This window comes from Emys orbicularis, chromosome 10, assembly GCF_028017835.1.
Source record: "Emys orbicularis isolate rEmyOrb1 chromosome 10, rEmyOrb1.hap1, whole genome shotgun sequence".
NCBI lineage: Eukaryota > Metazoa > Chordata > Testudines > Emydidae > Emys > Emys orbicularis.
In genome coordinates, this window is record NC_088692.1 from 50552955 (window position 1) to 50623783 (window position 70829).

General features: G+C 52.6%; 1 protein-coding gene across 1 annotated transcript; it reads right to left on the bottom strand.

Moving 5' to 3' along the window:
* Nucleotides 1–18082: 18082 nt before the first annotated feature.
* On the bottom strand, nt 18083–49453 carry LOC135885151 (collagen and calcium-binding EGF domain-containing protein 1-like). The gene is made up of 11 exons (XM_065412792.1): nt 49371–49453; nt 45318–45398; nt 28325–28377; nt 27251–27385; nt 26734–26871; nt 26466–26572; nt 25499–25610; nt 23886–24034; nt 23382–23417; nt 21700–21735; nt 18083–18292 (listed from the first exon to the last, which is right to left on the bottom strand). The coding sequence occupies exons 1-11, from the start codon at nt 49451–49453 to the stop codon at nt 18083–18085; spliced, it is 1140 nt and encodes a 379-aa protein (XP_065268864.1).
* Nucleotides 49454–70829: the final 21376 nt, after the last annotated feature.

The following is a 70829-nucleotide window of genomic DNA, read 5'->3' on the forward strand; positions in this document are numbered from 1 at the left end:
TCATTGCCACAAGATTAGATGTTTATATGAATAATGAGAACATCCCAAGTGTAACTAGATAGGCTAACAAGTAATTCAATTTTTTTTAAATTAGAAGGGATATAAACCCTCATGCTTCAGGGAATAAGGGAACCATTGAGTGATGGGATCAGGAAGAAACTTCCCCTATGGGCAGGTCATTCCATAGTTGTCAATTAGGGAGTTTTGTGGAGCATCTGGTGCTGGCCACTGCTAAGTCTAAATCATCCCCTATGAGGGGCTCAAGGAGGAGGACAATGCCAAGGAAGCCCCTGAGTCTCTTTCTGAGCCAAAGAGGAGCCACATGAAGATCTACAAGGCCGGGTCTGTCCCTGGCAGGATGCAGGACTAGCTGGACCACCGGTCTGATTTGCTGTGGCGATTCCTATGTCGCTGTGTTCTCACAGAGGGGGAACTGAGGCACACAGAGGTGACATGGCTTGCCCAAGGTCACCCAGCAAGTAAAAAACCCCTTTACAGATGCTTCCTGTGAATGTCCTGTCAGTGCAGGGTGCTGGCTTCACAGCCCTGAAGAGCAAAGTCCGCAGGTCTTATCAATGATTTGTATTACTTTAGGGCCAGCTCCTCAAAGATGTGTAGATTCCTCACTTCCACTGAAATCAATAGGAGCCGAAATACCTCTGAGGAGCTGGGCCTCAGTGTGTTGAGACCCCAACTGCAAACAGCCCCCTGCACTAGGCACTGAACAGATACATAGTACCAGGCAGTCCCTGCCCCAACAAACTTAGAGTCTAAGTAGGCAAGACAAAGGGATCATGCTTATCCGCATTTTACAGAGGGGGAATGGAGGCCCAGAGGGACTAAGTGGCTGGCTCAAGGTCACACAGGAAATCTGTTGGAGAGCTGAGAACTGACCCCATATTTCTTGGGCTGGAGTCTCCATTGCCCTGCACCAGGTGTGGTTATTTGCTGCATTGCAAAGTGAGTCAGATTGGTAACAATTGTAAGTTCTTTGGGCAGGAACTGTTTGTACAGCGCCTGGCACAATGGGGCCCTAGGCCATGACTGGGGCTACCAGACACTACGGTAATACAAATAAACAATCACGATCACTGTCGACACCCACATTGTACGAGTGCAAATGCACAAGGCAGCAGAGAACCAGCCCCTCTGGATACGTCTACACCACATTATAAACCCGGGGCTGGGGGACCCAGGTTAGTGACCTCGGTTTTCCAAGCTTGCACTTGAGCAACCACATTGCACTGTAAACCTGGGTCTCACAGCCATACTAACACGTCCATACTGTGCAGAACTTCTGACCCAGGTGTGTGGCTTGAGCTGCATTCACACTGCAGAGCGACAGGGCTTGGCCCTGAGTCACCAACTCAGGTTCTGACCCCCCCACCAGCAGAAACCTAAGACCCAGGTCCTGAGTGTTTGCTGATCCGAGGCAGGCTGATTTGCGTGTGGACAGAAGGGGGGGTTGGGCTCAAACCTAAGTCAGAACCTGGGGTTGGTGTGCAGTGTAGACAGACCCTCAGAGTACCAGCCCAATGCCTTTAACAATACATCTACAGAGCAGGCCCAGTGGGGGCAGCTGCAGCTGGGGGCCATGCAGGGCAGAGGCCGTGGGAGAGCCTGAAGGGCAGCTTCTCCTGTCATCCTTTGCCCAGGCCTTTTCCACTCATGCGCGCCCGGCTGTTTATTCACCGCTTGCACGCAGAGGGCTGTGCATGGCAAATGCTACTCCCAGGGCGTTGCAAGTGGAGCAGCAGCTTTCTTAATCTTTCCCCACCCTTTTTTTTTTTCCTGCTTTGATTTCTAACCAGCCCCTGGGGAGGAAGTGCGGCGGGACTGGGCGGGAATGCTGGGCACGCCACCTTTGTCTCCCAGGCACGCAATGTCATTCTCACGCTCCTCTACGTGCTGAAATGGAGCCCTCCTCACCTGAGCTGCTCACCTGGCTGGGAGGGGTGGGAATGAAGCAGGCTTAGCTTATTCCTGCCGGCTTCTCCCCATTTCCCTCCCAGATGCTTCTGCTTGAGGAGGGAAGTGGATAGAAGCTCAACAGTGTCAGGTACTATGGGCTGGAGCCCTCTCGCAGCTCAGCCTGGGGCTGGTCAATGAGCCCAGCTGGGCTGCGGCAGACTCACCCCATTGGCTGCAAGGAGCCAACAGGTCTGCATTTAAGCTCAGCAGCAGGTCACCAGCTGCTCTATGCTTATGCTCCTGGCTGCAATCTCTCCTGTCTTGTTCCCTGCCCTGCTCCTGTTTGTTCCTGTCACACTCCAGTCTCCTGTGGCCCTTTGCCCTTGCCTGGCTCCTGACACCGGCTCTCTCCTAGTTCCGGACTCTAGCTCTGATCTTTGGTTCTGACTCCCGGTCACCATTCCTGGTTTTAACCACTAGGGCAGGCTCCAGCTCTAACCGCTAGGTTAGATGGCCCACGTCCTGGTCACTGACAATCAGACAACACAAAGTCTTTGGGGCAGGGACTGCCTTTTTGTCCTGGGTTTGGCCAGCATCTAGCACAGTGGGTCCACAATGGAATCCTGCAATATAAATAAACTCAGGAGATGTAGGTTAAATCCATGGCTCTGCCACACATTCCTGTGTGACCTTGGGCAAGTGACTACATCTCTCTGTACCTCAGCTCCCTGTCTGTAAACCAGGCATAATGGTATTTCCCTTGTCTATGCCAGTTGTGAGGTGTTTGGGGCAGGGACTGTCTGTCCCTATAAGTCTGTACAGCGCCTAGCACAAGGAGGCTCTGATCTAAGACAGGGTCCCGAGGTGTGATGCTACTCACAATAGAAGGGTGTTCAAATGAAAAACCCAGCCCATGGGAGGTAGCAATCCAGACACAGGGGCCAAGCACCCAGTCCGGGAGCTGGACCAACAGTCCATTCTGCTGGTTATGTACCTATGTTTCTGCCCTCAGGGGGATGATGCTCCTTTACATGTGCAAAATCTGCCTGCATGTCTGCTGGGCAGAGCTGAGAAGCATTTTCAGGACTGAGCCCCTTATAGGGCTAGGCAGTAGTACTGTACTACTTGAAATGGATCTGAGGGTTATAATGGGTCACAAACTGAATATGAGCCAACAATGTGATGCAGTAGCGAAAAGGGTTAATATCATTGGGTGTTGTGAGGGGGTGTCCACCCCACACTCGCCCTGAAGGGATTAATGGAGGCCAGATGGGCCAATTAACCTATCAGGCTGAAGGCTGAGAGGAAAGCCCTAATTAGGGGAAGCTCACCTGTGTGGGAACAGGTGGGGCGGGGCTTCTATAAAGCCAGGGAGCTGTGAGGTGGCAGGGGGCTAGTCTGCAGTCACTCCCTGGGAGAAGGAAGGTGTGTTTGGGGGCTATAGAGAGAAGTAACCCATGGTTGCTCCATGGGAAGAGACAGTAGAAAAGGCAGCAGACCCCAGAGAGCGGGGAGTGCTGGGGTAGGACATAGCCCAGGGAGGAAGCAGCAAGGTTGAGGACTGAACTGACCTGACCTGCATGTTGTAGGGTCCCTGGGCTGGAACCCAGAGTAGCAGGCAAGCCCAGGCTCCCTTATCTGCCACTGGGAAAGTGGTCCTGGTAGGGCAGTGAATGGGAAGACTGACTGGGTCACTGTGGGAGTGACAGAGACTTTGAAGGGTAGGGTGGGGGGCTGGAGGGCCAAGTCATGAAGAGGATGTAGCAACTCCTGGAGTGAGACAGAGGCTGCAGACCAGAGAGAGATGGAGTGATGGCACTCAACTGCAGGCAGGGGCATTGTCCTGGGAGCTATTCCCCAGAACGGCCAGGAGGAGGCACTGCAGCTGCGGTGAGTGGAGTGCCCTGTCATAGGTGTAGGAACAGGAGTGTCCTATGTCAGACACAGGTGGTAACTGTCCTGCTCTACTTAGCACTGGGGAGCCCTCAGCTGGAGCATTGTGTCCAATTCTGGGTGCCAGGTGTTAGGAAAGATGGGGACAAATTGGAGAGTCCAGAGAAAAGCAACAAAAAGGATGACTGGTTTAGAAAATCTTCAGTGAGGAAGATTTAAAACACAGGGTAAATTTAGACTTTGTCTACAGTAGAGATGCTACAAAAACAACGAGGAGTCTGGTGGCATCTTAAAGACTAACAGATTTATTTGGGCATAAGCTTTTGTGGGTAAAAAACCCACTTCTGCAGATGCATGGAGTGAAAATTACAGATACAGGCATAGATATACTAGAGATATATTAGATATACTAGAGATGCTACAGCAGCACAGTGTAGCGCTGCAGCTGCACCCCTGTAGCATAGACGCTACAGGGACGGAAGGGGTTCTTCTGTCACTGTGGTAAATCCACCCCTCCGAGAGGTGAGAGCTAGGTCGACAGAAGAGGTGTTGACTTAACTACATCAGACAGGGTGAAATTTTTCACAGCCCTGAGTGGTATAATTAAACTGACATATTTTTGTAGTGTAGACTCTGAGGGTATGTCTACACTACGAAATTAGGTAAATTTTATAGAAGTTGATTTTTAGAAATTGATTTTATACTGTCGATTGCATATGTCCACACTAAGCGCATTAAGTCGGTGGAGTGCGTCCTCACTACCGTGGCTAGCATCGACTTAGAGTGGTGCACTATGGGCAGCTATCCCATAGTCTCTGCCACCCATTGGAATTCTGGGTTAAGCTCCCAATGCTTGATGGGGCAAAAACATTGTGGCGAGTGGTTTTGGGTACATGTTGTCAGTCGCCCCTCCCTCCGTGAAAGCAATGGCAGACAATCGTTTCACGCCTTTTTTCCTGGGTTACCTGTGCAGATGCCATACCATGGCAATCATGCAGTTCAACTATAGGCTGAGCAAGTGCAGAATGGTGGTAGAATGTGCCTTTGGACGTTTAAAAACTCGCTAGCGCTGTTTGCTGACTAGGTCAGACCTCAGTGCAACCAACATTCCCATTGTTATTGCTGTTTGCTGTGTGCTCCATAATATCTGTGAGAGTAAGGGGGAGATGTTTATGGCGGGGTGGGAGGTTGAGGCAAATCGCCTGGTGTCCGATTTTGAGCAGCTAGACACCAGGGCAATTAGAAGAGCACACCTAGGCGCACTGCGCATCAGAGAGGCTTTGAAAACCAGTTTCATGATTGGCCAGGCTTCAGTGTGACAGTTGTATGTGTTTCTCCTTGATGCAAACCCGCCGCCTTTGCTCATTTTAATTCCCTGTAAGCCAACCAACCTCCCCCCTTCGAAATAAAGTAACTATTGTTTTGAAACCATGCATTCTTTATTAATTACAAAAAAAAGAGATAATGGACAAGGTAGCCTGGGTGGGGTGGGGTGGGGGAGGACAAGGCCACATTGCTTATTGTAGCCACACTAAAAATCAAACTGTTTGAATGACAGCCTTTTGTTGCTTGGGCCATCCTCTGGAGTGGAGTGGAGTGGCTGGGTGCCCACAGCCTCCTCCCACGCATTCTTGGGTATCTGGGTGAAGAGGCTATGGAACATGGGGAGGAGGGTAGGCAGTTATACAGTGGATGAAGCAGGCGTCTATGTTCTTGTTGGCTTTCCTGCAGCTCCAACAGACGCTTCATCATGTCCGTTTGCTCCCCCATTAACCTCAGCATCGTGTCCTGCCTCCGCTCTTCGTGCTCACTTAATGCTTTCCTGGACTCTGCCACTGAATGCCTCCATGCATTCAGCTGTGCCCTATCAGTGCAGGAGAACTGTATGAGTTCGGAAAACATTTCATCGTGAGTGCGGTTTTTTTCGCCTTCTAATCTGCAATAACCTCAGGGACAGAGATGATAGGGGGAGTATAGAAACATTCTACGATTCTGGGGGGACTGCATGGTCACCTGTACTGCTGAATTCGTCACGCTGACCAAACAGGAAATGAAATTCAAACGTCCCTGGGGCTTTTCCTGTGTACCTGGCTAGTGCATCGGAGTTCAAAGTGCTGTCCAGAGCCATAGGCGTGCACACGGGGTGTGTACATGGGGTGTGCACGGGCACACCCTAATGCAGGGGTGGGCAAATGGCTCCACTCTCCCGGTGCAGCAAGCCCCGTCCCCTTCCCGGGTCTCCCCCCCCACCTGCCTCTCCCCCCCTCCCTCGCCGGAGTGTCCCTGCCTGAAAAAAAAACAGCCCGGGCCTCTCCCATGCCTGCTTGTGCTGCTGCAGCAGCACATTCCTGCTCAACTGCTGTCTGCTGCCCCAGGGTCCTAGTGCCCCCCATCCCCTAATGGCAGGGCAGGCTGCCCTTACCCTGCCCTTCCGCCCTAGCCCTGAGCCTCTCCAATGCCCCCAGCCCTCATCCCCCTGCACCCTCATCCCCTGCCCCAGCCCTGAGCCCCTCCCACACCCCAAACCCCTCATCCCCAGCCATAATCCCTCTGCACCCTAATCCCCTGCCCCAGCCCTGAGCCCCCTCCTGCATCATGAACCCCTCATCCCCTGCCCTCATCCTCCCGCACCCTAATCCTCTGCCCCAGCCCTGAGCCCCCTCCTGCATCATGAACCCCTCATCCCCCTGCACTCTAATCCTCTGCCCCAGCCCTGAGCCCCCTCCTGCATCGTGAACCCCTCATCCTCAGCCAGAGCCCTCATCCCCCCGCACCTTAATCCTCTGCCCCAGCCCTGAGCCCCTTCCTGCATCATTAGCCCCTCAGCCCCACAGCCCTTGCCCCTGCACCCCCTCCTATCCCCAAACTCCTTCCCAGAGCGTGCACCCCCTCCCCCTTCCCACACACCCCCTCCTGCCCCCAAACTCTCTCCCAGAGCCTGCACCCCCTTCCTCTGAACCCCTCTCACTCCCAAACTCCCTCCCAGAGTCTGCACCCCTCACCCCCTTCTATGCCCCCACCCCCAGCCCAGAGCCTGCACCCAAACTCCATCCCAGAGCCTGCACCCCTCACCCCCTTCTGCACCCCCTCCTGCACACCCACCCCCTGCCCCAGCCCGGAGTCTGCACCCAGCACCCAAACTCCATCCCAGAGCCTGCACTCCAGACTCTCTCCCCCACCCAAACTCCATCCCAGAGCCTTAGGCAGATGGGGGGCGGAGTTGGGGGGGCAGGTTCTGGGCACCACCAACATTTCTACAAACCTGCCACCCATGCGCGGGGCAGCGTGTCTGGCTCTGCGCAGGCAAAACATGCTGCTAGGAGCCTCATGGTAAGGGGTCTGGGGCCAGGGGGGTTGGATAAGGGGTGGGGACAGTCAGGGGACAGGGTGGGTTGGATAGGGGAGGGGGGTGGTTAGGGGTGGGGGGTCTCTGGAGGGGGCAGTCAGGGAGCAGGGGGGGTTGGATGGGGCATGGAGGGGGCGGGGGGTGGATAGGGGTCAGGGCAGTCAGGGGACAGGGAGAAAGGAGGGTCCTGGGCGGGGCAGTTAGGGTGGGGGGAGTCTCTGAAGGGGGTGGTCAGGGGACAAGGAGCTGGGGGGGTTGGATGAGTCGGGAGTTCTGGGGGGGGCCTGTCAGGAGGCAGGGGTGTGGAGAGGGGTTGGGGCAGGCAGGGAACAGGGGGGTTGTATGGGTCGGGAGTTCTGGGGGTCCTGTCAGGGGGCGGGGAGCAGTTGGATAGGCATGGGAGTCCTGGGAGCCTGTCTGGGGGCAGGGGTGTGGATAAGGGTTGGGGCAGTCAGGGGACAGGTAAGGGGTGGGGTCCTGGGGGGCAGTTAGGGGCAGGTGTCCCAGGAGGTGGTAGTGAGGGGACAAGGAGCAGGGGGGGTTGGGGGTTCTGAGGGGGGCAATCAGGGGGTGGAAAGTAGGAGGGAGTGGATGGGGGCAGAATGGGGGCAGGGCTAGGGCAGGGCAGGGGCGGGGCTAGGGCAGGGCTCCCTGGGTGCACACCCTAATGAAATGTGCTGCGCACGCCTATGTCCAGAGCAGTCACAATGGAGCACTCTGGGATAGCTCCCAGAGGCCAATACCGTCGATTTGTGTCTGCACTACCCCAAATTCGACCCAGCAAAGTCGATTTTAGCGCTACTCCCCTTGCCGGGGAGGAGTACAGAAGTCGATTTTAAGAGCCCTTTAGATGGACAGAACGGGGTTGGTTGTGTGGACGCATTCATTTTTAAATCGACCTAACACAGCTAAATTCGACCTAACCCCATACTGTAGACCAGGTCTGAGTAAAGAAGACTGAGAGAAGACCTGCTAACAGTCTTCAAATATGTTCAGGGCTGTTATAAAGAGGATGGTGATCAATTGTTCTCCATGTCCACTGAAGGTAGGACAGGAAGTCATCTGCATAATCTGCAGCAAGGGAAAGTTAGGTTAGATGTTAGGAAAAACTTTCTAACTTTAAGGATGGTGAAGCTCTGGAACAGGCTTCCAAGGGAAGTTTTGGAATCCCTGTCACTGCAGATTTTTAAGAACAGGTTGGACAAATACCTGCCAGGGCTGGTCTAGGTATATTCAGCATGTTGGGATGGACTAGATGACATCTCGAGGTCTCTTCTAGCCCTACATTTCTATAAAGGTGGAGAGAGCCCTTGCAAATGAAACCTTGGAGCCTATAACTGCGGATCCTATAACTGCAGATCCTATAACTCTTATCCAACAAAATGTCTAGTTCTTTTAAATGTTAGTCAGCTATTTTCCTTGAAAATATCTTGCAGCAGTGAGTTCCACAGGTTTATCCAATAGCTCTGCTTCTTCTGCCGGGCTCATATTGATTTTGAATCTTGGCTGAAAACTCATTACCAGACTGAATATCACATTCTTCAGGTAGTAGAGAGTTACCCTGAGAAAGGGCATGTGGGATGAGGCTTAAACTCCTTCACCTGCAAGGCAAGGGAAAGGACCCAATTAGTTATGCTATGCTCCGGGGGGGAGGGGAGGTAACTAGTTGCCTCCTGGATAGAGGAGGCAGAGTTAAGCCATATAAGCAGACTGAGGGAATTCAGTTGGGGGCAATTGTGCAGGAGACAGGTCTTGCTGATGGAGAAAAGTCTTGAATTAGGGACCTACAAGGGTAAGGGAACTGACGTCAAGCCCAGGAGGGGCGAAGTATCTGTTGTTTAGAGCTGACCCCTGGAACGGGACTGAACTGTTGTGTGGTTTGGCAGGAGGTACGAGCCACAGAAGACCCAGAGAAGGAATCAGGGAATTCACCCGCTGGGAGTGGTCACTGTTTCCAAAGTGACCACCAGAGGGAGTGAGAGAGGCAAAGTCCCCTGCAATGCTGTGTGGGGGCAGGTGGGGGTGCCCTAGCAGGAAGGATGCACACTTCCAGCATGTCAGAGATTTTATAGGCACAGGTTGGAATACCCAAGAGCAGCTTCAGGCCTTGCTCCATAAGGGGCTTAGAGCTGGAGTTCAGAACTGTACGAAGTTCAGAGGGCAGCGAGACCTCTGAATAACCCTGGCTCTGCGGTGCCTGCTCAGAGAAGTGAGGGATGGCCAATCTGAATAACAACCAGACCCAGCATTTGCCCCAACTTCACCCACACTGTGTGTATGTGTCTCTCCCCTGCTTCCTCTACACATTCAGCTGCTGGCCGGATGGGACGTGGAAATAGGCCAGGAGAGCTGGGAGAAAAGGGTGGACTGAGCAGGGGACTGGGAGTCAGAACTTCCTAGGTGCTCATCTGGAGGTCAGACTAGGTCAGCGATTCTCAAACTGTGGGTCGGGACCCCAAAGTGGGTTGCAACCCCATTTTAATGGGGTCACCAGGGCTGGCTTAGACTTTCTGGGGTCCAGGGCTGAAGCCCGAGCCCCACTGCCTGGGGCTGAAGCCCTTTGGCTCAGGCTTTGGTCTCCCCTCCTGGGGCCATGTAGTAATTTTTGTTGTTAGAAAGGGGTTGCGGTGCAATGAAATTTAAGAGCCCTGGGACTAGGTGATCACAACAGTCCCTTCTGGTCTTAGAATCTATTAATCTTGCCTCTTCCCCTGGGATGCACTCTGACTTTGGTCCAGTCACTTACGGGCTGATCGTCACAGGTATTGAGCAGCCAAAATTCCATCTGAATTCAGTGGCCACTCTGGGTGCTCAACATTTCTGAAAACCAGGCCTTTAATCTCTGTCTTCCTGTCCTTGGGACTGTAACACTGGCTGCTGCTCAGGGCAGTCATGGGAATTAAGTTATAGATTTTTTTTTTTGGTAAGATCAGAATGGATCTTTCAGAACCTCCAGACTGACCTCTTGCCTTACAGAGAGTGGGAACCCCTGACCGTGGGGTTTAGCTTCAGCTTCCAACCCTTGGATTTTTGTCCTGTCTCTTTCCGCTGGACGTGTCTAGTGTCAGGTATCATTTCCTCCTGTAGGCACGTGTAGATGAACTCCTTAATGTTTATAAAACATAAGGAAGAGGAAAGTTAGTGTTAAGTAAATAAACAGAAATCTGGCTCCGTTTCCAGGGCAGCCCTGGATGTGCAGCTCAAACCTTTGTGGGCTTCCGAGCTTTTCTGAGGTTTGCCCATCACAAAGGGATACATTGTCTAAACAGCTGATCCTCCTGGACAGGTGTGAGCTAATCCTGCTGGCTCCTCCTTCTCTGGGAGCCCTCGGTGACTCGGGTTGAGGTATTTCCAATCTCCTCCCCATCCCCGAGTGCATGTTAATACAAGATCAGAACTCTTGACAGTTCCGCCCCGTGTAACAAGAAGTGATGAGGTGCTGACAGACTAACTCCTTCCTCTCATCCGCTTGCCTGTCCCCTGGGGCCGCCCATCACTGCTGTACTAATCAACTTCAGAGAATGCCACTTCCCTCAGGCACACAGAAAACTGAGACACGGAGAATAGCAGAGCTGACCCATGCACACAATGCACGGCATATAAAACGCTTGGTAATAACACACACAGATTTGTCTTTCCTGGAGTACGTTTTTATTCCAGTTAGAGATGGGCCCAAACCAAACTTCAGAGCTGTTTGAGATCTGAAACCAGATCCAACTGGTTGCAATGGGCTGAATGCCCCTCAGCTCAGGGGTGCTGAATGGCGGGTCTGAATTGTATAGCCTGACCCCATTTTGAAGTTGATTCTCCTGGCTGGACTGGCGGGATCCTCATGTGACACGTAGGGCATCCGTCGTTAGGACTGGCAATGTGCCCAAAGATCGGGAACCCCTGACTGAGCTGTGACCGATCCGTGCTATTTCTCTGCGCTCACCATGCCTGACTTTTGCCTTCCACTATCTTTATAGCTATCCTAATGCTAATAAAGATTCCACATGGAAAGAAGTGGGGGATCCTTCTTCAGCAAACACCTGTGAGTAGCAGGCCTGCCCCATGAATGCGGTCAGTGTGCTGAGGGGAGAGATGTCTAGCTGGCATTGAATGAGCTGAGGACACTGCCTTTGAGTGTATTACACATAACAGCTGTTGAGTGGTTTCGTATCCCTTCAGCCAAGCACAGCTTGGGCTGAGCCGGTCAGATCAGAAAAGAACTAGCCCAAGCTTTCGCTCCCTATGTTTGACCCAACCCTGAGGACTGTAAAAAGTTTGGTAAACTTGTTTCACGTTTTTCCTCCAAGCCTCTTGACTTTTGGGTTCCAGCTGGGAATGGACCAGCAAACGCTGACCTAGCATGAGGGAGTCTGTGCTCATGATATTTCCAGTCTGAGGACATGACATCGGATCTCTCCTCTGCACAGAGAACCCGATCTCACAGGGTTTTAGTAGAGCTGGGCAGAAAAAGCTCATTCTGTTTTGTGGAGCAGTTTGTTATTTCAAAATAAGGTTTCATTTCATTTTCAAATTCTCCACGAAAGGGAATGGGCCTCAGCTGCGGCTCAGTCGACCTGCTGAGCTTCCCCAGAGCCACAGAAGCCCTGAGAGCCCAGGCTGCTGGGGAGCCATGAGTCTGGGAACTGGCAAGCTAGGATGGCTTTCAGGCGCCCAGGTCCCCATCAGCCTGCCAGGTGGGTGAGCTGACAGGAAACCGGGCCGTGTCTGGCAGGTGGGCTTCAGTAGGAACGTTGTCAAAATCAAACCTCTCCGCAAAACATTTCCATTTTGACAAATCAATAAGTTTCAATGAAAAAAAATCTTTCGTTGGAATTTTTCTGACAGATTTCAGCCTGATGTCAAGACCAGAGTGGGCCAGTTAAATTTGACCTTTTGGATGCTCACCTATATCCGACTTCCAAAGCTACTGAGGTTCCTCTGCCACAAATTACAACCCACACTAGATTTCAGCTATGTAGCGCTAGTCACCCCCCAGCCCGCCTACCCACCTGGAGCAGCCTAGTCCCCAGCAACATCTGTTTAGAGCTGGTCACTGATGATACAGCCACAGAAAGAGCATCCCTGGCTACTGCAGCCATGTGAGTGGCTGACAAATGGAGAATATCCCCATGTATCTCATTGTCGTCCTTTTGGAGGAAGATTCCCCAGTATGTTTCCATGTGATACTCACCCATCTACATTTTCTAATACAGAGGTGCTCTGGTGTTTCCAGGGTGCTGGATAAATCTGTCTTTCTCTAACTGCGTGGACTGAGATGGGATTGAATCAGAGACCTGGTTCTCAACACTCCAGTGTTGGGCCAGATCCTCAGCTGGTGTCAATCAGGGCTGAAGTCAATGGAACTACACCAGTTTACACCATGCAAGGATCTGGTTCATTGTGACTGTGTGGAGGAGGAGGGGGAATAGAGGGGAACTGGAATCTAAACCCGAATCCAGATTCAAATGTTATGATTGGCTCCTATTTGTATTTGTGACAGACCAAAACCCTACATCTAAGTGCCCCTGAGCTTTGAAGCGTTTGAAAGTTGGATCAAGATCCAAATTGTGTGATTCTAGTTTCTTGCATTGAGACATGTTTCTCGTTGAGTTTAACGACTGCTGAGCCGTGTAGCTGGGATATAGTAGATGGCATGAAAGGTGCCATTCACTGATTTCAACTCCATTGTTCCACTGAGCTCCTCTCATGCATCTGGTCACTGTTGTGTGTGTCTAGCAATAATTAACATTTTTTCATGGTCCAAAGCCAACACCCCATTCCGTGTTATCTTCCTTTGCCCTCTGGAGAGGAGGCGGTGCTTTGATTGGATGCACCAAGTAATTAGAGGTACAATGAAGTGCCATGTTAATCAGAGAGAGCGTGAGGATGGAGTTTGTCCTGAGGTTAAGAAGGAAAGAAAGGCAGATAGAAAGATAAGAGCTTCCTGCACGTGAGCTGCAGGCTCGGTGGAGCTGCCTCGAACCTGTCTTTCCTCTCAGTCTCTCGGCACAGCTGTCCCTTCATGTCCCCCTGCACTGGTGTAAATTACACTGGAGGAGTTGATGGCAGGATCCCCTTGCCCCAGGGCTGGGTGGATCCCTCTGGGAGGGAGTGCACCCAAGAGAGGAGGGGGACAATGGTAGGACATTCAGGTCACAGGAGACAGCCTTGGGGAAAGTGGGAGGGTGTGGGGATGAGAGAGAGAGGGGGGAGAAAGGCCAAGGGATCAATTGTGGCCCCTCTGTGATGGCCCCCAAGACTCCTCCAACTTGTCCCAAGAGCTGCTTCAGCCCCTGCCGCAGCCCACAATCCTCTTGTTGTGGACTGTGCCTTCTGTCTCCCAGGAGGCATCACTGCACACCCTTCACAGGTGATGCGCCCCCCTCAGGGTCCAGCAGCCGGGGAGGAGGCACCTAGAAATACCAGGCACAGGCCATAATCCACCCACACCAACTGCTCCTGGTGGGAATGAAGGGCTGGCTTGGATTGCTGGCAACACAGGTGTTTGCAGCTGGATCAGCTGGTGGACTGGAGCCAGCTGGAGGGTTCTGGAGTCCCTTCTCGGCTCAGCTGCCAATAACACGTCCCCTTCCCATTTCTTGCAGATGGCACATTAGGGCCCAGTGATATATGGACAGGAAGTGGTGTTGGGAACTAGCCTTCTGTCTTTGGTTTCCCATCTCCCTCTGCTCACAAGACACACGCTGAGAGGTCTCCGCCAGCTCCTTGCAGAACTGGTAGGGTCTAGTGGACCAAACAGAGGCTCGGGAAGCAAGAACTCTCTCTGCTCTGCTTCTGACTTGCTGGGTGACCTTGGGCAAGTCCCTTCGCCAGTCTGTGCCTTGATTTCCCCATCTGTAACATGGGGGCACTAGCGCTCTCCTAATTCCCAAGATGTTGTGTGGCTCAGAGAATGACTAGACAGTGCTTCGATTGGCCTCGGATGAAAGGCACCTGCACACTTTAAGGGACGCACCGTACGGGGCCTCCTCTTTTGTGGGCTCTTCAGCATGCACCCCTAGCCAGGCACCTTGGGCCCAATCCTGCTCCCATTCACATCAATGACCCTGGTCTAATAGTCTTCAACGATCCAGTTCTAGATGTTGGAATCTGACAAATATATTTTAATTCACCCGCTGCCATGGTGCTAGTGAAGAATAGCAGGGATGCATAACTTTGGGCTTTATAATTTTTGGCCTAAACATGAGCATTCACTCACGTCAGCATTGAGTTCCTGGTTGGACAAGCCATTTGTAAAGAGGGCCAACCCCCACCCCCACCCCCTTATTCTAACACCACCATCTTCCTCTCCCTACTAGGCCTAGGGGGAGGAAGATGGCCCAGTGATAAGACCTAGCTCTGATCTGATGTCCTGCCCCGCCACAGGCTTCCTCTGTGACCTTGGGCAAGTCACTTAGGGTTTTCATTGCAGATTAAGTCCAGGTGCCTGGCACCCAGGTCTGACCACCTGGGTTAGCCTAGCCTGCCTGTGAGCAGCCACGGCAAAGCCCTGAATGCATTACTGTGTCCACACTGCTAACCTGCTGGTTGCTAAGACTTCTGGGGGCACATCCCATGGTTCTTAGCACTGCAGTGAACTGATTGGCTCTATGATTCTTTCCCAGTGAATTGTGGGAGAACTTATCGGTCCTTCTGGGCATGTGTGCAGGGGATTGTGGGAAGGCACTGGAGGACTGTCTGTTTCCAGGTGAGTTAGCCTGCATCCTTGCTGCAAAGTGCATGGGTTACCAGCCCCAGTGAAAGCAGCTCCCACCCCCACCCTGGCGCGTCAGACTGCTCTCACAGCAGGGCCAGCTTGCCTGGCTTGAAAGCACCACCATATGCAGGTGAGAGGGTTTTGTGTGTGGACACGAGGCGGGGTGGGGGGATCATAGAATATTAGGGTTGGAAGAGACCTAAGGAGGTCATCTAGTCCAACCCCCTGCTCAAAGCAGGACCAACCCCAACTAAATCATCCCAGCCAGGGCTTTGTCAAGCCGGGCCTTAAAAACCTCTAAGGATGGAGATTTCACCACCTCCCTAGGTAACCCATTCCAGTGCTTTACCACCCTCCTAGTGAAATAGTGTTTCCTAATATCCAATCTAGACCTCCCCCACTGCAACTTGAGACCATTGCTTCTTGTTCTGTCATCTGCCACCACTGAGAACAGCCAAGCTCCATCCTCTTCAGAACCTCCCTTCAGGTAGTTGAAGGCTGCTATCAAAGCCCCCCTCACTCTTCTCTTCTGCAGACTAAATAACCCCAGTTCCCTCAGCCTCTCCTTGTAAATCATGTGCTCCAGCCCCCTAATCATTTCCGTTGCCTTCCGCTGGACTCTCTGCAATTTGTCCACATCCCTTCTGTAGTGGGGGGGACCAAAACTGGACGCAATACTCCAGGTGTGGCCTCACCAATGCCGAATAGAGGGGAATAATCACTTCCCTCGATCTGCTGGCAATGCTCCTACTAATACAGGCCAATATGTTGTTGGCCTTCTTGGCAACAAGGGCACACTGCTGACTCATATCCAGCTTCTCGTCCACTGTAATCCCCAGATCCTTTTCTGCAGAACTGCTGCTTAGCCAGTTGGTCCCCAGCCTGTAGCGGTGTATGGGATTCTTCCTTCCTAAATGCCAGAGTCAGAGCCTGAGTTAACACTCCAGTGACGACACATCCTTAGCCTGTCTGCTTCAGTTTCCCCATCTGTACAAGAGGGATGACAGCACTGCCCAGCCTCATGGGTGTTGTGAGGATGAATACATTACAGATTGTGAATTGACAAGTAATGAGGGCCATAATAGTATCTAGGTTAGATAAAAACAGAGGAAAGAAATTAAGATGGATATGGATCATGTAAGCCTTGGATAGACAGAGCCATACGCTCAGCTGTGGAAAATCAGCAGAGCTCCATTGTCTTCCGTTCACACCATCTGAGGCTCTGGCCCACAATTTTAAACTCCTAAACTATTACATGGATTTATTTTTAACTTTCCGAGAAATTCCGTCTGTACCCTAAAACCAGGCGTACAGTAGGATTTTTAGCCCCCTGTGTAATTACACCCACATAGCTGGCTCAGTGCAATCCCCTCCTGCAGCCACACTGCATTGGTATAAACGGTGTCTATGGTAGGGTTTTGCAGTGCACTAGTGGATGAAATCCCACTGGGAGGCAGCGTAGTCTAGTAGATAGGAGACCTCGTTAGGCATCGGGAGAACTGGGTTGCAGTCCCAGCTCTGCTGTGTGATGGTTGGACAATCACGCCCTCCCCTTGGTTCCCCTCCCAGTCGCATTTCTATGCAGCTGGGAAGCTCTCGAGGGGACGGGCTGCATCTCTGTGATTGTGCAGCACTTGGCATGATGGAGCCCTGATCTCGTTTGGGCCCTTTTGTTGCTATTGAGAATAACAGTGTAGGCGTGGGGTAAGAGTTGGACTTTTGCCACATACTCCACCGCACTCCTCACTCTCCAGCCAAGCCTCACCACTGGCTTCTCTACTCCTCTGTTAGAGGCATAACATCTTTAGCAGAACACATCTGAAGGCAGCCTCCATCCCCCTTAGAGTGGCAGTGTGTCTGTGTAAGAGCCTAGCCTTCTGTTTGTACATAATGAGCGCACTATGGTTTCCTTCACACACCTTTGCTCTGTGGGAGCCAGTGCAGCCTGACAAGAGTTTCGCTTATGCAGAAATTACAGGCGTTCATGCCTCTGTGCTAAAATCAAGGGTGGATTTCAAAACATCAGCTGCCACCTACTGGAGAGTTTTGTCTATGGAGTTCTCTGGAACCCCTGAGTTCGCTCTCCACGCATGCAATTCACTTGTCGGTTTAGTAACACTTTTTAGACTGCAACCCATTAGCGGGCCTTTATTAGAGAGTATGAGGGGCTCATGCCCTTGTTCATGTTCTGACAACATTCTCCCCAGATCCAGCGAGCTGGAGAAGGAACCTGCTAACTTTCCTCTGTTTGCAGTTATTTCCATTGCCATCTCTGGTAAGGGCATGCAAGACCAGATTCGTGTCATTTACAAGAGGAGAAGTGCAAAATGATAGCAGCTTTGATTCACAGCTGCATTTCGCCCTTAGTATTTATGGACGTAACCTGTGCTCGCAGTTCCTTAGGATGAAATCCCAGGGCTAAGAGTGACACCAGCTCCCCAGGCGAGGAGGGCCCTGCATGTACAGTGAGCTTTTACTAATTGCCCTTAGTGTTCTGCCTCTCTCTTTCTACCAAGTGGGTTATTGGCAGTGGGGATCTGGAACCATAAGCTTCTGTTGTCTGTAGCAGCCTCATCAACCTGCCATCGCTAGCAAGGGACAGAGCATCATACCGAGTAGGTGTTACACCGAGCTTTCTGGAGTAAGATTACACAGAGAGTCAGATCTGAAGTCAGGAAAGAATTCTCCCTTGGACACATCAGCAGGGATCTGAGATTATCCGCACCTGATTTTCTACTCACACTAGCATAAACCAGGAGCAACCTCAGTTAAATCAACACAGTGACCCTGGTGTAAAACTGGAGTGAGAAGAGAATCAGGCCCTCTGTGTTTTACTCCTTCCTTCCAGCTCATTTGCCCTACATTTCCCCTGGATATAAACTGCTGGTAGAAGCTGAGCTGCTGCGGAGAAGCAAATCCAGGGCTTCCTCACTGCATCTGGAGAATGTCCCGTCTTTTTCAAAGAGACAGAAAAGCACCTTTATAAAAATACCCCTTTTCCATTCTTTCTAGTGTAAAAATATAACATTTAGCATTCATAATAAATAGACTCTCTGCTCTGGACAGCGACTGTGATGGGTGGATCAGATTGGCCCAAGGGGACGAATCAGCTGCAGTGTCTGGCAACCACGGAACATCCTGGAGCATCATGTGTCCAAGCGATGTCTCTGGAGTGTGGGCGACTCCTGAGTCCAGCTGCAGGGGAGCGGGTGTCTGCCACCTAGTCATGTGGCTGAGCGCGTGGGTCTAGGCCCCCGCAGCAGCTCCTCCTGGCCGGATCCCCATTCGTGCACCTCAGAGTCCCTGCTGTTGGCAGACGGCATCTCAAACTCCATCCTCCGGCGCTGGCCAAACACTTTCTCCTGTAGTTCAATGATGTCATTCCTGATGTCGGCCATCATCAGGAGCAGGAAGTCAAAGGAGCCCGGAGGGCCCTGTGGGGAGAGAAAAGAGAGGCTCGCTGTGAGCGCAGAGCTCTGTCCCAGTGGCTCAGACCGGACTGGCCAGGCTCCCGTGCTGGCCAAACATAAAGATGTCCAGGGTTTTGTTTCAGCATACCCCAGACCCTGACTCACGGAGGTAACAATGACGCCATGTCGCAGCTGATCAATGCCAGCCTGACGGAGGTTGTGTTCAGGGAAGGGGGAGAGTGGCAGGAAAGGGCTGGTTGCATGTAGGAGAGGCTCTACTTGGCTGGGTGCCAGGGCCATCCTTAGGATTTATGGGGCCCTACACAGTATTATTAAACTGGTGCCCCTAAGCCCGATGGCAGCCCGAACTCAGAGCGTGGCTGGGGGAGGAAGGGACGAGACAGCAAAGGATAACGAGACCCCCGGCCCGCCTCACGGTGGCGGAGAGTCACAGTTCCCCGCAGAGATCCCCGTACCCTCTCCCTCTCCCAGAATGGACATGCAGAAGGTACCTAATTAAAAGCACTAAACTTGGGAATAAAAAATGTCATTCACAGGTTTTTTGATATGCCCTGAAGTTTGTCAGACATCTGTTTGCAAAAACTTTGTAGTAAGGGTGAGTCAGCTGTCTTGCTGAATACAACATTAAATATTATGGAATACATGATGCAGCTCTTCTCTGTTTTACATTTTCTTAATCAGTATTTCTAAGCTGATTTTATATTTTAAATGTACTCTTAAGCCTTCATAAAGTAATCATTCCAGATTACTACATATTTAACTCACTGAAACAAAGACATTAATTTAAATTAATCAGTCACAGAGGTTTAGTATGTTCATAACAATGTTCATTGCTTTTAGAAAAAGAGAACACTAATTTACTGTGTGTGATCTCCATAACAATAGACATGTTTATGAAATTTCACCAACTTTAAAAAATATGTTTCCAAAGATTTTAGGCATAACAAAGGATTTTATATCTTACTAAGGTACTGATTTTGCTGGAGGGTTCTCTTAAAACTAATTAATCAGATAGTCAGAAGTAAAGAAAGGGAAACTCTTTGTCCAGCTATCTGGAAGGAAAGGGGTGTTGTCCCTTTAAGGGCTCTCTTCAATGGAGGGTGGGGGAAGAGGGGGTGAAGGGAGAAAGGGATGGACAGAAAGGACAGGAAGACTTTGGAAGCAAGTTTTTTTTACTATAGTAATTAAAATGGGTATTTTAGATAAGGGTGGTCTTTTGAAGGATTTATTTAAAAAACTATAGAAGATCCAAGCATTTAAGGCTAAAGATGATTGTGCATCTAAAAATCTATGCAAGGATTTTTTAGAGATGTGATTTTATAATCTTCAACTCACTAATGAAATATTTTTAAAGCAAATTTGAAACTAAGGTCCTGTAGACTGACATGTTCTGAGTAAATATTACAGTCATGCACAACTGTTTTTGTCAGTAAATTCAGAAACTGACAGTATATACCTGGGGGTTGGCAAATGCCTGTTAAATGGCTTCATTACCCCTTGAATGGCTCTTTAACAGTTTCAATGTTTTGCTAATAGGGCTGGCAGGCTGGAGGCATTTTCACTTTTAACTACGAGATCCCCTCCCGAGGAACTCACCAGGCTGCAGCAGCCAGCTGTGGGAGCCTGCAGGAAGGGTCAGAACAGGGATAGGAAAGCCAGGCGGGTGGACACTAAGACCCAGGGGTGCCCCAAATTTTCAGGTGCCCTACACAGCGCATATGCCTAAGGACGGCCCTGCTGGGTGCTGCTAGGTACCTCCTCTCACCTCAGGGATGGATTTGCTGAGAACTCTAGGGTTACCATATTCAAACATTTAAAAAAGAGGACACTCCACGGGGCCCCGGTCCTGCCCCCAGCCCCGCCCCAACTCCGCCCCTTCCCCACCCCCGGCCCCGCCCAACTCCGCCCCTTCCCCACCCCCATTCCAACCCTTTCCCCAAAGTCCCTGCCCCAACTCTGCCCCCTCCTCTGAGCACCCCACATTCCCCCTCCTCCCTCCCGCTCTGATCTTGGTTGGGGGTTGCTAAGTGCTTCCCTGCTCCCCACTGGCCCTGCAGCCCCTGCACCCCCCCCCCGCCCCTGCGTCCCCCACCTGCCCTGCCCCTGCGCCCCCCTGCCCCTGCAGCCTCTATGCCCCTGCCTGCCCTGCTTCTCCTCGCCCTGCAGACTCTGCACCCCCCCCACACACCTGCCCTGCTCCCCCGCTTCCCCGGCATCCTCTGCCTGGCGGGGGCTTCGGATGCTCAGTGGCGACCGGGGCAGCGCGGGTCCCTGCAGCCCCGGCACACGCCGCACTCCCTGCCCCGCGCCGCACCCTCCTTCCTGCCGCGCGGGGTGATGGGTCCCCCAGTGGCCGGGGAGTCCCCGCCCGTGAGAGAAGCCCGAGCCGTTGGCTGGGCCCGGCCTCCCCGTGGTCCTGCGGGCTCGGCTGGGGCGCGCGGTCCGCCCGGCCTCTGGGGGCAGCAGCGGCCCCTTCGCCGCCTTCTGCGGCTGCGCCCCCCCTTCCCCTGCCCGAGCTCGCTACAATGTAGCCGGGCGGCTGGGCTGCACTGCGGACCCGGCGGGTCGTGCTGGGGCCAGGCGGACCCTGGCTTATGCTGCCTCCCTATTTCCCCGGACATGTCCGGCTTTTTGGCAATTCCCCCCGGACTGGGATTTGAGTACCAAAAAGCCGGACATGTCCGGGGAAATCCGGACGTATGGTAACCCTAGAGAACTCCCTCTTGTGGGGTAGTGTTGCACTATCGCTAGGATGCACACGGGCGGGCTCAAGTCAGGCAGATTCTATGGGCCCGGCCTTGCTCGTTATGAACAGAAAGTTCCCTGGTCAGAGGAGTCTTTGTTAGTCATTAAAGTCAATGGAGCTACACTGATTTATACCAGCTGGGGAGGGCCCATTGACATCCATGGCGCTGCGTCAGTTTACACCACAGGGGGATCTGACCATATGTGTACAAATTACTCCTTCCTCTAGGCTTCCCATCTTCTCCCATTGTGTCTATTCATTGGATTGTAAGCCACTGGGACAGGGAATGTCTTTATTTTGTGGCTTGTCCAGGGCAGAGCATGTTGTCTGGGCTTAATGCCTACTAAAATAAGATAGATGAATTGTGGGGAGGGTGTGTGTGTGTGTGTGTAGGGGGGTGTGCACACTTGTGAGACACACCCAGCATCAGGCTAACCTTAGATACTTTCTCAGATCCCTGGGGCCTGATTCTCCACTGCCTTGAACCTTGTGTGGCCATTTACACCCAAACACAGTGGGAACCAAGTGCTAACGAATCAGACCCATTGAATTTCACACTCACTTGCCCAAGGAGCAAGGCAGTGGGGACTTGGGGCCCAGGATGAGGTTTCTGACCCTTGCTTTGCCTGATACTCCGTGCTGCTAATTGTTTTTCCATTCTTACCGGTGGCCCTCGGGGACCGGGGTATCCTCGTTCGCCCTAAAACAGAAAGCAAAGGTCAGAGCGGGGACTAGCAGCAATATGATTTCTGTTGCAGAGCAGGGGATGGGATTTAAATCACTGTCAAAACCCATCTATTTGACAAGGGCACTGACGGCAGGGTCTTTCAGGTGGGGATAAAGCTGCTGTGGGATTTCTCAGCGACAGGCTGGAAAGTTAATGTTTTCCTGGATTCTGCTGGCAGGGGATATTCTGTGCTTTTGTATGTAACTGTTGTCAGGGTGCCTAGAGTCTGTGCACTGACCTGCGCCAGGCCGATTGCTCCAGCTGAGGGTCTGGCCTGTTGCTTGTCCTCAGAACAAGCTGTGTTGCTGGCTAGAGTTCACTCCCAAAACCAACTTGCACCAAAGATATTTTCGTACTCACTGAGAATAAAACGACCTCTGTGCTGGGGCATACAGGCCCCACTCTGGCTGGCAGGGGTTTAATGAGGGTCTGTGGCTCCAATGAGCCCCACCCTGCTACATCTGCAGCCAATGTCAGGTGTGGAGAGGGGAGTTCAAAGGAGAAGGCCCAGCTTAGTGCAGGGCTGAGCAGGCAGAAGATCAGAGTTCTGCTCTCTTGGGGAGAGGAGCCTGGTTACAGCCAGGAGTCGGGGACAGCTGGCAGCCTGGCTGAGTCTCCCTGTGGATGGGATGGCTGATCCGGGCGACTGACCAAAGGGAGGCTGTTTGAAGACATCCCCAGAGCAGAAGCCTGGGGTGCTGATGAAGACTTCTCAGATGGCCCTGTTGTGAGCTCATAGCTTGCTTATATTTTGGGACTTCGAGACCCAGAAGGGGTGGGACTCAAGCATGCCTAAGCTGGAGGGCTGAAGCCCATTGCACTGAACCCTGCGAGAGGCAGTGACTTACTGTCAGAGACACTGCGACAGGGTGAGTAATGTCCGGCTGGGCCACAAGGGGGAAGCACAGAGACGGGCCCCTCACTCCTCAAACACATAAAGCCGTCTGAGCAAAGGTGAATCAAATCCCATACTCAACACCTATTCCTACAGTACCTTGCATCCTGCAGGCTCCCAAAGGGTTTTAACAAACTGTACAGACACAGGGATCACTCACCTACCACTGAAATGCCGCCACTTCTGGGATGGAGTGCCTCACCTATTCCGCACAACAACAGCAGGTTGACAAGATGTAACCACTCAGGTTGCAATTGGGCCACGACACCGCTCATGCGGAAAGTTTTGCTGCCCAAGAGGAGGCTGCAGCTAGAATGGGGCATGTACTTGCCCCCCATGCGTCATGCCCGCTGCAGTTGGTTTTGAGACTAGAATGGACCAGTCAGAAAAGTGAATGTTTGCTACCACTGCGGTGTGTGACCCCAGCAGAGAACCCCGGGTCCCAATTTTCCTAGTGTAGATGGATCAGAATTGGTTTGCACTGGTGTAGATAATGGCCAGAGAGGCAAGGCACTGGAGAATCAGACTCATTTTCTCCTGGCTGTAGGTCACTAAAGGAATTATGTTACTTTCGCTGGGAACTGAGACACGGGACTGGGAATCAGAGCTGTGGGAGAGCCTCTTTGCAGCAGGAACCACTGTGTGTATGTGTACAGCGCCTAGCACTGTGGAGCCCCACTGGGGGCCTCGAAGGCAATACAGATAATAATGGAAGCCGTGGTACCTTCTGGCCATTCCTTCCTGGTGCCCCAGGAGCGCCCTAGGAGAAGCACAAACACAGAGCTTAGCACAGGAGTAAACAAGAGCATTGCAGTTCTGGGTCTGCAGCAAGTGCATCCGGAGAGTGGAGAGAATGTGTGGCATTGGGTGGGGCTGAGTGCCTGCTAGCTGTGGGGCGGGGAGCCAGCTCCAGTGGCTTGGACAGGGGAAGGATGCTGGTGGCTGGAGGTCCAGCAAGTGGATCTGGTGACGGGAAATGCTGCTGGCTGTGGGTCTCTTGGAGAGAAGGGGAGAGGCAGGAAGAGCTCGGGACAGTGGGTCTCTGCAGGAGAGGGGAAGTCACTGAATCTGACTAGGCAGGGTTGGGTTGTGTGTGTGGGAGGGGCCCATCTGCCAGGTCTGGGCAGGGGAAGGAGCCATTGGCCGATGGGGATGGTGGGCTGGACTCCAGCGCTCTGGGGGTGGGGCCAGGATGCATGACCCAGCGAATGGGGCTTTTGCTACTCACCACTGGTCCCCTCCGTCCGATTTTGATATGTGCAAAGTCAGGATACGGTCCCATTGGCCCCATGTCCCCGCGGGGCCCTGGGGTTCCCGGAGGCCCTGGAGGTCCGATTGCCCCTGGACTCCCTTTCTCCCCTGTTGCGCCCGGGTCACCTTAACATAGAAAAAGGTGTTTGATTTCTGAACGAGGCCTTAAAGAAGCAGAGCAACTGAGAGCATTAATACCAGAGAAGGCCCTGGCCCAGGACCCCCCGGCCAGAGGGTTTGGATCCAATCTTTACAGAGGGCCTAGCCCAAACCCCAGAGCCCACTGCTCCCAGGTTAGGGAGCGTTTCTAATCTAGATCCTGAGCAGAAATCTCTGCTTGGGTCCATCTCCGGTTCATATCCAACTTGGATGTCAGCCCAGCACCCCTCCTCCTCCCTGAGAAGCCCTAGAGCTGTGAGCCCAGCACGGAGAGTGCCAGGGCTGCTGCCCTCCCCAGGGGCGGGAGCTGGGACCAGGAGGCTGGTAACTGAAGGCTGCAGGTTTGAGACAGTCTAGGCCGGTTTGCCCATTGCTTGTTAAGGGAAGTGTGTCTAACCCCCACTGCCCCCAACCACCACTAGGTTACCTGCCAAACAGGCAGCATTCAGGGAAGTGCTCCTGCTGGCTAGAGAGAGGCCACCTGAAAATGGCCTGGTGTACGCTTAAAAATTGGAATATAAATATTGTCTTTACATTTCAGTGTATTGTATATAGAGTGGTATAAACAAGTCATTGTCTGTGTTAAATTTTAGTTTGTACTGACTTTGCTAGTGCTTTTTCTGTAGCCTGTTATAAAACTAGGCAACTATCTAGATGAACTGATGTACCCCCAGGGTACACCCACCCCTGGTTGAGAACCACTGACCTACACCAATGGGAAAACCCCTTCTGTCACTGTAGGAAGCATCTACAGTACAGCAGCACAGCTGCAGCACCTGTAGTGTAGACACAGCCTAAGCTACCTTCCATCCTGAAATGTGCCAACGTATTAGGAGGGGATAATTTACTGCTGAAATGCAGCCACGTCTGGGGTGGAACGTAGCAGTCCTCCTGCTCAAGTGACACTGCCATTTTTAGGAAGAGGGGAAAGAACATCCCCACCCACAGGGCGAATTATGGGGAGCAGGATGTAACACTCTGATAGGGGGGCAGAATTATCCCCCTAGGATTAGGTCTGCATGGGCCTCCGCCATCATCCCTGGAGCACTAAGGTCAGTGTCTTCCACTGCACCATCCACACTGCCCTAGGCCCTGCTAGTCTCCTCAGGAAAGGGGCGAGCCATGCCAAGCCCAGAGAGTTAATGCAGCCTGGTATTTCCAGGGTAGTGGGGATCCAGGCTTGAGAAATTAGCCAGGCCAAGAGGGTAACCCCAGCCCAGCTCTTGGCAAAGGTGCCATGGGGACGTAGAATGTCCATTGCTCGCCCACTGTAGGTGTTACTCCTGCAGGCTGATTGCACCAACCCAACCCTATTGCTTCCCTCTGACAAACAGGATTCTCGCTTGGTCTAATGAAAACCAGTGCTGGGTCAGACCCTCACAGGCATCCAGGGTCTCCCACCCCAGCAATCTCCAGCACCCCAAGATGTACCTGGAGGCCCAGGGGGACCTGGGGGCCCTAGGACAGGAGGACGGTCTGCTGGTTTTTGGTTAATCCTCATCCAGGACTTCCCACTCTCATTATCCAAGCCAGGGAGCAGCAGCTGGGGAGGGGAAGGAAAAGAAGTGCAGACAAGCCCTGTAAGGAACGAGGGTCAAGCAACTTCTGCAGCCTCATGCCCCAGGGGATAGAGTGTCTACAGAGTGATTCCCAGTGGCAAAGGCTGGAGAGCACCATTGAAAGTGGGGGACATAGATTCATCCTCCCCCACACCTGACCCTCCTCTTCCTCTCGCAACCTCCCCAGCAGCCTGACCCCTGGCCCATGAGCACCTACGCCCACCCCTTCCAAATCTGAGTGAGCGGCATTGCAACCTAGCGCACAGGGTCACAGAGCCACTCAGGTTTGGTCCAGCCAAAAAGTGGTCAGGCCATGGCCCGGGTGGTCCCCCTGGCTTCATGGCCTATGCCCAGCAGGCTTGGGAGGGAATGGGAACTTGCTGCAAAGGATATGCAGATTAGCCAAGAGAGGGAGGACCTCTGGAGAGAGGGTCCTGCCCCTTGCATGCCCCTCCCCAATGGGAGTGGCCAGAGAGGCACCTACCCCAGCACATCCTTTAAAAAAAAGCCACGTGGGCCATATTCAGAACAGGTACAAGTGGATGCAACTGCGCTGACTTCCATGGTCTTGTGCCCACTTCGCACAGGTCTGAATGTGGCCCTTGGATCCATTTCTGCCCCGGCTCTGACTGGACTGACTGAGCACGCCTGTGTGATCAGGGTAACCACTTCCTGGACTACCTATTTCTTTTCAGCTCTGACTTGGTGAGATTCGGTTGTGGGGTGGCAGCCCCAGGGGCCCGTAGAAGGCTGCTTCTGCAGGTTTGCCCCAGACAGCTGTTTGTCGGAGCGCTGCCAGCTGTGGCTAACCAGGAGAGGCTCAGAGGTCATTGTCCCACCTTGTGTCTCAGCTGGGAGACTGTCTGTTTCATACTGGTGAACTCCTCGCAGGTGATGGAGCAGGACCTGGTGCCCATCAGGGTCTCCGACTTGACCACTGTGGTGCCTGGAAGAGAATGACGCACCTGTGTCAGTCGGCAGCAGGAATGGGGAGGGTGGACCTGCAGCCACCGGTCAATGGAGCTACATCTGCTTGAGCCAGGGCTGGCGTGGCCCCAGGGTCGGACAGTGCTAGGACACGATCCCTCTCCTGGTTCACGGACTCACCGTTGCTGGATTTCAGGCAGGTTTTCCCGTCAGACGCTATGTAATAGCCACGCTGGCAATGGCACCGGTAGCTGCCCGGGGTGTTCGTACACAGCTGGTCGCAGATGGCACCTCCGCTTTCCACACACTCATCGATGTCTGGGGTTGAACACAGAGAAATGTCAGCCACAGCTCAGCCAGGGGAGCGCCAGGGGCCACGGAGGCCTCATCAGGGAAATGGATGCAGCAGAAGGGAGATTCATATGATCCTGCAGGCCAGGCCAGGAGATACACACATACCTTGGCGATGGCAACCCTGAGGTGGGTCTCTGGGAACCTTTCCCTAGACACCTACATTGGATGCTGGAGCCTAGGGATGGCTGTTACCTGGCGTAGCCTCTCCTGCAACAGAGTCCTCCAACCAACCCCAGGCCATGGAAAGATGTCGCGTGTGTCCATTTATCACACAGGAGCTATTCCGGAGCCAGGCCATTGCCACCAACCCAGGCTAAGGGCGGGTACCCTTGGGGGCACTCACCCAGGCAGTAAGGGTGCAGGTGAGTCTTGTGGCGCTCTCTGTCGAAGCGATAGCCAGGGAAGCACGTGCACAGGACGCGACCAAAGTTGTCCGTGCATTGCTGCTCACACGGGAAGTCGGCGCACACGTCCACGCCTGCAAAGAGGGGCAGATGGAGCCGTGCTGGGGGTCAAGCACTGTGGGTTGGACCGCAGCCAGTGCAGCCTTGCAACTAAGAGTGACCCCCCCACCCCACATGACAGTGCCTTGCCCTGGGCCAAATCTTCAGCACGGCTCTGACTTCCCTGTAAAGATGCAGATTTACACCAGTGGAGGATCCGGCCCCATGTGTCCTCTGCATGTGTAAGTAATTCATGGCTGGGCACTCCCCAGTAACTAGCATCCTCAACCCAATCTCTCCCTTCCACTAGGCATCCTCCTCACCTCCCTCTCCCAGCTGCCAAACCCTCCTCCCAGCTCTAACTGGCAGGTGACCCAATTCCTCTCCCAAGCCTCCCAACCTAACTGCGTCAGAGCTGCCCCATCCCCACCCTCTGTCTAGCTGCACCCCAGGTGTCTAGCGAGAGCGCAGACTCCAGACCATCATGCACTGGACTCTGCTGAGAAGCTGGCGGGTCCCACGTTCAACAGAGACTAGAGATGAGCCTGGAGCAAACCCGGTTCCAAACATCCCTGAACTCTTGGGAAGATCCGGATCAGAACTTTGTGACCTGGACCCACCTCCAGAATGAAACTGATGGACCCTTTCCCATCCAATACAAAGCAGAATGCAGAACACCTCGTCTGCTGAAATACCATATGCTCGGTGCTGAAGGTGTGATGTGTGAAAACAGAGAACTGCCATCACGTGGTGCAAGAAGCAGCCCTGTCATGAGCCAACATCTCAAGAGCTTTCACCCTTGGAGCAGGCAGTGGAGAAGGCTGCCCAAATCATGCAGCAAAGTCTCCCAGAGTCTTTCCAGGTGGATGGTATCATCCTGGCTTTTGTCTGACATGATCTGTGGCTTTAGTGCCACCTGAGAATAAGTGTGGACAGAGTGAGCAGAATGGGAGAAAGCTCCTGCTTATACTTACTTTCCGGGATACACTGGCCCATCACAAACCTATAGCCCTCACAGCACTTCCTCCTGGGGGAGAGAGAGAATCAGACTATTATTTATTTAATTATACCACCTAGGAGCCCTAGTCATGGCCCAGGGCCGCGTTGTGCTAGACGCTGTACAGACACAGAACAGACAGGAGCTGCCAATCTAAGTACAAGACAAGAGACAACGGATGGACACAGACAGATGGGTGAGCACAAGGGAACATTGAGATGCTCTTGGCCTCCATGCCGGTCAGTGGCCTCTGCACACCAGCAGTTTTTTGTAGGCCTTGTGGCAGAGGAGCGGTTTGAGGAGAGACTGGAAGGACGCTGAGGTGGTTTTGCTGATGTTTACGAGGAGCTCCTCCCACACGTGAGGGGCAGCCTGGGAGAAAACACAGAGGGGCTTGTTTGAAAATGTAACGTGAGCACTGGAGGCCGCATTGTGGGCCACTTGCCAGCTCGAGAAAACGTCTGCCCCAAAGCAATTCGCTTCTGTCACAAGCAATTGGGAGACCTCCCCGAACCAAGCAGGGCCAGATTCCCCACTGCATCGCTCCGGCATGAGGCCAGTGTCACATTGCTGAAATCCATGGAGACGTGCCAATGAAAGGAATGACTCAGGGCCATGCATCAGCCGTTTTAGTGTCTTGGCTGAATGCTGAGGACCTTATTCAGGCACTGCAATTTACAAGCCTGAAATGAGGACTCTAGGATTTGGGCCTGATTCTATCATTTACATCTCGGTGAGATTATAATCTAGAATTCCTTACATTGCTTATTATCTGTACCCCAGCAACTGAGATCAGGGCCCCATTGTGCTAGGCACTGAGACACAAAGAACCTACAATCCAAATAGACAAGCCAGACAAAGGGGACAAAGTCAGTGCCAGAGCTGGAATTAGAACCCAGATCTCCTGAGTCCCAAACTAGTGCATTATCCACTGGACCATGCTACTTCTCTAGTAGTATAGAACAGCTTCAGCCCTGAAGTGCTTTACAAGCATTGGGCCCACTTGTCCCCCGTGCCTTCATCTTTCTCCAGCCTCGACTTTTGCTGACGCTGGAGCCTGAGGATGACATCGGGTCACTTTGTTGGATACCTGCACCACAGCTGTTTCTGAGGAGCCCGTGCATAGGATTTTTTTTCGGGACCTTTCCAAATGTATTCGTAGCTGGACTGATTGTTCCCTCCCCTTTGTACCCCCAAAAAGGGTGGCAGTCACACACTGTACCACAAGGGGGCAGCACCACCACGGTGTCTCTTGTATCTACTTTGTGGCAGAAAAGAACCCAATCTCTGAGTTTGAATCAAAACCAGGAGGGTGGAATATGCTGACTGGCCTCAGCAGAGGCCTTGTTGAAGGGGCGCGAGAGGCAAGATCAGCCAGGTGCCCAAAGCACTGCCCTTTCTTTCAAGCCACCCACCTGACCCCTGGCAATTGTGCTGGAAGTTGGAACCAGGAAATGGAGCATGCTGGAAGCCACCTCTGATGTATGCTGTCCCCTTTAGCTCTGCTGCACTCTAGTTAATAAAAACAGCACGGAGGAGGAGCCAGCGGGACATCTACCATCTCTCTCTCCCTTCCCCTCCCCTGCTCTGTCTCTGCCCTCTCTGTCTGGCCCGGCACACTTCTCCAAATCTGGGTCTCCTCTGAGGCCACCCTCCATGTTACTTCTGGCATTGTGAGGCTCCCAAGGAAGGCTGTTGACCCACTGTGAGTCTGGGCCTCTGCTGGCTCTGATCCCATGGCCCCATCCCCCTAGGAAACGAGGATTGGAGCAGTGACGTGACCTGCCTATAGTCACGCAGGCGATCAGTCGCAGAGTCAAGAATAAGAACCCAGGAGTCCGACTCCCCTTCCCACGCGCTCAGCGGTCGATTGTTATGCAGCAATAAGGGATTCACTGACAGTTTAAAAACCTTCCACTGCAGACTGAGCCCCTAGTCTCCTGAAGCCATGTCTCAAGCCCTAGAAGGGACGGGCGAACAAGAACACAATGGCATTGAGTGTAACAGGGCACTATGGGGAGCAAAGATGGATTCCCAGCACTGGCAGGGCGTTGAAGCTGAAGTCTGACCTGCCACAAGCGTGCTGCTCTGAAGAAGCTAATTTCTCTGAAGACTGGGCCTTTTAGTGATGGGGCACTGCTTCCCCAGGGGAAGAATGGGTTGGCTGGAGAATAAGCAAGAGCGGATGGTACCCCAGGCTCTAGCCGAATTTAATGTTGATGTCTACAGAAGCCATGTGCTGAGAAGGGAAACCTGTCCACCGCCCTCGGTGCTTTCATTAAAGCCGGGGCAGGCTGTCAACATGAGACACGTCTGTGTGGAGCGGCGTCCTGACGGACTACACGCCGGCAAGGTTTGGAACTCTGCTCTCTGCGCCAGAGGAAGTATTCAGCCCCAGGAGAGAGGGAGCCAAGAACGGAGTCAGCGCTAGAACTAGAGCCAGTAGAAAAGCTTCTGTGGGAACGTCTGTCCCTGTTTGGCAAAAGCTGATTTGACTAAATCAAGATGTTTCCTGGGACTGTCTCATTTTTGGTGAATTTTCAAGGGGAAATGATTGAAATGCTGTTTCGAAAAGGTCTAAATGAAACATTTCTACCTTAATCAACACGAAACATTTTGATAAAGTCAAAATGCTTCAATTGTATTGTTTTGACCCATCTCACCCTGACCAGTCGGCACTGCCACGCTGACCCCATGGGCAGGAGGACGCGAGCCACCCTAGCCTTGAAAGAGTCTGGTTGTTGTCCCACCTGGTGCAGATGCGGACCCGACACTTGTAGCCGGGTCCTGTTGCCTTTGGGTCAGGTTGCAGGGCTCTATGCCATGTCCTGCTCTGGGATTTGGACAGGTGGCAGGCTGTGCCAACCAGAGCTGATGATGGACACCAGAGCAGGGGCTGCAGAGAGCTGCCCGGCATCCAGCTCTCTAGCATTAGCGCTCTCCACCGACCTGCCCTCCCTTCCCCGCTTGGTTCTCAGCACTGCACTCCCCAGACCAGTCAGAGCATCATGTACATGATCATTGGCCTCTGTTTCATGTAGCCTTTCCCGTTGAGAGAATAGCTGGGTTAGCTGCTATGCCATTCTCTGCAGCACCTCCTGCTGGAAGAGACTGGGACTGCAGTGGGTTTAGCTTCCTGTGCTGCCCACCAGGGAGAGCCGTCACTTTCCTGCTCCCAGGTGTGATTTCCCTGGAGAAAGGCATTTTGGCTTGGAGCTGCCAACCTCTTCCTCGGGCTGTATCTGAGCAGTTTGTTTTCTTGCTGGAGCGGGGTGCTAGGGAGGCCCTGTCTCACGCCTTTCACTTTTCTTTCATCAGAGGGCAGCTTTGCTCATGTCTCTGGTTTGTTTGTTTTACACCCATATCTGCCCCTGTTGCCGTGTGGCACATTTTCCTTTCTAAGCTTAATTAGCCTCACCATGAATCTTCTGCCCCATGCTGGGTAAAGTTACTGGATCCCCTCTCGTAACCAGGTCACAGAACTGCTGGGGGCTGAAGTGGGACTCTTACAGTGACAAAGGACGTACAGCAGCTGGTGAAAGAGCAGGGGGCAGAGGGGGCATGTGGGAGTACAGTTTGTGGTGTACAGAAGTGGGGCCATTGCAGTCGGAGGCAGTCTGTGCCAGGGGTTAGAGCACAGGCCCGAGAACCAGGCCCTTTGAGTTCCTCTATTCCTGGCTCTGCCACTGACTCACTCTGTAACCTTACGCAAAAGCCCCTTCCCCTCTCTGTGCCTCAGTTTCCCAGTCTTTAAAAGGGGGATAACACCTCCCATCTTGGTAAAGTGCTTTGAGATCTAAAGCAAACTAAACCAGGCATGGGAGGGGGAGGAGATAGGGGGGAGCAACACCCCCAGAGCCTGAAACAACACTAGCTCCTGCTGCATGTTCTGCCTTTCTGCCCCTCAGGTGAGGGCTGGGGAGCAATGGCCGTCCAGCTACTGGGCCTGCTTCACTCTCTAGGGCTGCACAAAGGGAGAGCTGGCCAGGATATGTGGGCAGAGGGCCTAGATCCCCCATCTCTCTGCTACCCACTCCATACCCCCCATTTACCGCTTTAGAGGAGGGAGGACAGTCAGCCACCCTCTCACTTGGCTCCTTCCCTCCATTATTTAAGCTTTAGTTTAAAACAAAGTTTCCCGCCCCTCTGCTTGCAGAGAAAACCTTTTGGGGGTGTGGTGCTGCCTGCCTGAGTCTGCAGCCAGCCAAACACTGGGCTGCGTTCTGCTCCCACTCGTCTGCATGTAAACTCGGTTCCAGGGAAGTCAATGCACTGCTGTAAAGCCAGTGAGAGTTAGGTCAGACTTAGGCTACCTGGCTCTGAGAGAAGGGGGCCTTGATGCCGGAGACTAACAACAATTTCAACTCCCCCCCACTTATTTAGCCCACCCTTGCCCGGTCTAGCAGAGGCTTGTCCTGGAGTATCTTAGATCTTCACTCCGCACCCCCCTGCCCCTGCCACACACAACTCCTTTGCTTTGCTTTCCTCTGCACCACCCACTTTGGTAGGCCTTATTCATTTGGGCTGATGTGCTGTCTAATACCTGTCAAAGAGAAAATCCCAGCTTGGAGGTTTGTTTCCCTTGCTGCTACAGGCAGTAGCATCACCCCCAATGCAATTTCTCTCCTGATGTCTATTTCACAGTGGGCTGGGTGAAAGGGAATGGGAGATCAGTGGCAGGGGAGGTGGGAAGTACATCCATCATCACCACCTCTGCATGGCGGGTGGATGCTTCTAATGAGAGAGAGAGAGCCCAGGGGTATGTAAGTTTCATCTGTCTGATGCTAGAAGCAGGGCAGCGGTGACCTCGTGGGAACAGATTGGCACAGAGGCAGCTGCTACTGCCTGGGAACTGCTGTGGAGCCGGGGCTCAGAGACGAGACAGAGCAATCCCAGCCCTCTAGGGAGAGAGCAGGGAAGCAGAACAGAGACCACCAGCCAATGTCAGCTTAGTGCTCCAGACGGGAAGCGGGGAGATGCGTCCCTGGGAACAGAACAAGGATGGGAGAGTCTGGTTAAGAAAGTCAATTGAATCCCCATGCAGGGGCGATAAGAGTCCAGACCACCCTGTGCCAGGGTCCTTAAACCAGCTGGATTTGCTGCTCTGGGGAATTCCCCCTATATCGGGGGAATCCTGGCAGAGTCCATAGCGGGGGGTGGGGTGTCTAGGCCATACCCCGACGTGAGTCTCTGGTACCAGGGCATGTTGGAGAGAGGGGTCATGGCCAGCGTATTCCTGTGTACTGGCTATTCCCAGCTGTTGCAATGGTCCTTAGAGGCCAGACACAAGTGAGGGCAGGTCTTGGGGCTGATCTGCCCTGGGCCAGAGCCAAACTGACCCCCTAGCAACTTCAGTATAGGGGAGGCACCTTACCACCTTTCCCCACCACCCCCTCCGGGTCTGTGTGCTGAGCGCCCCTCCAGTGCCAGCATGAATTTGGCCCTTTGTGCCTCTGTTCTATGGTGATGGGCACTTTAAAAATGCTGAACAGAGAAGCAGGGGATGATCCTTGCCTAGCTCCACCAGCTGGTGCAGAAACCAGTTAGACTAGCAAGGTGCCCAGTTAAATCGCTGGCTCTGGAACCAGTTAGCACTGGATCCCATGCCCCACCCCCAAAAACCACCAAACAAACCTGCTGATACTGCAATCAGCTAATCATGAGTCACCAATGTACCAGCAGCCTGTCTGCTGTCTAAGGGTCTGATCCTGAGAAGGTTCCCACCCAGTGCAACTCCTACTGCAATCATCTTGCAAACCCAGTCTTCCCTGCCCCCAGGCAGGAAGTGCCAGTCAGTGCAAAGGGGTGAGGGCTGCCATTTGTCTCAGGGACATAGGGAAGCTAATCTAGCTCCAGGCCTGGGGAGCAGCAGCAGGCGGAGATGAGTTTTATGAGGGCATAAGCTCCATGCAAACCATCCGGGCTGCAGAGCCGCAGCAATAGCAGGGAACGTTACAGAAAAAGCAAGGGGATTTTGCTGAAATATGTTTCGTAAAAGCCACTTTAATCCGCAAGGGGGGGGAGGGCTGTTAGAGACGTTCCTGGCATCTGCCTCCGCTGGGCCGTGGCAATGGCATGAACTACGGTGGGACAAAGGGGGCTGATGAAATCTGAGGCAGCTGCGAGCACTGGGGAACTGCAGGGGAAAGGTTCACTGGAAGGGAGAAGCCTTGTAGAACCCCAGAAGCAGACGCACTCAACTGGTAGCATGGAGGAGATGGTGGATTCTCTGTAACTTGAAGTCTTTAAACCATGATTTGAGGATGTCAGTAACTCAGAGGTTAGGGGCCTATTACAGGAGTGGGTGGGTGAGGCTCTGTGGCCTGTTACGTGACGGGAGGTCAGACTAGATGATCATGATGGTCCCTTCTGGCCTTAAAATCTCTGAGTCTATGAGATGCGCTTCAGGAGAGAAATAGTCGACACCAGGAGCGACGACAGGGTTTTTGCTGCCCTAGGCAACAGCGCTCCTCCTCAGAGCATTCGGCGGCGGGGGTCCTTCCGCTCCGCATCTTTGGGGCACTTCGGCGGCGGGTCCCGGAGCGACTGAAGGACCCGCCGCCAAATTTCCGCCGAAGACCCAGAGCGGAAGGACCCCCCGCCGCCGAATTTCCGCCGAGGACGGCAATATGCCGCCCCCCAAATCCTGCTGCCCTAGGCGACCGCCTAGGGTCGCCTAGTGGAAGCGCCGGCACTGGTCAACACGTGCACCATTACGATTGCTGTTGTAATGGTGCCAAGAGGTGCTGGCCACGCAGGCAGCACCGGAGATCACTGCCTCAAAGAGCTGCCAGTCAAAATAAACAAGACAGACAAAGGAGGGGAGAAGAAACAGAGATGCAGAGAGGGGAAGCGACTCACCGATAGGATGCCCAGAAAGCAAGTGTGAAAAATCGGGACGGGGGTGGGGGGTAATAGGAGCCTATATAAGAAAAAGACTCCAAAATTGGGACTGTCCCTATAAAATCGGGACATCTGGTCACCCTACTCCCCGAGGTCACCCCGCAGACCAGTGGCAGGGCCTGGAACAGAACCCAAGTCTCTCCGTCCAGCGCCCTAACCAGTAGACTGCACTGCCTGCTGAATTTCTCTCTCAAGCATTTTTAAAGTGTGTCCCCCCCCAGACCCTGAGCACTCCGGGATGAGTCACACAGGGCCAGAGTGGTGAATAAGGACCGCGCATTCCAACTCTGTGACTCAGGGACGTTCTCTGACCCTGGGGACGCTGTCTAGTACAGAGTGCTGGGAATCAGCAACTGAAAGAGCCCTCCAGTCACTGGTTAACCAATTGGGCCTGGGGGGGAGGCTGATTACCAACTCAGATTGGGGCTGGGGTAGCTAATGAGCTAATTAGCCCATTAATAAGGAGACTGGATAAAAGCGCTGGGGAAGGAAGTACATGGAGGGTGATGGCAGCAAGCTGAGCCGAGCTGGGCCGGGCCGGGCCTGACAAAAGGGAGTTCTCTGGTGGAGTCACCTCTTCGCCCCCCACCTTTGGAGGAGGGCTAGTAAAACCAGAGGCCATTGTAAATCCTGTGCCTGCACAAGTCGGAGAAGGTGATGAGGTGAAACACTGCGCGTAAGCTGCACCGTGGTATCTGCACAAGAGAAGGTCTGTGCGTGTGCGGAGCAAAGAGGACAGGAGCAGGGCGTGCCCCGTCACAAGGCCCAACAGGCACTGCTCTCTAGTCACTTGGGCCTCAAAGGTATTTAGGTGCCATTGGAAGTTAGGAGCTGAAATGCCTTTGAGCAATGGCTCTCGGCCTTTCCAGATTACTGTTCCCCTTTCAGGAGTCTGATTTGTCTTGCGTGCCCCCAAGTTTCACCTCACTTAAAAATCACTTGCTTACAAAATCAGACATAAAAATACAAGTCTCACAGCACATTATCACTGAAAAATGGCTTCTGTTCTCATTTTTACCATATAATTATAAAATAAATTGATTGGAATATAAATAGTGTACTTACATTTCAGTGTACAGTAGATAGAGCAGTATAAACAGGTCATTGTCTGTATGACATTTTAGTTTGCACTGACTTCACTAGTGCTTTTTCTGTAGCCTGTTGTAAAACTAGGCAAATCTCTAGATGACTTGATGTACCCCCTGGACGACCTCTGCGTACCCCCAGGGTGAGTGTACCCATGGTTGAGAACCACTGCCTTTTGAGGACCTTGCCTGGGACACTGTCCATTGATTTCTTGTGGATCTGATGCTTGGTCTGTTTGCTGAATTCCGCACCTACCCTACTAGTCAACAGGGGGAGGGGCAAGTCTAGTCCTTCTTGCCATTGGGGGAGTGGGCTGGGGGCAACAGTTTCCCTCTTGTGCAGGGTGATGGAATGGGGGGAAGGGGAAGGTTAGTACGACGGCTGGCTGATGGGTCAGCGGCAAAGAGCTCGGCAAAGCAGCTAGTGGGGCAGGGGTTGCAGCTTCAGGGCCGAGTCCTTGGGGGGAGACACTTGGCAAATGCTGCTGAGATTCATCCTGCACTGCATTGGAGAGGGGACCCAGCTGAAGAGGCAGGAGATCCTGTTCTTATACACCCATCCCCTTAGCACCCCGCTCTCCCACCCCTGGTGTACCATGGGGCGGGCGAGAGCCTGGTAGGGCGGAGGCTATGCCGGCAGCCCCTCGGGAGCTGTGTGTTCGTGTGCCCATCTAGCAGAATGCGGAGAGGGGCAGGAAATAGCCATGTCCATCTCTGGGGAGGCAGTGATCCAGCATCCGTGTCAGTGACACTACCCTAGCTGCTGGGCTGCGCAGGCTCAGTCTGGGTGAGGGTTATGCTGGTGGTGGCGGCATTGCCAGCCGATCTGAATTCTGGGCAGATGTGCAGAGCCCACTGGGGGAAGGGCATGGCCACAGATCTCAGAAATCAACTCATTCCTGGGGAACACGGAATGAAAACCAGAGTGCAGGTGAGAGGGTCAAAATGAGACTGCTGGCTGGGGACCTCAAGCAAAGAACCCTGGACTGGTCCCACTGCTATCTATCAGCCCGGTCTGGATTAGTGCCAGCAGCCTGTAGATGAAACAATCCACTGCCCAATACCAACCCCCTGCCCTGCCCCCTGCTCTGGCTTTAAGTTCTCTCTGTCTCCTGCTGAGCCGGGTCCTTGCCCTGCCTGGGCTGCTGCTGCTGAGCTGTGGTGTGTCACTCCAGGCAGGGTCCAGCCCAGCAGAGTGGAGATGTCTGTGGCGTAATTCAATTAAAAGCAAAAGCCGTGTTCCCACAGAGTCGGGGGCAGGGAGGAGCCTGTGGTTTGTTTTCTCAAACCCTCTGTGGAGACACTTTAATTAAAATGACCTTCCAGTCCCCCCATCCCCCAGCCTCACAATGCACCTCGAGGTCTGGCACTGGTGCCTACACATGGCTTTAACCCTTTGTGCCTCCACAGCCTGGGCCCTGAACATCTCTCCTCACTGGCCCAGTCCCTCCCAGTCGCTCCCCCGAGTTCCTGCCCAAAGATTCTCCTCTCGGCAGACCTGGACTCCAGCGTTCTGTTGTCCACACAGAGGCCAAGTTCCTGAGAGCAGCTGTGCAGGCCAGAGAGGGGCGCTTCACCCAGCGTTTATCTGTTGATACACCCTGGCCTTCCACAGCCTTTCTGCTCTCTAAACCCCATCCCCCTATTACAGTGTGGTCTCATTTAGGCAGATAGCATTTTGTGAGCTCCTGATCCGCTTGTCTGTCTGTCTAGGATACAGCCCTCATCCCCCAAATCTCTAGGCACCTCCTGAATGTTTGCGCCGTTAGCCTCACAGTACACTTCAAAGATAGGGCAGCATGATTAGCCTCACTTTACAGCTGGGGAAACTGAGGCACAGTGAGGCTAAGTGACAGAACCAGAGTCACACAGGGAGTCTTGTGGCAGAGCTAGGAACCCTCAGTCCAAATCTAGTGTCTTAACTACAGGATCATTCTTCTGCATTCTCTGCCAGGCAAAAGAATTTTGCTGTCACACTGGGGGGCAACCTGATTGACGTCACTGGGAATGCTCCAGTGTAAATCTACTGCCCAGCACCCCGAGCAAGGGGAATACGGAGCCTCCCCTCAAGAATGGGTGCTGCAGCCATGGTGCCCCCTCCGGGCTGGCGGGGGAGGGAGGAGTGGAGCAGACCTCTCTCCAGATGCCATCTGTGTGCTACCAAGCAGAGAGGACCATAAAGCTGGGCTTTGAGCGGCCTTCTCCACCCCCAGCACCGTGGGTCCACATTGAGAACAGAATTTGGCCTTCACTGTTTACCCCCCACCCCCAGTTCAGAATCAGCTGCAAATAGAGCGAGTTGCCCTCTCCAGGTTGGTCATTGGAAGGCTAAATGAAACAGCACCCGGCACGAATGTGTGCCAAAGCTCACCCATTGCTCCACACCTAGGGCGTATCTACACTTGAAACGCTACAGCTGCAGCAGCACCACTGTAGCACTTCAGTGTAGACGGCCCCTGGGAGGCAGTAGCTAGGCTGATGGAAGAAGAATTCTTCTGTCAACCTAGTGCTGTCTACGCGGGGACTTAGGGATTTTCCCACCCCTGAGTGATGGAGCTGGACCAAGCTAATTTGCTAGTGCAGACCAGCCCGGATCACCAGCCAACCATAACTTTCTGCCTTTGGACTCGGTCATTCGGTACTTCCCCCTCGCTGGAGCTATACTTTCCACCTAGAATTGGGATGGCTCCTTTTCAAACATTGTCCTCTGGGATGAAAGCATCACACGACGCTCACACTGTGACTACCCCAGTGATGGCTCTGGAAGTTCTCACTGTCTTGCTTGGGACAGTCTTGCCTAGGATATCATCACACTGCGTCATACCAAACTAGGGAGGGGAGATCCATTGCATTCCCCTCCTCCACCCATTCTGTAATCGCACGGCAAGGTCCGATCTCAGTAAGGCTGTTCTGCTGCTGAGGCTGCACGGTGCTGCCTAGCTAAGTTGCCCTCTGCCACAACCTCTCTACCCTCCTCCTCCTCCTTTGGGTGCTGTACTGAGATCTGGGCTGGGGTCAGCTGACTCTGTGCCAGGAGGAGCGAAGAAGTTGCTCCAGCTGGGCACAGAGACCACCATGACTATGGAAACTCTAGAGCAGAGGTGGGCAAACTACAGCCCGCGGGCCACATCCGGCCCGCGGGCCACATCCGGCCCACGGGACCCTCCTGCCCGGCCCCTGAGCTCCTGGCCTGGGAGGCTCGCTCCCGCTGTTCCCCCTTCCCCACAGCCTCAGCTCACTGTGCCCCCGGCACAATGCTCTGGGTGGCGGGGCTGCAAGCTCCTGGGCAGTGCAGCTGCAGAGCCGGGGCCTGACCTGGTGCTCTGTGCTGCGCGGTGGCGTGGCTGGCTCCACCAGTCACCGGTGCTCCAGGCAGCGCGGTAAGGGGGCATGGAGTGGGGGGGTTGGATAGAGGGCAGAGGAGTTCGGGGTGGTGGTCGGGGGCGGGGGTGTGGATAGGGGTCGGGGCGGTCAGAGGGCGGGGAACGGGTTGAATGGGGGCAGGGGTTCCGGGGGGGCAGTCAGGAAGGAGAGGGGGGGTTGGATGGGGGGCAGGGGGCTGTCAGGGGACAGGGAACAGGGAGGGGGTGGATGGGGCAGGGGTCCCGGGGGGGCTGTCAGGGAACGGGGGGGTTGGATGGGGCAGGAGTCCGGGGGGGCCCTCAGGGGGGGCAAGAAGCGGGGGGGGGGGGCGGATAGGGGGCGGGGCCGGGGCTGGGCCACACCTGGCTGTTTGTGGAGTCACAGGCTCCATACAATTTCCGAAACCCAATGTGGCCCTCGGGCCAAAAAGTTTGCCCACCCCTGCTCTACTGCATCGGTGGGTAATGCATATGGACGTGCTGTGGGATCGAGAAGGGACGTTGGCTGCATTTGGGCTAGATTCCAATCCCCGCCCCACTTTTTGCCTGAACTGAAGGGGAGGATGCTCAAGGCCTTTCTTTTGGGGATAGTGTTAGGGAGCAGCTAGAGCCAGCGGAGCTCACCCTTCACCTGACCCCCTTCTCAGCTACGTGCACAATCCAGCTGTGAAGAGACTCCTGGCTAAACCCTCTGGACCAAGGCCTCCCATCACTCAGAGCTGGCTTGAACGTGGAGGCTGAAGTGCCCTCTGGCTCCAGGAGAGGAATAGTCTCTCTAAAGCAGGGCTGGGAGCTATTGGTGGAGCAAAGTTGGGAGGCTAAGAAGAAAGGGTCTGACCTGGAGGCGTGCCAATGGGAGATGTGGATGCTTAGCTCTTCTCTGGATCAGGCCCTAGCTGAAGACCAGATCTTGGTCCCCACTGAGCCAGCTTGGCACCAGTCTGGTGGCACAAAGCAGCCTCCAGGCCTGTTTCGCCAATTACCTGGAGATTTTCCTGGCACAGCGGAAATCGCTGTGTGGGCAAGAGCCAGTATAGCCAGCTCTATGCTACCCCCTCCTGCCACCCCAGCACAGGGGTGTGGCTGGGATAGAAGCAGGGCCGGAGCAACCCATTAGGCGACCTAGGCAGTTGCCTAGGGCGCTACAATTTGGGGGGCGGCGACCGCGGCGGTATTTCGGCGGCGGGACCTTCCGCCGCCTCTGTGGGGGGCAGCATTTCGGGGCAGGACCTTCTGCCACCTAGGGCGGCAGAAAAGCTGGCGGCGCTCCTGGGTAGACGGACCAAGGCCTGAGCTGCTGTGCACCAGCAATGCAGTCACTGCATGAGCTCACCTTGGACCAACTGTGAGGCTGTCTTGAGTTGGGGACTGGACTGGCAGAAAAATCCTGCTCTAGCTGCTTGCTCCCAGCTACGCCGGGTACTGCAGGGCTGGTGCCAAGGACCTGGCCCAGCAGCTCTTCCAGATTGCAGCATCAGGGCTGCTGAGGCCAGTCAAGCTGGAGCTGAAGAGGGGACTGCGAGGATATGTGATGCATGTCAACTGGGGGGGCTATGCTGATTCAGCATCCCCCGAGTCAGCGTTCGGGGGGAGCCCCAGCCAAGCCCAGCCCTGCCTGTGACTCTGAAGCCGGTGCTGAGAGAAGCAGCAAATGCCCACTGGAATAACCCCCCCACCCTCGCTCCCCCTCTGCGTCTCTGCACAATTTCACTAATTAAAATGCTGGAGCCCAGCTGCTGCAGTAATTAAAGAGTTCAGGGGAAGCTCGGCTCGGCAGGGCCCTGCAAGGTATTTGGCCCTGCTCCCAGCCAGCCCCGTAATCATCGCTGACTCAGCAGGCAGCTTGGGCAAAGGTTCATCCAGCCAGTGACAGGGAACAGGGGGGGTTGCTTGCTTCCAATTTCCGCTCCAGCCCTGGTGACAGCATGCAGAAACCTCAGGGGTCTACCCAACAGACTAGGTAGCAAGACACTGTCCATTCCGGGGGCTGCCCTCCCAGATCAGAACACTGGATTGGGAGAGGCGACTCTACCCCACTCCAGTTCCACCCTTGTGCTTTGCAATAGTAACTTCTCAGCCTCTCCACTATCCCTGCAAGGGGGCTAGTTAGTCACAACAGGCATCTGAGCCTCTCCACATAATCACTCAGTGTTTGTGCTTCTCTCCTCTCCTCTTACCTCACATTCCTTCAGTGGCTCACTGAGTGGGGTCTTCTCCTCCCTCAGCCTGGGTGTCCCACAAGGATCTGTCCTCCTCTTCTCTCTTTACCCCTTGCCTCTGGGGGATCTCAACCACTCACATGGCTTCAGCCACTGTCTTTATGCCAGTGACTCATAACTCTACCTCCCCTCTCCTGACCTGCCTCTCTCCATCCAATCCGCATCTCGCCCTCTTGCTGAGACTGAACTGATCTCCCCATCTTCCCTCCCTAACCTTCCCTGCTTCCTCTATCCTTACTGATCACACCCCCAACCCCTCTGACACTCAGGCCTTCGGGTCCTCTTTGACTCCTCCCCCTCACCTTTGCCCCACCCATCATTGTGGGGTGTCCCAAACATGCTGCTTCTTCCTCTGGATAACATTACCAATGTTGGCGCAGGGCTACTTGGGGATGGTAGTTATTGATTTCATTTATTGATCTGAAATCTAACGATTTTGACTGTATCCGCTATCCCCTTCCCTAACGCAGCTTCGGATACAGCTTTATACAATTTTTTGTAAGGCCGGAAGGGAATGTTTGGCTATGTTCTCTGACCTACACGGCACAGAGTATAGCAATTGACCTAGTGATTCCTACACTGAGCCCAATAACTTGCAGTTTAACTAAAGCAGGGGGTAACATCTTCCTGGCTGCGCTGCCCCAGTCATGTTTCCATGTAGACACTCACTGCAGCGACGGGAGGGGTTCTCCTGTCCCTGGAGTTCAGGGATTCTCAAACTTCATTGCACCGCGACCCCCTTATGACAACAAAAATGACTCCACGACCCCAGGAAGGGGGACTCAAGCCTGAGCCCACCGGAGCCCCGCCACCCCGGGTAGGGGGTCCAATGCCCAAGCCCAAGGGCTGCAGCCCTGGGCGGGGGGGCCTGTAACCTGAGCCCTGCTGCCCGGGGCTGAAGCCAAAGACCAAGCCCCACTCCCCAGGGCTGAAGCCTTTGCTTCAGCTTTGGCCCCAGGCAGCAGGGCTCGGGCTTTAGCCCCGGACCCCAGCAAGTCTAAACACCAGCCCTGGCGACCCCATTAAAATGGGGCCGTGACCCACTTTGGGGTCCCGACCCACAGTTTGAGAACCGCTGCTTAATTCACACACCCCACAAGAGGCAGTAGCTAGGTCAACTTCCATTGACCCAGCACTGTCTGCACCAGTGGTTACATCAGCTTAACTACGTTGCTCGGTGTTGTGGCTTTTTACACCCCTGAGAGATGTAGCTGTGCTGATGTCTGTTCCCAGTGTTGGCCAGCTCTGCGTGACCTAGTGGCCAAGTCCCATTTAAGAGCCTAAGGGCTTGGCTACACTCAAAACTCCAAAGCGCTGCCGTGGGAGCGCTCCCGCAGCAGCACCTTGAAGTGCGAGTGTGGTCGCGGCGCCAGCGCTGGGAGAGAGCTCTCCCAGTGCTGCAGGTACTCCACCTCCCCGAGGGGATTAGTTTACAGCGCACTGGCGCTTTACAGCGCTGTAACTTGCTGCGCTCAGGGGGGTGTTTTTTCACACCCCTGAGCGAGAAAGTTGCAGCGCTGTAAAGCGCCAGTGTAGCTATAGCCTAAGGCCTGGTCTACACCAGAAAATTAGGTCGAACTAACAAAATCAGTCAGGGGTGTGAAAAATCCACAGCAGCATAGTTAAGAGAACCTAACCTCCGGTGCAGGCAGCATTAGGTCAATGGAAGAATTCTTCCATCGACCTGGCAACCACGGAGGTGGATTACCTATGCCGGTGGCAGTACCCCTCCCGTCAGTGTAGATTGTGTCTATACTGAGCCGCTACTGCGGCATAGACAAGCCCAGAGTGTCGCTGACTTTCATTAAAACTCAAAGTACTAAAGCCCAGGTCCTCAAGGGTATTTAAGCTCCGAACTCTCATTGATTTCAGTGGGAGTTAGACACCTAAATACCTTTTAAAATCTGGCACTAAGTCACTTTTGAAATGGGACGTAGGCTCCTAAACCACTCAGATGCCTTTGAAAATATACTCTCTATATGTGTGTGTGTGTGGACAGCACCTAGCGTATTGCAGGGGCGGCGCGACTACAAATCTGCTGGATCAAAAGGTACGTCTAGGGTGGCGTGTAGAGTACGGACACTGCACACCCATGGGTGTCTATAGTGTGTAGATGGTGTGGCATGGCTTGGGGGGGTCGAGTGCCCTACATGCCTGAATCCCCCAGGGTACATACCCTACATGGCTCTCTGCCCACCCAAGCAGTGACTCCCGTCTACACTGCTATTTGTAGCAGGGCAATGTCCTGCTGCCTCCCACCCCTTCCAGAGCCTTTCACTGTGACGGTGTAGTCACACACTGCAGTGACAAGTGGGATGCAGCCTGCCTTTCACTGCGGCACGGTGGTACTCAGCACGCCACCATAAGTGTGGACATAGCCAAAGAGAGACCCAAGGATTCAGTGCAATGGGCACAGAGTTGCCATGTGCGTCTGCAATCTTTCTTTCAGCAAGTGGCTGGGCGTATTCAGCTCTCTCCCAAAACTCCACGCTGCTCTATTTCTCCAGTCTCCAAAGGCTCAAGAATTCCCTTGGCGATGCAGAAAAAATGCTGGAGTGTCTGCCTTAAAAAATGCCTTTGCAATGACTGGAGGCTGCCAAGCACAGCTCTCCTCAGACCATTTTCGACTGGAGATGACGCCGGTCCGAGGGAAGCTGGTCACATCTGGTGCTCAGCTGAGCTGCCTCGGAGAGACACATGGTTTGGGTTTGGACACTTCAGACCTCCTGTTTCTGGTACAGGATTAGTGATCTCAATAGGGCTATAGATCACACACGGCACCTCAGTGCACAAAGCCCTGACTGGGGAAGAGAGCGACTCATGCCCGGGAGGGTTTCACTGGAGAAGCTCTGGGTAATAACAATAATACTGTGACTGTTTTATCTGAGAGTCTCAAAGCACTTTACAAATATTAACTCATTAAGCCCCGGAACGCCCTCAGGCCTGATCCTGCATTCCTCACACATTCACACTCTCCACAGTCAGTGGGCTGGACCCTCAGCATAGCTCTACTGGAGTCCTTGGAGCAACGCTGATTTACACCAGCTGGGGCTCTGCCTGGGCGTTGTGACCATGCAGGGTCAGACCCCTTGTGGTGCAGTTATTATCCCCATTGTACAGCTATGGGAACCGAGGCACAGAGACCAGAAGGGACTTGCCCTTGGTGCGAGAGTGGAAGACCCAGAAATAGAACCCAAGCATCCTGGCTCCTGTTTCCCCGGATTTAACCATTAGATTACACTCTGTCACAGTCACTCTATCCTGAGATCTGTGACCTGTTTGTTTATCCTCATTATAGGAAAGACAAAGCCTTCTAGATGCCCCCCAATTTCAAAATCCTTGGGGTGCTACATATGCCTCCCCTTTCCCGCCCTGAGCTTCCAGATAGGCACATGACTTACCGTAAGCATGTGGCCGGCGTCCCACCTGCTCCTGTGCAGGAATATTCCACGGTCAGGATTTTATTCTCGGGACAAGATTCGCTGCAGGAAAGATGAAGGAGGAGTTTAAGTCTAGTTTGTTCCTTCCAGATTGGATCGCAGGCTGCCTTGGTTCCTAAAGCCACCTCAGCCTGTCCCACCTGAGTGACATAAGCACCTGTCGTGGCTTTTGCTCACTGGTCTCGGGTCTGGAGTGACATGAGGGCCTTAAGGTTGTATTTGTCAGAAGTAACTGTCCCTCCAAACAGACCACATCACAGGCAAGTGCCCTTGGATACTTGTGACCCGAGAGGCTAGTCAAATTTTGGTGCCCTAACTGCATCGACCTAAGCGTTATGCCTCTTGCGGAGGCGGAGTGATTAGGTGGGTGTAGTGGGCGACTTACATCAGCGGGAGCAACGTTGTAGTGTAGACACTTACAGAGTTAGGTCATCATAGGGCAGCTTACATCAACTTAACTCTGTAGTGCAGACCAGGCACTAGGCTTTCTTGTTTTTTTCCTCTCTGTTCTTGGGTGTGTCCTCAGTATCAGTGTGATCTCTTGCACACCCATACAAACCTACCCCAAGCAATACTCAGCCCAGAAGCGCCTGGGCGGGTTCACACACACCTTTGTCTTAGGTGGCATTTATGTTTACAGTTATGTTAACAGAAGGATGAGTTCACACCTATCAACCTCAATGAGTTTTTAACCCAACGCATGATAAGGTTTCACCCAGTTCATAACAATATGCTGCTCTTGGCAAGGGCTCCTAGCCAGTGGCATGCCTGCCTTTACCTTGCTATTAGCCCATAGTTAAGGTTAAGGTTTTGTCAAGGTTATTTTTAGTAAAAGTCAGGGACAGGTCATGGGCAATAAACAAAAATTAATGGAAGCCTGTGACCTGTCCCTGACTTTTACTAAAAATAACTGTGACAAATGGAGCTGACAGGGGGAGGACTGAAGCCTGAGTGGAGGAGCAGGGGGCATGGGAGCCCAAGCCCCACTGCAGAAGGGTGGGGGCGGTCCAGCACCTGCCACCCGGGCAGCTCGGAGTTGCTGGGGCCCCCCACAGAAGCTGGGAGTTCCAGGGTCCCCCCACCACCCATGGCGGTTCGGAGCTTTCCTGGGCTACAATCTTACTTTTTTAAAAACAAAAGCTGAGATTTTCATCTGATCACATGACTTGGGGAACTAGGGCTTTAAACAAAACCTCCAATATTGTGAGAGTTGGCAATGCTGCACTAGGCCAAAGTCATCCTGGCGTCACTCCATTGCTGTGATGCTTCCTCCGCAGCTCACAGGAACCTCCTTGAAACGCTCTCTAAACTCCATCCAACCCATTTCGTCCTTCCATTATGAAAGTCACTAAGTTCCCCCTCCAGGCAACTGTTAAACCCTCTGGCTGGACTCCTTGGTAACATCTGAGCCAGCTGCAGCAGTAACAACCCCGAGGGGGGTCTAAGAGTGGCCCGGAAAACCACACCGACTCACGCCATGCGGTGGTTTGGGAGCTGGGTAAGGCGGAGTGTTCATGTGTCATGGGGAGGAGAGGAAGTTGTTGTGCTGCTGCGGGTAGGAGGTTTGGCAGCACTGGCCCCATCAACACAACTGGCGTGTCTGAAACATCTTTTGCAGATATTTTTTTGACAGGCATAAGGAGATGTGTCATTGCTTCCAGTTAGTCCATTGTGCAACACCAGGAAAAACAATTTACTTGGAGGCTCCACAAAACGTGCCGCAGGGGATGGAGGGTCGGCGCCTCAGCTGCTGTATGTTGGCATAGATCCACTGAAGTCGACAGAGCGAGTGGGTCTGTTTACGCCAAGGGAGGATCTGGCCCTTAGCAAATATTTTGGTGTTTATGTCCTTAGCTATAAATCATTCTGCTCAGACAGGCTGTCTGTCTGTGTGTCTTGCAGATGAGTGGGATCTTTCTCTCTCTCTCTCTCTCGTTCTGCAGCACCGAACATGTTAACAAAACAGATGGGCCTGATTTGGGGCCTCGCTCTTATCCCCAGGTTGACACTGGTGTAACCCCACTGACTGTAAGGGAGTTATGCCTCATTTACCCTCCTGTAAGTGAGAAGAGAATCAGAGCCCAAACCTGAAGTCCTTCCTCCCTCAGAATTCCCACGGGGTCAGATCCAGACCTGATGGAAGCAGATGCAGTGTCAGTGGGGTCACTAGAGTTAGTCCTTCTTAAACCAGGCTGGAACTCAGCTCCCTGACCTCAGTTACAAATGCTGAAGGGGTAAGTAAAGGTGTTTGTGTGCAAAGCCTGTTCCAAGCATGCCTTCAGGGGGACAAGAACCACATGGCCCCGGGGTTCTTCCTCCATGGGATGGGCAAAGGCATGTGGTAATCCAGACACTGGAGGCTGCAGTAGCTTTTGATGATAAACTCTTTGGGGCAAGGGCTGGCTTCAGACACATCTGTACAGCCCTTAGCGCAATGGGGCCCCGCTGAGCTCAGTTTATTCCAGTCCCCCATTTGTCCACATTACAAAGCAACCACACACCTCATCCTTGGCACAATTGTCAGTCCGGGCTGCACTCTGATGCTGTAGGGCCAAACTGAGCTGCAGAGGGGCTCGGGGGCTCTGAGCTGCAGAGGGGCTCTGGGGATTAGTAACAGGGAATGGATCCCTTCGCTGCCAGATCATTAGTTCAGCGCTGGCCCAGGTTGCAAGCGCTGAAAGTCATTTACCAGCTGAGGGCTGCTCAGTGGCTTGTGCGAAATGGGTCCAGTTCCTAGGGCACAACTGCCAAATGCAATTAACGCTAATTGGCAACCCCTTGGTGGCCCTCCCAGAAGAGAGGCTAGGGACTGAATGCACAATGGAGACTGAACTCTTTCTTCTCTCCTCACTCAAGAGGTAGGGAAGCTCTTGCTGCCAGGGCCCATGCTGTGCCTGCCCTATAGACAAATCCACAGAGGACTGTCATCCACAGGGCTATTGTCAGCCCAGCACTAAATGCACCTTTAAACAAAACCACACAAAGGATTGACCTACAGTGAAAGAGCTGCAATAGGACCCAGGACTGGAATAGCAGGGGGGCTGCAGGTGAGGACTGGGGGGCACTGGCAGAGCAGGGGGGGGGAGCCCAGGACTGGAATAGCAGGGGGGCTGCAGGTGAGGACTGGGGGGCACTGGCAGAGCAGGGGGGGGGAGCCCAGGACTGGAATAGCAGGGGGGCTGCAGGTGAGGACTGCGGGGCACTGGCAGAGCTGGGGGGGAGCCCAGGACTGGAATAGCAGGGGGGCTGCAGGTGAGGACTGCGGGGCACTGGCAGAGCTGGGGGGGGGGAAGCCTAGGACTGGAATAGCAGGGGGGCTGCAGGTGAGGACTGAGGGGCATTGACACAGCTGGGGGGAGCCCAGGACTGGAATAGCAGGGGCTGCAGGTGAGGACTGGGGGGCACTGGCAGAGCTGGGGGGGGGGAAGCCCAGGACTGGAATAGCAGGGGGCTGCAGGTGAGGACTGGGGGGCACTGGCAGAGCTGGGGGGGGGGAAGCCCAGGACTGGAATAGCAGGGGGCTGCAGGTGAGGACTGGGGGGCACTGGCAGAGCTGGGGGGGGGGAAGCCCAGGACTGGAATAGCAGGTGCTGGCTCAGCCCCAGGAGCTCAGTGGCTCTGAGGACAAGTGGCAGGTGCCAGTCACCAGAGACCTGTGTAAGCAGAGTCCCGTCGGGCTCGCCAGTGACCTGCTCCTGGCGCTGGGGCGCGCTGGGGTGCCGGGAGCTGGCGGGGGGGCAAGGCGGGAGGTGCCGGCTAGTGGCCGAGAAGTTGCGCCCGGCCCGTCACGCTCCTTACGGGAAGGAGCCGTTCGAGCTTCCCAGGCGGGCCGGAGCGCAGAACTGCGGGGATGTTCGCAGGGCAGAGCAAGGAGCAGGCTCGGCTGCGCTGGGGCGTGCGGTTCCCGCACTGCGCCCCCGATCCGCCCCACACACCCCAGCGGGAACCCAGGGCTTGCCTCTGCGCCCGGCTCGCCGGCCCTCGCCCCGCAGCCCCAAGCGCCCCGCATCTCACCTCTTCCGATCCCCGGAGAGCGGCGGGAAGGGGCCGGAGAGCAGGGAAGCGAAGAGCAGCTCGGCTTCCAGCAGGCGCAGCATCGCCCTGGACTCCCTCCCCAGGGCAGCCCCTCACAGCCGGGCCATGCGGGACCCCGCAAGGGGCTGGCGGCTCTGGGACAGCTCGGCTTCTCCCGTTGCTCCCCCGGGCCGGGGACCCCTGCCTGGCAGCCCGGCGCCCAGACGCGGCTCCCAGTCCCTGCGCAGGGTGTCCACAGCTCCGCTCTGTCCTTGTCTATCTGCCCGTCTGACTCGGCCGCCCTGCAGCGAGGCTCCCTGGGACGAAGACAGAGTTCAGCCCTCCTCGGATCCCTGCCTTCTCCTGCGCTCGCCGCTTCGCCCTCGCCTTTTGTGTCCTGGCCGAGAGCCCCCTCTCCTGGTGCCAAAGGCTGCGTCCCTCTCCACCAAGACCTGCCCAGCGTCCGCAGCTTCTTTCCCAGGCCCGCCAGCTCTCCCTGGAGCATCCTTCTGCCAGCCTAGCCCGGATCTTGTTTAATCTTCAGGAGCTCTCCGGAATCGTGCCTGGATCTTGCTACATCTTAATCCTCTCCCCGTGCGGGGATACCGGTGATGGGCCTGCAGCCAAACAGGGAACTGCCCAGAGGTTATGGGCCCCAACGGGTAGAGTGACCAGATGTCCGGATTTTATAGGGACAGTCCCAATTTTGGGGGCTTTTTCTTATATAGGCACCTATTACCCCCCAGCCCTGTCCCGATTTTCACACTTGCCCTCTGGTCACCCTACCAACGAGGCATGTACAGTTAAAATGGGTGCCAAAGCCATGTAGAGTGGGAGTAGAGACTAGCACTGAGGGAGGAATGGTAGCACATTTTCACCCCCTTTAGCACCCCTTTCCAGAACAGTGTAAAGGGACCTTTGAGGAACTGAGAGTCAGACCCAACACAGGCATTGGGCATGGCACTAGGGAGAGGAATGGGCTATGAGGGGCCTGATTCTCCTTTCCCACGGGTGTAAATCAGGCCGAACTCCCCTGGAGTTGGTGGAATTTCACCCCTGTCTGGGCACAGGGGGGAGGGCCCATGCAACTGAAGTGCATTATTGTCCTGGTGATTGATTTTGTCTCCAGTCAGGACAAATACAAAACTCCCAAGTTAAGCTCTGAGCACCTTGCTGATCATTTGAAACTAGGAGACCAGGATGGCAAACATCAGCTCACTCCTTCCACCAGCCAGGGGCATCCAATCAAACACCAACACCTCCATGGCCTAGTCTTGGTCCCCTGCCTCTCTGCAAAGGCCAGCTGAATCAAATGGGCCCTGCCCTTGACCAGTCTTTTGGACTAGGGATGGGAGGGAATTCCAGAGCCCCTGGGGCCCTCATGGAGAATGCCCTGCCAGCTCGCCGTCACCTCTAAGCATCAGTCTCCTAAGAGAAGTGGGAGAAGTTTCCTCTCTGGAGGAATTTAAAATAGGTCTGAACAAAACATAGAGAACAATCCTGTGCTGGCAGGGAGATCAACTGAAGGACCTTCCGTCCATGGGCCAGATTGACAGCATGTGCAACTCAGCCTCGCTCCATAAACTTCAATGGTGTGGTGCCAATTTACACCAATTGAGGATCTGACCCCTGAGCTTTTATGGGCCAGATTCTGATGTCAGTTACACCAGTATATCAGAAGCTGGCCCTAGTCTCTCCCCTTCCAGAGGCTGACTGTGATATATGCGGAGTTTACACCTGAAACTATTTCAAGGTCATAACCAAACCTTACAAACAGAGGCAGTGCTTGTTGACCTGTGCTGCTGGCTTTGGCATAGCTGTGTTGAGTTCATGAACCCTTCCCCTGTAATTTAAACCCAGGGATCTTTAAAGCATGATTCAATTTAAAAACCCAACCAACTTGTTTTGCTAGCTAAGGAGTAACCTGTGCTATCTATTCAGGACACATTCTGCCACCCAATGCATAGGAGCGATGCCTGCCACAGAGGTGCTGCACTGATTGAGTCATTGGTATTTTTCTCTTGCCCTTTTCTGCACACACCCCCCCACCCCGCCCCAGCCTTCCCCATATTTGCTTCTCACTCTGCCCATTCTCTGCTCTGTTTTTTTCCTCCCTTCTCCTTTTCTCATTGTCTTCTAGCTTAAGTAGGATGTGAGCCTGATAAAGTTTGTGATCAAACCGAACCTACATGCCCACAGTATCTGCTTGGCTTTGAAATTAGGCAAAAGGAGCTCCATAGTCACAAGCAAGTTCATTCATCCCCAAAGATTTTGATATCCCTCCACCAAAGGAACACCAGAGGATACTGTAGCCTGAGACAAATGAAACTCATCTCACGAGTGAGAAATCTAAGCCAGGAGCCTCGCCCGCTGTCCCAGATTAGAGAAATTTGGACATGGGATAAATGCCAGTAAGAGATGGTTATGAATCAGTGGTTCTCAACTGTTTCTATACCATGCACTCAGGTGACATCAGAAAAGAGTTACAAGACTTCCCTTCCATAAAATTCCTTATCCCATCCCATCCAGCCATAAAGAATGGGAGGAAGTCATGCCCCCCAATATGTCTTTGTGACCCCATGCAGTCACAGCCCCCAAGACTGAGATAGATAAGACAGGTAACCAGGAGTCTGGGGACCTTGTGTCCATGCTGAGGGAAAGTGCTGTCTGTGAAATCGAAACCCTGCTCCAGCTGCAGTCAATGGCTGTCAGTCAAAGCAGGATTGGGTGCCCAGGAATCTTGGAGTCAATGCAGGTCTTAAAAAACAAACCTCAAAACTTGTGCCTGGTTCATATGTCAGACAGGGGCGTGAAGGAGGGTGGGGGGAGCAGATGGCAGAGCTGTGTGGGGGTTTTTTCAGTTGCAGCACTGGATGCAGCAGAGGTGGCAGGAATGCCAAAAGTTGTCTGGGGCCAGATCCTCAGCTGGAGTAAACTGGTGTAGTAGCTCCATCAAAACCCTCCATATCTGTGGGCTAAGGCTGGGTCTCGGCAGCTCTAGGCAGCTCTGAGGTAGGCATGTGAAATTTAAACCAGGGCAGGGACTGGGAGAGCAGCTTCACAAAGCCAGGAGAAGCGTGGGTGGGAGCCTCTCGCTGCCCTCCCGCTGGGTTCTCCTGAAGATCAATGGCCTTGTTTTCTCAAACTCTGCTTCCGCTGAGTCAATGGTGAAACCCCCAGAGACAGTTGGCAGAGTTCGGCCAGTGCTAAGCCCCTTTGAAAATCCCACCCTCTTCACGGGGAAAATAGGGCCTTTCTGGATTTGGAACCAAAATTGCAGGGACAGATTTGGATCCTGGCATCTGAATCCTGCATCCCTGAAATTTGAAGGGGACTGTGATTTGAGGTTCTGGTTTTACCAACCACAGTTCTAAAAGAAAGAGAGAGGACAGCTGCCCTCCAACTCCTGGGATCCCTGCGTTCCACTCCCTAGCTCAAACCTCTGCAGACTGCAACAGAATTCTCCTGCTTATGTTTCCCTCCCACACTCGAACCATGGCTTTCTGGAGAGTGTTCCCTACCAGAGAGCGATCAGTCTGACCTGGCACAGCAGGTTGGCTGTCACACACAGCCTCTGTCCCCTCTTTCTGGAATGTGGTGCAGCCTTGGAGGCAGGATACCAGAGCAAAGATGCAATTCTCAACTTAACTTCAGGTGGCACTGCTGTCCCATTTCCTTCTGAGGAAGAGCTGATTTCTAAGCACCCCTGGGCTATCCAGAGGTCTTTATCAATCATGTAATGACCAGCTAGAGATGCTGCAGAGACACCCTGGAAAGCCCAGACTTTAGCTGGTCAGGTGATGGCTGGTGCATGTGGGTGAATGAGTTCTTAAGCCTAAAATAATCCAGATGGTTCTTTTCATTGTACATTGTTGACAGAGCTGAGTAGTGCAGAGATGGGGTAGGATGCAGGGGTGGAGTTTAAAGGATTTGATTTCTGATTGCTGGTCCCCCAGTGCTCAGAACAACGGACATCCTGCGAGTATTTTTACTGAGCCTGCAAAAAATGTTTCTAGGCCTCATGAGCTGCAAAATATTCATGTTTGCAGCATAGTTCTTGGCCAGTTCCTTTTCAGGATTCCTGCTTCTTTTTAAACCTATAACTGCCATTGGGGAATTCCCCCCCCAGTGCAGGGGATTTCTCAAGTCAGCATACAGACAATCTAAGGGTTCTATGCTGTTCTCCGGTATAGGGGCATGATGAGGTTCTGCCCAAGGGAAGGAAGGAGGGTGGATCTTGCTCGGGCAGGGTGTGGGCATGCAGGGCTTAAAGTTTCAGCTATCCTGGGCAGGTGAAATAATCCATAAAGGGTCAGTCAAAGTTAGTGTAAATTAGAGCAGCCACTGGGCACCTCAACACCTTGTAATCTCATCTGCAAACACACATTCAGCTATCATATCCATGCTGACAACTCCCAGATTTACCTCTCTACTCCAGACCTGCCTCCTTCGGTCCCAACTAAAATCTCAGCCTGTCTCTCTGACTTCTCATGGAGGTTGAGCCATTAGCTTAGCTCAAACACAACCAAAACAGAGCTCCGAATCTTTCCTCCTAACTTCTCCCCCTCCCTCCTTTCTCGATCATTAATGTAGACAACATCACCACCCTGCCTGCCACTTACCTCCGTAAACTGGGTGTCATCTTCGACTCGGCCCTCTCTCTCGATCCTCACAACCAGGAGGTGCCTGCATCTTGTCGATTTCTTCTGCATAGCATCTCTAAGGCTTGGTCTACACTTACCCCCCAATTCGAACTAAGGTACGCAACTTCAGCTACGTGAATAACGTAGCTGAAGTTCGAAGTACCTTAGTTCGAATTTACCTCAGTCCACACGCGGCAGGCAGGCTCCCCCATCGACGCCGCGGTACTCCTCTCGTCTAGCTGGAGTACCGCAGTCGACGGCGATCACTTCCTGGTTCGACTTATCGCGTCCAGACAAGACGCGATAAGTCGAACCCAGAACTTCGATTCCCAGCCGCCGAACTAGCGGCTGGGTGTAGACATACCCTTAGATACGGCCTTGTGGCCTTTCCACCCAAAAAGCTAAAACTCCTGTCCAGGCACTTATCATCTCATGTCTCAGTTCCTGAAACATCCTGTTCTCTGGCCTTGACAAAAGCAGTCAGAATGCTGCTGCAAGGATCATTTTCCTAGCTCGCCACTTTGATCATGTCACACCTCTCTTGGCATCCCTCCCCCAGCTCCTCTTTCTCTATCACTTTCTCTCATGCTGCCCTTCACTCATGGGTGGAGAGCCCCATAACCTTCTCATTGTCTTCCTTCAAATCCCTCCTTTGCCATAACGCCAATGCCTACAAGAAACTTGACAGTGGTTAGGCTGCTGATGTGCTGAGACTACTGCTTATCATACTGTCTCATTGTTTCCTTGTACTCCCCCGTCTGTCTGCCTGTCTCCACCTGTTGCTTGTCTTATACTTAGGTTGTAAGTTCTTTGGGGCAGGAACTGTCTGTTTGTTCTGTACACTGCCTGGCACAGTGGGGTATTGGTCCGTGACTGGGGCTCTGAGGTTCTACCACTATACAAATAATAAATCGTAATGATAATAATAATTGGCAGCTCAGAATCTGGAACATGAAACTTCAATAATGCCACAAAATGCGACGCCAGTTTCAGATTCTCGCCCCCACTTTCTCGGCTTATCTTCCCTGGGCCATTGTGGTTCCATTTGAAGGTGATCAGCAACAAAACTTGGACTGCAAATGGCCTTTCCTGTCTCATCTGGGCTCTAGAATGGCACTGTTCCCAATTGCACCGCTGTGACTGATCAAGCACAAGCTGCAAAGGAACCAAAGCATCCAGGCCAGCCATCACATTTTGGGCACACCCAACATTCCTTGCAAATGTGGCAGGCCCTGTGGGGAGTCACATCTATCCCATGTTCCCACCCTATTGGCCTCTATAACGCCTGTGGGCCATAATGTCTATTTGCACCTGTCCATGTTTTGGGCTTGTTCCATCACCGGCTTTGAATGGATCCACCCTGCATGAGGAGGCACGAAGGCCCCAGGCGGGTGGGGATCATAGAATCATAGAATATCAGGGTTGGAAGGGACCTCAGGAGGTCATCTAGTCCAACCCACGCTGTGCTATGCCCTCACACTCATGTTGCAAATGTTGCGATGTGGGGGTCACTGTCCTGTCCTGCAGCCACTGCCAGGTCAACTCTGGGCTGGTAGTCTGTGACATATGCCAGCTCAGGGAGGGAAGACACTGGTGTGTTTCTGACTGCACTGCTTTTGACGACTGAATATCTTGTTGCAGGGTTGTTTCCTTTGTGATTTTCACCTAACAGGTTTCTTCTCTCGCTCTCTTTTGGTTCCTGAGATGGGACTGACCTGGTTCCTTGAGGGAAGCTAGGGGGGAGAAGATCCAGCTGGACACTTGTCAGTTCCACCACATTGCTCCTGTCCCAATTCATAGAGTGGTGTGTACAGATCAAAGGGGAGGGGAGAAGCGCTGGGTCCCTGGAGAGGCCCAGGGAGGAAAGGAGAAAGCTGAAGATCCTTGTCAGTAGTGTCTCCTGTTTTGCTTTCTCTTTCAAATCTCAGGAGTCTGGGAGGTGGAAGGTTGGAAGGGTCTGCCCTGTGAAGAATCAAGAGTCCCCTCCCCACCCAGTGAGGCAGGTGTGGTAGCAGCCAGGTGAGAGGGGATGGAGTAGGAAAGACCCAGTACTTACCCTAGCAATTGGGCTGTCTCTGCTTAGATGATTGGGCTGGGCCTGCTGCACTCCTCAGCTCCTGCCACAGAGTCCTCTGATGGCGGGCTGTTTGTGGGGCCCCCAGCAGTTAATATGGGAGGTAACAGCCTACTGAGATGCACAGGTCAGTTCACTCTTCTCAGAGCTATTGTTTGAGGCTGTCTGCAGACTCAGGCAGGTACTGCTGCATCAGTTACACTCAGGTCACGTTTTCGAGCTTTTCTTCAAAACCATGATGGCTAGACATATCCTCTTATTTTTAATGAAAGCTAAAATTCTGACTATCACATGATTCCAGGAGCTGGAGCCCTAGACACTGGCTTACAGAGCCTATGTCTTTATCCAGCCCTGCCTTGGACCAAGACTGCTGTTGAGCCATGGTCCAGTATTTAATACAACAATCCCTAAACCTCGGATCAGTGCCATTTTCAATCCCTGTAGTGCTTAACTGCACCTGCTGTTCTACAGTGCCTGTCCTGCGAAAGACTTTGTCCCCGCTGGAGATGTGGAAGTCCCATGGTCTCTTCTATTAAATTATCTTGGTGCGCTTTTGCTTTGTGATCTGCCTCCAAATCCCATTGTCACAACCCACACAATGCAGGGGTTGTTCAAAGAGAGAACAGGGCCTTTGGGGGTGTGTCAGGGAGTGGACAATTCATAAAAATTTTGTTCAGTGACAGCAGAGACAGCATTTTTGGCTGTTTCCTTCTGTGAAAGGAGTGAACACCTGCCACAGAGGAAGCCGATGGTTACAGAGTAACAACCAAAAGCTTGTAGTTTACATTTCCGCTGGAGTTATTTCAGCTTCTCTTTGCTCTACCGCTGACGAAAGCCTGACTGACTGATCACCCAATCATAGAATCACAGTTCTGCCCATATATGCGCGTGCATGTGCAAGCATATATATAGACTCATGTACTGGTTTTACTTCTTCTTTTGGCTGCTGTGTGCTGTTGCTGGTTGGGGGATGAGCAGCAGATTGCTGATATTTCTACTGCCCTTTGCCACTCCCTGATAATACATCTTGGGAAACAGAGTCAACTGACTGGTTCCTCGATGTGTCCTTATTACGCCACAACCAGGAAGTCTGGAATGTGTTTGCCTATTCAACAAGGGCCTGATCCGACTCCCATTGTTTTTAATGGGAGCCGGCGCAGGCCTTGGATTGGATTGTTAGTGACTCATCAATATCCCTTGTTCGCTTATTTAAAAGAATCAAACCAATGAAGCTTCTAGTTAAACACTTAGTTCCAGATTGTGGAGTCTGTACTCACATTGGCGAGCACTTACTCATGTGAGTAATCCTCTGAATTCAATGGGCCTGCTTGAGTGAGCAACTGCTCAGCAGGATGAATCAGGGCTTTACAATTTGGCCCTTAGCTTATAGCATATGCAACCAACAATGGTTCCTAATAGTTACCTTTGTTGTCATCCCTTGTATTCTACACCACCCTGTTGTACTTTGTCTCTATCTATACTGAATGCTCTTTGCGGCAGGGACTGTATGATTGTATGTTGGTAGGGCACCCAGCACAGTGATTTGATCCTAACTGGGGTCTCCGGGAGCTACTGTAATGCACATTAATTATTTAATAATAATTAATAATAAATAACACTGCTCTACAGCCAAAATGCTTCTGAAATAAATGTAGTCAAACTTTACTAATTCTGGGTCACTGAGAACGAAAATGATGCTTAAAATTGTTGATTGGCTCTAGTTTTCAAGATATGCTATTGGGTCAGTATATACGACCCTTGACTTGGGAATGGCAGAGGATAAGCGAGTTATAAAGGGAAGGGATCTCAATTTAAACCAGAAATGACTAAAATACATCTTTGACTGGATCTATGAATAAATCTATGACTGAGTTTGGACAGTACTTGCTTTTTAGGCAAAACAATGAATGATGCAATCTGAAGCTGGTATTGCATCATACATGATATGAATTGCATCATGTTATTCCTAGAAGTCATGGATGATGCAATCATAACGAAGCTTACATCACTCTGCTGAACAAATTGCCCTATATCAGCTCTAGAAATCATACAGTGTCGTGCTCTCTTATTTGTCAGTGTTTGATTTTGCAAAGGGACACATTTCTGTTTAGCCAAAGTGAGCAGAGATGCCTCGTACTTGTGTGAACAGTGCAGATAACTTCTGCTATGTTTGTGGTGAAGTGACTTTTGCATCACAAAAGCGCAGTATAACCACTATGGTTAAGAAAGCCTATCACCTTTATTTTGGCTGCAAAATTGGAGATCAGGACAAGAGGTGGGCTCCACACATATGCTGCAACACTTGTGCAACAAAACTTCGCCAGTGGTTGAACAGGAAAAGGAAATCTATGCCTTTTGCAGTGCCAATGATGTGGAGAGAGCCAACAGATCATACCAGCAATTGTTACTTCTGCATGGTGCCTCCAGTTGGGAAAGGTGTGTCAAAGAAGAAAAAGTGGACTGTGCATTATCCAAACATTCCATCAGCTATACGCCCAGTACCCCACGGAGAAGGACTGCCGGTTCCTGATGCACCAGAATCATTCTCACTTGAGTCAGACGAGGAAGAGGAAGAGGATGAAACTTCTGGTCCTGAACCATCAATGTCACAGGACCCACATTTTCTCCCATCCTCCTCCTCTGAACCACACCTCATAACACAAGGTGAACTGAATGACCTTGTCAGGGATTTGGAACTACCCAAGAGTAAGGCAGAGCTGTTGGGCTCCAGACTACAGCAGTGGAATCTCCTGGCAGGTGATGTTAGGGTTTCCATGTTCCGTGACCGTGAAAAGGATCTTGTCCCATTCTTCTTCATGGAAGGTGATCTTGTAGCCTGCAACAACATCGATGGTGTGATGGCAGCCCTCAACATCGTTCACGATCCAGATGAGTGGAGACTGTTCATTGATTCATCGAAGACGAGTCTTAAAGCTGTTTTACTGCATAATGGCAATGTTTTGCCATCAATTCCAGTTGGTCATGCAGTCCATATGAAGGAAACCTATGACAACATGAAACAACTTTTGAGGTGCATAAACTATGACCAACATCAGTGGCAGCTTTGTGGCGATTTGAAGGTTGTTGCTCTCTTGCTTGGTCTGCAGACTGGATACACAAAGTACTGCTGTTTTCTCTGCGAATGGGATAGTCGTGCAAGAGATTCCCACTACATCAAGAAAGATTGGCCACTCCGACAGTCATTGGAGCCTGGGAGAAAAAGTGTTCAGCATCCACCACTTGTTGAATCAAGGAAGATTTTGTTACCACCCTTACACATCAAGCTGGGTCTGATGAAGAACTTTGTCAAGGCCATTGATAAAACACAAGCAGCTTTCAAGTACCTCCGTGGAAAATTTCCAAGGTTAAGTGAAGCTAAGATAAAGGAAGGTGTCTTTGTTGGTCCTCAGATTCATGAACTTCTTCGAGATGATGCATTTGACCATGCACTGCGTGGCAAGGAAAAGACGGCATGGAAAGCCTTCCAGTTAGTGGCAATAAATTTTCTCGGAAACAACAAGGCAGACAACTACAGGTTGTTGGTGGAAAACCTCCTCAAGGCATACAAAAGCCTTGGTTGCAACATGTCACTAAAAATACATTTTTTGCACTCTCATCTAGATTTTTTTCCACCGAACTGCGGAGCAGTGAGCGACGAGCACGGCGAGCGATTTCACCAGGACATTGCAACAATGGAGAAACGCTATCAGGGCAAATGGAGCCCATCAATGCTTGCGGACTATTGCTGGACAGTGACAAGAGATGCTCCATTTAATGAATACAAGAGACAAGCCAAGAAGCACCGAGTAGACACTGAATAGGACTAAACTATGTACATAATAGTTTTTTGCCTTTTGTTTCATAATAAATTTTATTTATATAATCCTTTTGCTGATTTTTAAAGTGTTACATAAACAGGACAGGTGAAATATTATCATGTAAAGCAACCATAAACACATGAAAAGACCTAGGTTTACAATTTATGATTAAAACTCTACTATCTACACAATATACATAGACATAAAATGTAAAAACTTAAATATCTTAGAAACAGTAGCCAATCAGTTGTTTTAATTGTCATATTTGAATTCAGCACATCAAAATACATAATAAATAGCACATTTTATCTCTGAAGCAGACGACTTCTCAAAAATTGTAGACCAATGTAATTATAATTAATACTGTAATAATAATAGCTAGAAACTAAATGCTATAGGATGAGGGTCTCCACCTCCTGTCTGGAGCCGTCGGAACCTCTCACTGTCAAACAGCCCCACAAAACAAATCGTCATCGCCTCCATCCTCCTATATGTGATGGATCAGATAGAACTTCCTCAGAGCCCATTAATGCAACTTCTTCATTGACCAGGGGAGGTCACTATTGAGTGGCAGAAGGCATTCCCTTCCCCAGCCCATGGTGTTGACTTCGCTTGGAGCAAGAAGCTCCAATGACTCCAAGGTAGGTTAGCTGAAATGATAGTCCTGTTGAGCGGGTCTGAGTTGATGCGGGGAAGTCCAGAAACAATTTGTTTCCAGACAGTTGTGTAGCTCAGAGACTCTGAGGGCAGAAGGGACCATTACAATCATCTAGCCCGAACTGCATAACGCGGGCCAGGGAACCTTACCCAGTAATTTCTGCATCAGGCAGAAGGGAGAAGCCCTCAAATTGTTTCATAGTGTGGACCTGAACTGAACACCTCCCTTCCCATTCACTAGCACACAGATCACACACCTGCTCATCCCCAATCGGATGAACCTCCTCCCCTCCCACTCCCAGTTGCACAGACCACTTCCTTTCCTACTCATAGTTACATAACACCCAGTGGCCACTACAGCTATGAACACGTAACATTAAGAAGGTAGTTAATGTACATGTTCCCCTTGTACTGCATCACAGCAGCTGGAAACAAAGAGGCGAAGCCTGCATCGGGGTTTTTCACCTTCCTCTGCAGCGTGGGTCATGGGTCATTTGCTGGAAGATTCTCTGCATCTTGAAGTCTTTAAACCATGATTTGAGGACTTCAATGGCTCAGACACAGGTTTGATACAGGAGTGGGTGGGTGAGATTCTGTGGCCTGCGTTGTGCAGGAGGTCAGACTAGATGATCATAATGGTCCCTTCTGACCTTAAAGTCTATGATTCTATGATCATGTGACTAGCCAGCTGTTTGTGGACCTTCCAGAAAGTGGTCTACGGTAAGGCCCAAAACAGTGAGTTCTTGTACTGCTTTGAGACACTGCGGTCCCAATCCTGTCTTCTGATATACCCAAGACAAACCTGTGTTACTCCCTTGGAAGACAGTGTGTTCATATCTGAGCCCAGGACTGGGCTAGTCAGGCCAGATTCTCATTGAACTGTAATTTACTTCCACTTAAGATTCTTTATGCTGCCAGTATTATTATTACTATTATTTATTTGAATTGTGGTAGCATGTAGGAGCCCTAGTCTTGGTCCAGGACCCCCCGGTGCTTGGCGCTGTACAAACACAAAACAAAAGTAGAGTGTAAAGGGTCCTCAGTGTAAATCATAGAATTGTAGGGCTGGAACGGACCTCGAGAGGTCATCTAGTCCAGTCCCCTGCACTCATGGCAGGACTAAGTATTATCTAGACCATCGGTTCTCAAGCAAGGGTCCGAGGCCTCTAGGGCAGGTTTCAGGGGTCCACCAAAATAAACCAGAGAGCAGGGCTGGCGTTAGTGTTGCTGGGGCCCAGGCAGTGGCGTAGCCAGGGTCTAAGTGTAGGGGGAGCAAACAGAAAAAAGGTGCTCCCCCTTGGCTCCTCCTCTGGCCATGCCCCCCTTGGCTCCTCCCATTCCCCCCCCAGATTAACCCCAGGTCCCGGCTCAGGACTCCTGCGGGCTTCCCGGGGGTGTGGATATCCCCGTCCTCCCGCGGTCCTGGGAGAGTCTCTCCTGCCCAGCCTGCTCTGCAGGTGTCCCCCGCCAGGCTGCACCGCCCGGCCTCACCCGCGGGGTCCCGTCCCCCCCGCCCGGGGCTCCAGGCTCCTGCGCTGCACCAGGGCCCCCCGTCCAGACAGCGCAGCTTGCGCCCCTGCCCTGCGGGCCCGGCCCCGGGGAGCCCCTCGCCTGGAGGGGACCCCCAGTGCAAGGCACCGGACCCCCGCCGCTCACGTTTTGTCCTGCGCCGCTGCCTGTCCCCGGCCGATCCCGGCCCCGCGCTGCGGGCGGATCCCGGCTCCGGCTCCGGCTCGGGGTGGGGAGTGCTTGGCTGCCGAGCCCTGAGCCGCCGCAGGAGGTGGCTGCGCCTGCGGCAATGTTGGGGCCGCGTGGGGCGCGATGGCTGAGGAGCCAGCCCCCTCTCTCCTCCGGCCGCGCTTGCCGCCCCCCCCCCCCATGGCTCCTCCGGCAGTGCTGCCCCCGGCGCCGGCCCGGCAGGTGCCGCTTTTGGGAAAAGGGGTGAGGGGAAGCGGCTGCTTCCCCTGCACCCCACTGGCTACGCTACTGGGCCCAGGGCAGAAAGCCCAAGCCCAACCCCTGCCATGTGGGGCTGAAGGCAAAGCCTGAGCATCTTAGCTTCGCAGAGGCCGGGACCCCTGTGGCATTGTGCCTGGGCAGTTGCCCTGCTTGCTACCCACTAACGCCAGCCCTGGCTTCTAATTTACTGGCCATGCAGAAAAACGGTTGTGGCACAGGTGGGCCATGGAGTTTTTATAGCATGTTTGCGGGGGGAGGGGACTCAGAAAGAAAAAGGTTGAGAACCCCTGATCTAGACCATCCCCGACAGGTGTTTGTCTAACCTGCTCTTAAAAATCTCCAATGATGGAGATTCCACAATCTCCCTAGTCAATTTATTCCAGTGCTTGGTTCATCATTATTAACCTGACCTTATGACAAATCTAGGTTATTTTCTTTAACCATTTCATCTAAACTCCCAGGTTGCAGCCACACCATGTTTATTTCTGATCACATCAATAAAAAAATTCTGTACAGAATAATCATTTTATACATATACAATGCCTTTAACCCAGCATGTGTCCAAAGCAATTTAAAAACCAATCTGCAAACAATGCGCATGTTATTTCATGTTCCATAGCATACGGCAACAGTATGTTGCAATATAGGACAGGAAGTGACAGATCCCTTTACTTTCCTGCATTGAATCTGTACAGATGATTTAGGATGTCACAATGTACTTCTCTGAGGTGCAGCTTGGCCAGGACAAAAGGGATAACAGGTCTAATTTTACAAAGGGCTCTGTGGGACCTTACTGATTACATGGGTCAGAAGTTCAGTTTTATATCTCATCAAAACATGAAGCCTCTCATAGCACAATGCCCATTAGCACCAGGCAGGGGCTTTTGTTCAGTACTGAATCGAAGGGATGAGTTCCCCCGTGACTGAATTGCCAGCACCACTTTGTGCAGCATCTTGGCTTTTCACTGGGAGTTTCACATCCCAAGTGCTGACCTGGCCTGATCCTATGTTGCTTATGGGACGGCTTCAGGCTTTGCTCTTTTCAGAATCAAATGACTCGCTGGGAATTGGATTAAATGTGTTTGGAACTTTTTGGATTTTGTGGCTTCTTATGGAAGGTCTCTGGGCTTGAGAGCCAAGGTTGTCTGTTGGACTGTCCTGCTGTTGAGGGGATTCCCCTGATTGAGGTGGCAGTCCCATGACCTTGAAGTTGGGCTTAGAAACCTTTTAAAGTGCCCTGAAATATATTGTGGGCTGGTGCAATGCATTGTGACACTATATCATGACATGATGTGGCAACCCCAGGGATCACGCATGAGTCCCTGCTAGTACAGTGCTTTGAAGATGCAAGGTGCCATGGAAATGCCAATAGGCTTCCCTGCCAACCATACATTGATGACATCCATCCCTGTAGCGTGTGCATCAGTTGCGGACAGTGATGTTCTCAGACATCACTGTGCCTGAGTGAGGGAAGTTTGTGGGTGAGAAGCAGAGCTGGCTCAGGCTCAGTGCAGGGAAAACAGAAATGATACTGGTAGGAAGGGAGAAGTTCTTTGAGGAAACAGAAGCAGCTATGACAGCTGATGTGGTGGTAGGTATTTACCCTCTGATTGACCTGATTGCCAAGGTGGTGCACAATAATACCCTACTATTATTTATTTGTATTTGCAGTAGCATCTAGAGTCCCCAGTCAAGAACAGGGCCCCATTGTGCTATGAACTGTGCAAATCCCTTGTAGCTAAGGTACTCATAGATTGCTAATCACCATAATATCTTGGTGTGACCTTACTCGACTCATAACATATTTTGCTTGTATGTTGTATCCTTCCCTTCCCTCCCCGGTCTGTTTATTAAGCTCTTTGGAGCTGGGACTCTGTTATGCTATGTTTGGAGAGAACTTAGTACAATGCGGCTCCCATTCCAGTGGCTACAATAATAATAATAATAAAGAAGCCTTCACGCTCAAATAGCAGGTGTAACCAGAAATGCCTGTTTCCAGTTAGCTAAAAGGATGCACTTCTTCCTCGCAGTCTTAGACCTAGCCACTCTGATCCATGTCTTTGTCACCATCCAGTCTGGGCAGAAGCATCAGTAAATCCAACAACAGTCGGCTTTGCAGGACTGCACTAGACTGAGGGAAGCACGTCACACCAGCGCTCTGAGCTCTGTATTGGCTCCCTCCCCAGTTCCTGGTATTGGCCTCTAGGACGTGGTATTATTCTTCAAAGGCCAAAAAAAGTTATGGGGGAGCCTGTCTCTCACTGCTCCCCTGTGACAGCTGTGGTCAGCAGAGGTGCTGCAGTTGAAGGAGTCCAGAATGAAGGCCTTGGAGTCAGACTGTGGCATTCCCAACCACCAAAGATCAGTGTGAGCCACCATTAGGACATGTCCTCTGGGCAAGCCGCCTGTCACTGACAACAGCTGTAGAATAGCTGATCTCCCACGTGGAGACAAAAGGAGAACACCACACTTCAAGAACCAGCATCACCCACGAAGAATACAGTCCTTTCAGATGGACCCAATGTGGTTTGAAATGTGTGTATAAGGTGCCTAGATTCCACAGCGACGGGCAGGTTAGGACGCTCCTAGATGGATTCGGATGTACCTGAGGAAATATTAAACGGATCCAGAGTCAATTTGGAGTCCTGCAAGTCCCGTGCAAAGGTGACTTAACATCATGTCACCATGCCCGGCACAAGCATCAGGTCACTGAGCAAGCTTTTCGCAGCCTGCAGGACAAAACATGACCACCCCATCCACCACCAGTTAGGCGTCTCAAACCTGTTGCCCTCCTCTATTTACTAACTCAGTTATCTCCCGCCTCTCCCTCCCTCGTCCCATGTTTAAGTCCCCTTCCCCCCGCCGCCACCCCCCCGAATCAATGCGCCTGGATGACCAGCAGGTGGCGCACCGTCCCTTCCCACACCTCGCCTGGGAGCGGGGCGAGCCCCGGCGGCGCAGGCGCGGTGCTAGAGGCGGATGGATCCGGGTCCGGGCTCTGTTTCCTTTCACCAGGCCCTACGAGCTCCCCTCCAACTGTGCCCGAGAGGGAGCGGGGTGGGGGAGAGAGCGAGCCCCGCACCGCCTCCCTCCCCCGGGATCGCACAGGGCCTCCCCGCTCCCTCCTGTCCAGTAGTGGGCTGAGCCCCCTCCCTTCCCGTGCCTTCTGCGGTGCTACCGGCGCGCTCCGAACCCCGGGAGCTGCAGCGTTCCGGGATCGAACGCTCGCCGCGTTCCAAGGAAGCCGGCAGCGTTCGAAATTGGAATCCTCCCGTCGGCCGCTGCTACATTGTTTCCTCTTCCCCACCCCCTCTCCCCGATCCCCCTTGCCCCCGGCTATCCGAACACCCACCCCGACCCCACCCCTTTGTACCTCTCCCGCTTCCCCTCACCTCCGTCCCCGGCCCAGCAGCGCCCGGGGACCCCCCCCGCCGCATGGAATATCCGGCAGCTGGCTGAGCCCCACGCTGAGAAGCCGGCTCCCCGACGGGGAAGCGGAGCCGGAGGCAACTCGGAGCCTGTAGGGAGGTGAGTACCCGAGACCCCCACCACTCTCACACTTTGGGGAGGGATGGGAGTGGTTACTGTAGGGACCGAGGTTGCATCCTCCTCCTCGCTGTTCCACAGCCGCCCAGACTGCACCTGGGTGGATGTACCCCAGGATCATAGTTTACCCCAACTTCCATTCCTCTGGTGGGTCTGAATAATCCTGGGAGCAGCTCTGTCACTCAGGGGGCATCCCATGCTCAGATGGGATTATAGTCCTGCCGTCTGACTCCAGCCCAGCCATAGAGAGAGACATCTGGGACTTTGCAGGAGGCCTATAACCCCTGTGTGGGCACTGGTGGATGATTTCCTGGCCATGCCCCTGGAGTGATCTGCCTGGGGCAGTACCAGCTTTGGCACCTAGACCCAGTTTGTCACCGGTTGCCAAATGGGGAGGCAGGGAGAGAAATGACTTTTCAGATTGCCTGTGGATCTTTGCAGGGCTTCAGTCACTCTCCCATTTGGACTAGGCCTGTGCTCTCTTCCCCTCCTTCCCAAAATAAAATCTCCTTTCTTCCCATAATGAGACTAGGGTGTGTTTGAATAGGTGATTTCGGCATGAATAAGATGTATCCGTTTGTTACTCCAGTACTTTGGGTTTGGAAATCTGTTGTGGCTGAAGTGGATTTGAATGGTTGGGTTACCGGTTTACTCCTCCTTCCCAAACAAATGGAGGGTCAAACTGCAAGTTTCCTCTGCAGCCCTAGGAGGCTTCTAACTGCATGGGTGGGAAGTGGGAGATTCACTGGATAAAACCTTGACCCTTCCATGGCCGCCCGTCCCTTTCTGTAGCTGCTCAGGGCGACAATCGTGCTCGGTTCTCACAGCCATTCTGACAGTGTCCGAGATGACAGCAGCTGAGACAATGGGGACTCTCTCCTCCCCATGCTGACCGTTTCTTCCTTCCCATGGTGAGTCTGGGAGCCCAGAGAATGGGGTTGCTTATGCAGAGCTCATTCTAACCCAAGATTCGTGTGCTCAGGGCTGTGGATGGGGATCCAGGGCTCCTAGGCTGGTTTGCTTCCATTCACTGAGGTTTCTCTAAGCCCAAGGATCAAGGGCCCTAGAACTCCTGGCTCTGTTGAAATACATGTTGGCTCAATATGAATGGTAGGCTGCTGCTGTCACCTAATGTGCATTTCCTTGTAGACAGACAGCAGTGCTACAGCGCTCGCCAGTCTTAGCCTTTCAGAGCCACATTGTGGAAACCAACAAAGCTATTGAATGCGGAGAGTTTGGGTTTTTCCTCGCCCCCCTCTCTGCTCCCACAACAATAAGCAAGTCATATTGCTGCAAACTGAGCGATCTGTCTGTAGGACAAGCAGCAGGTCTGTATTATTGCTCTCGCTCCCATCGTAGAGTAGTCCCCTAGCAGCCATTATTGTATGTCACCCTGATGGGCGAGCGCAGCAGCGCTGCCTTTGTTGACGCTCTGAGCATAGGTTTCATGAGACTCGAAGTATGATGAGATTTCTTAAAATATCTAGTGTTATTTAACTTGCATTGGAGGTGAGTGGAAGGCAGACTTGATTGAGGTATTTAAGGTGATGAAGGGGCCGGTGAAAACTTTAATATCACATTACAAAATGGGTTCAAGGGGCACTGTGAGCGATGGCCAAATAAATTGAGAATACATAAAAGGAACTGTTTCCTCGCACAGTGTAATTGGCCAATGGAATTCGAGGCTGTCAGTGGGAGATCAAAAAGCCGAATGGTGTGGTTGGGATTAAAACCAGTCTGAATAGTTGTCTGGCCATTTATCATTGAGAGTTCTGCCTGGTAATAGAACAGGAATCAAATCTCATGCTCCATGGCATGAACTGGTTACTTCAGAGGTCAGGAAGGAATTTTTCCTTGCTCCACACACATACACAGTTGCACTTGTAGCTGTGTACCTCAAGGGGGGCTCCCCAGAAGCATGATGTATGCTGCAGGCAGGATACCAGACTCAGTGGAACCAATGTTTAGATTCAGCATGTTCCTCTTGTCACCTTTTTCCATCATTAACTCTGTATGTCGAAGACTTATCTCTTGGCTCATTCAAATTGTATTGGGATGGAGCTTTGGTGTATGGATTTTTGACCCCAGTGCAGGGTTACTTGTTTTGATTCAATAATCCCTTTGTTGTCTCTTAGCATCTTGCGATGGTCCCAATCTTGCAGTTGAATCCACGTGAGTGGATCCTTCCTCCTGTGCAAACCCCACTCAGGACAGGAATCAGGGACCCTACAGAAGTCAGCAGGACCCCACTCAGATGCATGTGTGTGTCCATGTAGCTCCGATTGCAGGATCACAACCACAAGCCTCCTGTGGTTGTACAGTACATCTGTAGCCCACCTGTTCAAAGCCTTTGAGTGCTATAGAACCTTTCTGCAAGTGTTCATAGCTCGCGAGTGTGTAATGGGATAGGGTGGTGAAGGGGCTAATTGAATATAATTAAGATCAGTTTTGCCATTGGCTGTTCTTTTCCCTGAATTTAAAAAAAAGAAGCTTGATCTGTAAAATTGTTGAGCAGCTGAAAGAGAGAGAAAGGACTAGGTGGTGTGAGTCCAGTTCCAAGGGGCAGGTGTCTCTGCTGCAAAATCGCTCACTGCTGCCCCCTTTGTTGGGTTAAACACCGAGCGGCTGTACTTGAACGGCGGGGGGTTGCTTCTGTTTCCTGGATGTCGATTGGCCAGTCTTGGGATAGAAAGGACAAAGGACACTGTCTCGTGGGATTGTGGGATAGTGTTGGCGGATTCTCAGGACCCGAGTCTGGGGGGGCCTGGGCCTGAGCTGCGTCCACACTGCAAAACAATGGAGTATGAGCCCAAGCCGCCCCCAGGACTCAGGCTCAAACCCTCCACCCCTTCAAGGTCCTGGGACCCAGGCCTGAATCAGACAGAAATGTCTGTAGACAGAAGGGGGGTTTGGGCTTGAGCCTGAGTGCGAGCTGGGGCTTATATTGATAGACCCTAAACAGCGAAAGATTAAATGGGGCACTGAGACGGATCATGCCCCTAAAGAAGCAGTGGTAAGGCATGGTGGTGGGGTTGTAGAGGGGAAGCTTGCACTGCTGCCTGTTCTGCAGATGACTAGAGGCCTTCAGTTGCCGTGGCTGCTAATTCAGTGTCTGACTTGGACAGAGCTGCACCCGCTTACCCCAGGGCTGAATTTGACTCTGCGTATGAATCCTATTCATTTCATGGGGCGTGCTTCCCTGGACAATCATTGCACAAGTATGCTTTGTGTATGGTCTGAGGCTGTCTCTATTCTGGCCCTTCCCTCAAAAGTTTCCCACTGGTTCATCTCCACCAACCTATAGCAGCACTGGAAGCACTAGCAGAGACCTGGCTGCAACTGGCCACCACTGTCTAACTACAGTAGCATTTTGCCAGGAACTAGTCAGAGCAGGTGTAGGTGGCTAATACCCCAGCGGATGCCTTGTCTATACTAAGCAACAAAGAGTCCTGTGGCACCTTATAGAGACTAAGCTTTCGTGGGTGAACGTGCGTCTGACGAAGTGGGTATTCACCCACGAAAGCTTATGCTCCAATACGTTTGTTAGTCTATAAGGTGCCACAGGACTCTTTGTTGCTTTTTACAGATCCAGACTAACACGGCTACCCCTCTGATACTTGTCTATACTAGCGCTTCTACAGTTACTGACACTTGTGCAGTTCCGCTGATGGTAGGTAGGAAGCTTCACTGGAAAAATGTAGTTTAAACAGTGGAGACGGTGGATGCTTTTCTAACTTGTGTCAGCTGTCAGGTGTACAGTGCTCCCTCTTTGGTAGGTCCACTTGCTGTCCTAGCACACAGGAGTCCTGATTACTGTTAAACATTCCGCTGGGAATAAAGGAAAGTTAAACAAAAAAACTGTTTGGAACTTGATGGGTTGGCTAATTGTACAAAACAAAGGGCCACTCCTGCTGTGATCTGCCTCCTTGTATTGTGGATCAGGGTGGTGTTTGGCAGAGCTAGAGATCATATATGAGCTGCAATCCCCAGCCCTAGCAGGGTGAGTTAAAGGTGCAATTTCAGTTCTGTGTCCTGGCTTTTGTAGCTTTGTGTTTTTTTGTAAAGTTCTAAACCTCGGGGTTGGTTTATGCCCTACTGTTTGTGCGTTCACTTAACTAAATTACTAATGGATTTATGCTAAATCAATGACACTTCAGCTCTTATGCTGACTTAAGAGTGCACACACTAGGGGTTAACCCATGTTCTTAAACTAGCACGCAAACTGTGTGTAAACCAGTCCTAAAGAGCTGGGAACATGACGACCACCTACAAATATCCGAGGTGGAGGAATCGGAGTGGTACATGGAGGGAAGCTTAGGGAAATGTGCCCTGGGTTTGTGCGGTTAAACTGGTGCTAACCCCTAATGTAGAGACAGAGTGAAAAACGTGGTTATGCAGGTGCAGTTTATTCCAGTGTGCTTCTAGATTACAGTGTAGGGGCATCCACACTTGTCATGTTACACTCGTGCAAACACCCAAACAGTACAAGGAGGCCCTAAAACCAAGTTTCAGATAGTTTCAGGTCCTCCACCTGCCCCTGAGTGCAGATTTTTGTGGTTTTACAACAACTTTTTAAAAATGTTTCTTCTCACCCTAGTTGGCATGTGAAAGGCCCTCCCAAACTGATTAAACAGGAGAGAAGCAGTGAAACTGGCTATATACTCAAAGTGCTGTTAAATGCACACAGCCAATCCATTGACGAGATCAAGGAAAAACATATTTTTCACTCTGATCTTTCAGTTATGGTAATTGTAGGCGGTTT

Coding starts and splice junctions, on each gene's coding strand:
- LOC135885151 (XM_065412792.1), bottom strand. CDS start 49,453: ATGCTGCGCCTGCTGGAAGCCGAGCTGCTCTTCGCTTCCCTGCTCTCC. Junction 27,386..28,324: donor GGGCCAGTGTATCCCGGAAA/GTAAGTATAAGC, acceptor CCCTCTTTGCAG/GCGTGGACGTGTGCGCCGAC. Junction 24,035..25,498: donor AGGTCCCCCTGGGCCTCCAG/GTACATCTTGGG, acceptor TTCTATGTTAAG/GTGACCCGGGCGCAACAGGG.